Source organism: Trifolium pratense, linkage group LG1 (genome assembly GCF_020283565.1).
Source record: "Trifolium pratense cultivar HEN17-A07 linkage group LG1, ARS_RC_1.1, whole genome shotgun sequence".
Taxonomy (NCBI): domain Eukaryota; kingdom Viridiplantae; phylum Streptophyta; class Magnoliopsida; order Fabales; family Fabaceae; genus Trifolium; species Trifolium pratense.
The window spans coordinates 53,284,760-53,345,707 of record NC_060059.1 but is presented as its reverse complement, the minus strand read 5'-3'; the positions used below and the strand labels follow the sequence as shown (position 1 = coordinate 53,345,707).

The 60,948-nt window shown below is 30.4% G+C and overlaps 4 protein-coding genes across 10 annotated transcripts; all 4 read left to right on the top strand.

Moving 5' to 3' along the window:
• The first annotated feature begins 3,908 nt into the window (after nt 1-3,908).
• On the top strand, nt 3,909-6,361 carry LOC123922017 (peroxidase A2-like). Its single transcript, XM_045974763.1, has 4 exons — nt 3,909-4,289; nt 4,394-4,588; nt 4,690-4,855; nt 5,570-6,361. The coding sequence occupies exons 1-4, from the start codon at nt 4,080-4,082 to the stop codon at nt 5,986-5,988; spliced, it is 990 nt and encodes a 329-aa protein (XP_045830719.1). The 5' UTR covers nt 3,909-4,079; the 3' UTR covers nt 5,989-6,361.
• Nucleotides 6,362-8,623: 2,262 nt separating this feature from the next.
• LOC123922773 (E3 ubiquitin-protein ligase RMA3-like) lies at nt 8,624-21,524 on the top strand. Of its 2 annotated transcripts, none has more exons than XM_045975468.1 (2): nt 8,624-8,634; nt 20,252-21,524. In XM_045975468.1, exon 2 carries the CDS (start codon nt 20,350-20,352, stop codon nt 21,046-21,048), a length of 699 nt encoding a protein of 232 aa, XP_045831424.1. In that variant the 5' UTR covers nt 8,624-8,634; nt 20,252-20,349; the 3' UTR covers nt 21,049-21,524. The 2 variants fall into 2 exon arrangements, with proteins under 2 accessions (XP_045831424.1, XP_045831420.1); XM_045975464.1 differs by lacking the exon at nt 8,624-8,634 and adding an exon at nt 17,860-18,004.
• Nucleotides 21,525-25,428: 3,904 nt separating this feature from the next.
• On the top strand, nt 25,429-39,415 carry LOC123923047. Of its 6 annotated transcripts, XM_045975699.1 has the most exons (6): nt 25,453-25,628; nt 27,028-27,200; nt 27,310-29,659; nt 30,217-30,371; nt 32,886-33,088; nt 39,161-39,415. In XM_045975699.1, exons 3-5 carry the CDS (start codon nt 29,393-29,395, stop codon nt 33,055-33,057), a joined length of 594 nt encoding a protein of 197 aa, XP_045831655.1. In that variant the 5' UTR covers nt 25,453-25,628; nt 27,028-27,200; nt 27,310-29,392; the 3' UTR covers nt 33,058-33,088; nt 39,161-39,415. The 6 variants fall into 6 exon arrangements, 2 of the variants coding, with proteins under 2 accessions (XP_045831655.1, XP_045831656.1); XR_006814262.1 differs by lacking the exons at nt 32,886-33,088; nt 39,161-39,415 and having other exon boundaries at nt 25,442-25,628; nt 27,310-27,435; nt 29,217-29,659; nt 30,217-32,877; XR_006814260.1 differs by lacking the exons at nt 32,886-33,088; nt 39,161-39,415 and adding an exon at nt 35,603-36,687.
• A 15,187-nt stretch (nt 39,416-54,602) lies between these two features.
• Nucleotides 54,603-57,308, top strand: LOC123922745 (homeobox-leucine zipper protein HAT14-like). Its single transcript, XM_045975443.1, has 4 exons — nt 54,603-55,012; nt 55,494-55,786; nt 55,883-55,962; nt 56,736-57,308. The coding sequence occupies exons 1-4, from the start codon at nt 54,778-54,780 to the stop codon at nt 57,001-57,003; spliced, it is 876 nt and encodes a 291-aa protein (XP_045831399.1). The 5' UTR covers nt 54,603-54,777; the 3' UTR covers nt 57,004-57,308.
• The last annotated feature ends 3,640 nt before the right edge of the window (nt 57,309-60,948 follow it).

Below are 60,948 nucleotides of genomic sequence, written 5' to 3'. Positions count from 1 at the left end.
ATACATACCCTAATAAATTTGATTTTGCCTATCATATATGGATATTTAATATGTTGGATAAGGTTATCCAACAAACCCATATATGAATTTGGTTAAAAACTTATATATATTTATCTGGTTTTTTACGACCGGATTTAGATATAGATAACTTGCTAAACTAGATAGATGATACACCCTACGGAGTATGTGGAAAATCTAGCAATTAACGAATAACATTTTTTTGCTTTCCATAAGATGTATATATTTATTTACTTTAGTTAACTAATTTAATTGCCCTAAAAAAGAAAATTAACTAATTTAGTTGTCAGAATTTTATTCCTTAAGTAAATAAGGTAATATATGCTTTGTATTTTATAGAATTGAATATCTCTTATACTCCCTTAAAATAATATTTTGCTTATAAAAAAAAAATTAAATGTGGAAAATTCAAAATTTGACCCTAATTTTTATATATTGTAACCCTAAACCTAATCATTTTTCCGCTCATTTTTCCTCTCATTTTAACCATAATTTAATTCAAATAAAATGTTAAAAAATACCTCAACAAGAATCGAACTTGTGACCTTTAAGAATTATTTGGTGCATTTACCATTAAGCTACATCAATCAATCTGATATATTTTGATAACTCACTTGTAATAAATATGAAATCAATGCTTAATTTTGTTTAAATAGAAATCAACCCCACTTTTTTTTTATACAACTCCATTTTTTTTTATGTAATACACATTTAATTTCTTTTTATACAAATCTTCTTTTTAAAATAGAAATAAATTAATTTTTTTTCTTCCATTTTTTACATTAATTAATTTTTCATTAGATTCTTGCAATATTCAGTTCCAAATTAATTTAAATAAGATGTGTTATAGATTTGCATTTGAGTTTTATATATATATATATATATCTGTGTGTGTGTGGGGGGGGAGGGATCAAATTACATCGGTGTAACATTTGAGTAGTGTTACACCGCTCAATAATGCTTCATCGAATACAAATTTTACAAAATCCACCGTTGGATTGAAAGTTTATATCATTTAGATCATCCATGTTCAATTTTACAAAAATCTAAAATCGTTTGATATGTTATTGAGCCCGATCAAGATTAACGTTTTATGTGATTTTATTGAATATACCGTTAAGCTTGATCAATCTCAATAACATATCAAATGATTTTAGATTTTTATAGAATTGAACATGAATGATCTATATGATATAAACTTTCAATCCAACGGTAGATTTTGTAAAATTTGTATTCGTTAAATTGTTATTGAGCGGTGTAACATTACTCAAATGTTACACCGGTGTAATTTGATCCCTCCTATATATATATATATATATATATATATATATATATATATATATATATATATATATATATATATATATATATAAAATAATGTTTTCCGTTCATTTTATTCATCGTAATAATCATCTCAAGTTTAACTATTTACAGTCATACACTTGATTTTTCTTGCAAATTTTGATTATGACTCACAATTTAATTAAAACAAATCTTGATATTCATTGTTTGAGAGGCAGTGGCGGAGCCAGAAATGGTGTTAAGCCCGGGCACAATTTTAACCACAAATGCACAAATATTTATTGGTTTAAGGTTTTCGGATCGATCAGATGGTTTTAAACTAATAATATATATTATTTATATACTTAAATTATAATAAAAGTAATTAATTTTAAGAATTTCATCTAAATATTTGATTCATAATAATTATATAAGTAAAAGTCATAAATTCCCCACAATCCTACATATAAAAGAAAGTATAATTACAACATATTTTACATATTTGAGATTAACACAAAAGAATAATATTTTTTTGGTATTTTGGGTTATACTTAAGCATGAGGTAAAAAATTAAAATCAAATAAAAACAATAATAATACATTTGTTTACTATTTTTACCATATATAAAAAGGGAAACAAAATTGATATTTTTAGTATTTTTTATAAAGATTTTTTGTGATTTTTAGATATGTTTAATAAAGAAAATAAAATAAAATTAACTTAAATGAAATAAAGGGTAATTTTGATAATATATATGTAAAAAAATAAAGAAAACAAAACCAAAATAAACATAAAGTTTTGAAAAATGATAGGAAGTTGGGAGTTGAACACAAGCCCCCAGTGTGACCAATTCATCTCTCAGCCACTGAGCTAGTATGCACGCTTGTGTCTAAACAAGGCTTCATTAATATATATAAATATATATTAAAACAACCCTTTAATCTGCTGTTCATCATCTTCAACCTCCAAAACAACCAAAATCATAAATCGAATTTTTCAATTCTAGCACCAAATTGGACAAGTAAATATACCATTTTGCTCAGAATTTCATGAGGATTATGAATATACACTTAAATTTTATTAATTCTTACTCAAACATTCGAATTTTCAGATTAAAGTAACAACCCTAAAAAAAAAAAAATTGGGTGCCGAGCCCGGGCACGTGCCAGGGCATGCCGGGTGGTGGATCCGCCCCTGTTGAGAGGTGTGCATTGTTGTCATCCTTTGTTTTATTTTTTTTTCTTATTCACTTCATTTAATAATTGTTTTCTTTATGGTATAATAAGACCATTAGATCTAAATTTCATAACTGGTCAAGACAAATACACCAATAATGTATTTTTTGTCACATTGTTTTTTGTTTTTGTCACTAGTATCCGGCACACTATTACTCTAATTTTTCATATATCTTTTAATATTAATTTTTTTTACCATATTTTTTATTGTTACATATTATATCTAATCAGACCCGTGCGTACACGGGTCGAAAGTTCTAGTTATTATCTAATTAAGTTGTTAGATTAGGTATATATATAATATAATGCATTATTATATTGTTTGTTGAATAAGTACAATCTATGTGACTATTCCAGTGTTGTGGAACATATTTAAATGTTAACGAATTTTTTACACTTTTTAAATATTTTAAATAATAAATTATTTTGGTGTGTCAAAAAAAATAATAAATTTTCATGAAAATTTTATAAAAAAAATATAGAATTAATACAATGAAAATTAAAATATATAACTTTTTAAATAAATATTTTTTATTTATTTTTCTGATAAAGGGGTTAGTTAATTTATCTTAAGGGAGGTAAAAGGGTTGATTATTCATTTTCTGGTTGGTACTTTAGTTGGTCAATCTCGTAATCTGGCTTGTACTTACTACTTTGTCTTAATAGTGGTGAGTTTCTCCTTTAACATGTGGGTTTAGAGTATCTTTATACTCTACTATCTTTGATTATAAGAAAAGCTATGCGACTTAATTACTTGATTTTGAAGATTACAAAAATACTTGATTTTCCATTCGACTTATGTTCTGGACTAGACTAGAATTAGTCCAACACCATATCCTCGTTTGCCCCACCATATTCATGTCAGCAGATCATATTGGAACATTTCTATCAAGATAGGAGCAAATCACTGCCCTTCCCAGTATCTAAGGGAAATATCTTGCCAGTTCATCTTATTTGGCCTAAACAGATCCAACTCAATAAGAGGACCTTTGGCCCAAAGCTGAGGGTTATATAAGCTCTCCTATATAGGAGAGCAAGGTAACATTATTCATTCACTCAATTACTTTCTCTCTCTTGTATCTCTCTGCTCTCTTTCCCTCTCTAACTTTGACATCGAAGCACCTGCAAGTACAATCCCCTTCCGTGGATCAGCTACTCGACCCGCCATTAACCACCTGCTCAACGGACTGTCAACTGGTCATCTACCTATTATGATCAACAGTTAAGATCAACTTCATTATTATATGTCAACTTTGAACTACTTAGATAGTGAAGTGTCAATCACTATAATTTTATAATTTTTGTCCTAAAGACAAAGTGTACCCCACTGGCCACTACATGTTATGAAACTTGATAAATCTTTGACAATGTATTAGGCAATAACTAGTGAAAACTTTGTCCTAAAGAAAGTTCCTAAACTAGTAATATAATAATTGAATAACGCGCTTTCTCTTATCTATATATGTATGCATATATCACCTAGATATGAATCACTAAGCAAATACTACATTTGAGAAAGAAAATTATACTACAAATCAATTAATCATGCTTTCTATAACTCATGTACCAGCTATCATTTTTTTTACGTTAATCCTTCTTTACAATTCAAATGGACAATTGAATGCAACTTTTTATTCTAACACATGCCCAAATGTGTCCTCCATTGTGCAAAATGCTGTCCAACAGGCTCTGCAATCTGATTCGCGAATTGGCGCAAGCCTAACTCGCCTTCATTTTCATGATTGTTTTGTCAATGTAAATTTCATATAACTTCATTCTATTTTTTGTTCTTTAAGAATACTATCGTTCTAATATTTTTATTTATTTAGTAATAATTATTATTATTTTCATATGAATAGGGGTGTGACGCATCGATTTTATTAGACCAAGGTGGAAACATTACACAAAGCGAGAAAAATGCAGCTCCGAATTTCAATTCTATTCGAGGGTTTGATGTGATCGATACGATCAAAAGCTCTCTTGAAAGTTCATGCTCAGGCATTGTATCGTGTGCTGATATTCTTGCCCTTGCGGCCGAATCTTCTGTGTCCTTGGTAACTTTCAAATTTCATTATTTTTTTTTCAATTTTTTAACTATTAGTTAATTATTTGGAGCAAGATGGAAATTAATATTTAAGCATGAACTATTTTGCAGTCAGGGGGTCCTTCATGGAATGTACTACTTGGAAGAAGGGATGGTCTAACAGCAAATCAAGCTGGAGCCAATAGCTCCATTCCCTCTCCATTTGATACCCTAGCTAATACTACATCCAAATTCTCTGCTGTTAACCTTGATACTACTGATCTTGTTGCATTGTCAGGTAAAAAACTAAAAATATGATAAATTAGAGTAATTAACTTTATCTAAAAAAAATTTGTTCACAACACTCTTTTTAAAATGATATATAATTTAAAAATATTCATCACTTAAAACTATATTTCTTAAAACTATTAACGTGAGGAAAATTGTTAGATTTTAATAATTCTATTTTAGTAAGCTAAAATGATTAACCACTATATATTTTTAATTAAGTTGGTGGTTCACTCATTTGTTTAGTAGACTCAATCAATTGAAATTTAGAAATCATCAACCCATTGACTCAAAATTAGATGAAATTCACTTTAGTTTTAGAGTTTATTTGATTTGATATGCACCTCTAAACTCTTAGTCCTTACATTTGTGATGTCTAAATTAACCGACAATACTAATATTATTATTTTTTTAAAGAAACAATACTAATATTATGTTAAACAAATAAAAGTGTATACAATTTTTAGTAAATTTTAATAAAATATAACATCTCTTTCCATATGTTTATTATTATAAAATTCATTTCTAAAAATTATAGGTCCACCTTTGGGAGAGGTCCATATTAGTACAAAACAAATATATTTGTCAAATTTTTATTATTCTTTTTTTGAACATTTCTCAAATTATTATACTAGTAGCTAGTTGACTAGTTCCTATATATCCAAGTCTTTTTCTTCAAGTAAACAAATTAATGATTGATTGGAAATTATGGAAATATTCATAGGTGCACACACTTTTGGACGTGCTCAATGCCAATTTTTCTCCCAAAGATTATTCAACTTCAGTGGCACTGGAAGCCCAGACCCAACATTAAACACAACATATTTAGCAACACTTCAACAAAATTGTCCACAAAATGGTAACGGTTCTACTTTGAACAACTTTGATCCATCATCTCAAGACACATTTGACAACAACTACTTCACCAATCTATTAACCAAAATGGGTCTTCTCCAAACAGATCAACAACTTTTCTCTACCAATGGTTCTTCCACTATTTCAATTGTTAATAGTTTTGCCAACAACCAAACAGCATTTTTTAACCAATTTGCTCAATCAATGATCAATATGGGAAATATTAGTCCGTTGACAGGAAGTCAGGGAGAAATCAGAATCGATTGTAAGAAAGTCAACGGAAGTTGATCAGCATTCACACATTTCAGATATTGGTGTGATTGTACGATCTTCATGAGACGGACAAAAAGAATCTAAATTTTAATATTAATTAATTGTATAATGCAAAATACAGAGATTGAATTTGAATTGTCTGGTGTGATTTAACGACTACTGGTGTCTCAAATACAGGAATGCGGAAAATATGGCCAATAGAGAGAGCTGGGTCCAAAACAAAGAAATTAAGAGCATTATATATATACCATGTTTTTTTAATCTTGCTGTTGTTAATCATGTTTCCATGAATATGAGCTATAGTTTTGTCTTTGATGTTTTTGTGTACGTTATAATGTGGGACTTCAAATTGATAAAGAAATTAATATATGTGCCTCTTTTTGTGTAAGTTATTATTGCAATTTTTGTCTTTTAAGTTTTATAATTATTTAATTTTAGTTTGTAAATTTTAATTACTCGATTTTAAACCTTCAGGTTTTATAAATTTTTGAATTTGATATCTCAAGTCATAACTGCTCAATTTTGACACCCAAATTTACCCCAATTTGCATTTGCAAGTCTTGCGTTTGTGATTAAAAATTGCTTATGTACCATTTTAAAGTATAAAAATAAAAGTTTTGCCTTAAATGCAGTTTTGCCCCCTCTGTTTTGATTAAATCGGAATTTTACCCCCCTTGTTTTAAAATGCGGACTTTTACCCCCCCCATGTTTTATATTTTTTTTGGATTTTGCCCCCCACCAAAATTCTGCACAAAATCTGCTTTCGAGTCTCAACTTCAAAGCTTCGCATAGAACTCAATTTGGATCTATAATTTACCAAAATGGTACCGAAATGACCACAATCGAATTAGTTTTCCACAGAATCAAACTATACTAAATTTGGAGTTACGGCGAGAGATTAAATACTATTTTAGTGAAGGTCTGTCCAAATTAATTATTGTATGAAACTACTACTTGTATTTTTGTCATGTCTCTTACCTTGTAGCTCATTTTTTAATAGTATTTACATGTATGGAAAGCTAACGAAATTACCCATCTTGTCATTTCAATTTTGTCGAATTTGAAGTTTCGATGTGTTTGGTAGATGATGTTGAATTTGAAGGTCGGAAGTAGATTTCTGCAGAATTAGTAATTGGACAGACCTTCACTAAAACGATAATTAATCTCTCTCTGTAACTCCAAATTTAGTGGGGTTTGATTCTGTGGAAATCTAACTCGATTTTGGTCATTTAAATATCTGTTTGGTGAATTATTGATCCAAATTGAGTTGTGTGAGAAGCTATGAAGTTGAGACTCGAAAGCAGATTTTGTGCAGAATTTTGGGAGACAGACCTTCACTAAAACGGTAATTAATCTCTCTCTGTAACTCCAAATTTAGTGGAGTTTAATTCTTTGGAAAGCTAACTCAAGTAAGATCATTTTGTTATCATTTTGGTGAATTATTGATCCAAATTGCGTTATGTGCGAAGCTTTGAAGTTGAGACTCGAAAGCAGAATTTTAGTGGGGAAAAATCCAAAAAATTGTAAAATGTGGGGGAGGTAAAAGTCCGCATTTTAAAATAGGGGGATAAAATTCCGATTTAATCAGAACAGAGGGGGCAAAACTGCATTTAAGTCAAAGGTTTTTAAAATAAGCAAATGCTAAAATGTGCCCTAAGGGCACATGATAAACAACTTGATATGGAAATATTATTCTCAAAAATCGTGCATTCAACTTTTCAAAAATTAAATTGTTGTATTTTTTCAAGTATACAATAAAAAATAATTTCATTTGATTCTTAAATAGGTTCTTTCACTATGTTTCCATCAATAGTTTTTCAAAATATTAAAAAAACGAAAAATAGTAAACACTCTTGTACCTTATTTGGGTATATGCACCTCATAGATAAAATTCAATATGATTACATATTTTTATATAAATTTTTAGTAAAATAAATTTCTTTTTAAAGTGCTTTTTTTTGTACAACTTTTAAAGTGCATTTTGTTGGTACCCAACTAAATATCATACTCCCTCCTATTCTTAATATAAGAGAGACTTCACTTTTTAGATTCATTGAAAATGTAATGTATCTCGATCATAATATGGACTAGATACATTAGATTCTCAATGAATCTAAAAAGTGAAATCTCTCTTATATTAAGGACAGGAGGGAGTAACATAATATAAATAAATCACTAAATTTGATTTAGTAGTGAAAAATTTGAGTAATATACATGATTTTTTAATATACATGATATTTTAACTAAAATATAACTTTTAAAATAAATAAGTGGGTATTTTGAGTTCGAATCTCGACCCTTAATAAATTATGCAATGTCCCTCTCGAAACCCGACCCATAATAAATTTTGTAATGTCTCTGCCAACTGAGTTAAATTTATTGGAACCAGACTTTTGTTTTTTACAAGGGAACCAAACTTATTTTATTTACTTAACACCTAATTTATTTATTTTTGTCGGTAATTTATTTAAAGTGGATGTATAAGTGGGACGACCGGAGTTCGAACCCCCAACCCTTGCATATATAATGCAATGTCTCTGCCGACTGAGATAAGTTCACGGACCCTAATTTATTTATTTTGTTAATAAGAAAAATACATTACATTATAAAAAATAAAAAAAAAAACAAACAGACTCAGTCAATGGAATCTTTTTCTACTCAGTCAATTTGTTAGTTAATTCCGTTTTTTTCCGAAACTATTTCCCTTTCTCAATTTCAATTTTCTTCTCCGCCAAATCTTGTTTCAAAGAAATTTATTGACAACGCCAAGAATCTTGTGATGGAGGAACAAGACTCAGGTCCAATTCCTATGGAAATTGACACGAACTTCACTGATGATATTCAACAAAATTATGATCAGACTCTTGAATTTTCATCTTTCTGGTGGTAAGGTTCGTAATCTGTTGAATCATCATATATATCTGGGAAAATAGTTCCACAGTTGGTTTTGGCAATCAAGATATTGAAATTCACAGTGTTGGTGTTGCTGCATTGGATAAGAGCAAGAAACCAGAGAAAAAGGATAATGGTAATGATGGAAGTTTCTTTGATTGTAATATTTGTTTATATTTGGCTAAAGATCCTGTTGTTACTTGTTGTGGCCATTTGTTTTGTTGGCCATGTTTATATAGATGGTTGAATTTAAGATCTTCTCGAACTCGGATTAAAGAATGTCCGGTTTGCAAAGGAGAAGTTACTGATAAGGATGTTATTCCTATATATGGTGGCGGGAATAATGACGAGGTTTGTAATGAAGATTCAAGCTCCGGTGCCAGTTCTCAAATCCCTCGCAGACCTAATGCAAGGCGTGTTTCGAGGGATCCAAATGCAAGGCCTATCTTGAGGGATCCTCCTAATGCAAGGCCTGTCTCGAGTGATCCAAATGCAAGGCCTGTCTCGAGGGATTCTAATGCTAGCTCAGTTTATGCAAGGCATGTCTCGAGGGATTCTAATGCTAGCTCTGTTGATTCTAATGCAAGGCATGTCTTGAGGGATTCTAATGTGAGGCAAGGTCTTCATATATATTATTATTATTATTATTATTATTATTATTATTATTATTATTATTATTATTATTTTCAATAGGACCAAAACTATCTGTGGATTTACTTTCGAATCTTACTTCGGGTTCAAATTCGAATAAGACATTGGAGAGTAGAAATGAGTCTTCAATTTCAATAGTGTTTGATGTGGATAGTAGAGAATCCATTGCTGCAACCAAGGTGAAGATGTTTTATTTGTTATTAGAAGGTAGATATGATGCTTCAATAGTGTATGATGTGGATAATTTGTAATGAGCTTCAATGCACATCCAATGTAAATGCATCTTATAAAAACAAATGTAAATGCGAGAAATAGTTGAGTTTCTATGTTAATTTTAGTTGGTAGGTGGTCAGCGACCACGGCGGTCCTTTATACAGCTAATTTGGCTCACTTGTGTCTGATTCAAAAACTAAGCACACCTAGGCAAGGACCAAAATGAAGATGAAGTACAGTTAGGGACCAAAATGAATAAAATCATGATCTCATCTTCCTGGAAAATAGTTTTCTGGGTTTTGTATAAGTTTTTGGGTTGAAGAAGACACATTGTATTCATTTTAGTCCTTAAGCACCATGGAATTCACATATAAGACCATTTACAATGGTGTTGAATTTGGGTGTTGAATAAGTGTTGAATGATTGGAGAGGTATGTTGAAAATGTGTGTTGAATGATGTGGAGGAGAGAGGTGTTGAAAGAATTCAACATGGTTGAAAGTTGAAAGGAGGGACATGTGACGCATTTTGATTGGCTGTCTGGATTTTTATCACATTAATACTTTGAACTCAATTATTTCATTGCAAATTAATTTTTTAATTTTTTACCAAAATTCATGATTTTGTTTGTCTATAAATAGAGACTTTTTTTTTTTTGAAAATTCTATAAATAGAGACTTGGTTCATTTGATTTGCACACAGAAAAAAAAAAGTTTTTCACTATAATAATCTTATTATTATCTTCCTATTAGTGTTAATCTTAAAGTATTAATTTTTTTTAGTGAAAACGGATTTTTTCACTATAATAATCCTAATTACGTTACTTGTGTGTTGTATTTTAAATTAAGTTAAAATGATTTGTATCATATAAATTATTTAAATAAATTTTGTTTTTATTAAAAAAAACTACAAAATAAATTGTTAAGTGTTTATTATTTTAATTTAATTTTAATCGATAATTGCAATTTTATGTAATCATAAAAATAAAAATAAAAATTTAAATAAGAATATGAAATAAAAATGGTGGGTAGAGAAAGTGGTGGGGTAGAGTGATGAATGAAAAAACCATTGGAGAGGGTAAAAGTTGAATGGGTGTTGAATGATTAAGTAGAAGAAAGAGAAAATGATGTGGAGTGTTGGGAAGTGAAAAAGTGGTGTTGAAATATTTTTACCATTGTACATGTTAGCAGGAAAGTAACATGTGATGTGGCAAAAAAAAACAGAGAACACGTCATCAGAATTAACGTCAATTTAATTCCAGGGATCACTTTGACTAACGGATGGTCGAATCAGGGACTTTAAAATATTTTTTGGTGATTCACGGACTACTATAACAGCGAGTGACACTTTCAAGGACTAAATTGGCTGTTTACTCAAATTCAGAGATATAAGCTTAATTAATCTATAATATGAAATAAACCAGGAGAATTTCTCTTTCTCTCTCCTATGAAATATTTGCCTCTCATGCATTCTTCTCTGTGGTTCATTTGACATTTAATACAACTAGTATCCAGACCCGTGCCAAGCATGGGTAAAAATACGTTTGTAGATTTATTGACTTATAAATAATATACTTTACTTCAAACTGAAAAATTAAAATTTTAATTGTTAATAGAAGATAATTAACGACAACTACATAAATATTTATAATCATATAAAATTTAATAATTAAAATAACACCCTGTGATAAAAAAAAAAACTAACCGTAAAATTTATGTATAGTGTCATAGATCTTCTTAAGGAAGATTCCTATAGTTAGTATTTTTTCTTATCAAATTAAAAATATATCATAATTGTTGTTTATATTATTCTCCACTAAAAGAATCGTAAAGTTGATCGAAAATATATGGAAGAGACTTTGACGTTTCGTAAAAAGGCTTTGAGGTGAATTTGAATTACGAAAAAAAAAGTTTGTGTAACAATATATGAATAGAAATATAGACTACAATATAAATAACAAAAAAAAACGATTCCCGTATTAATATTTAAGCAGAAATATACAGGTTCCTGTTGAAAGTTATAAAATAAATAGGTCTTCGTATTAATATATGACTAAAAATATAGAATCTATAAAAATTATAAAATTAAAATTACCGTAAAAAAATTATAAATAAGTAGGTCTTCATATTAATATGAGTAAAAATATAGATCTAAGTAGAAATTATAATGTGTCAAAAAAAAGTAGAAATTATAAAATAAAAAAGTCATTTATATTAATGCATACGAAGAAATATACGTTCCCGTAGAAATTACAATAAAAAATAGGCTCCCATATTGATGTATGAATTGAAAATATGAAATATATGTTCCCTAAAAAATGTAAAAAAGGTGACTAACTAACTCATAAAATCATAATATCTGCAAATAAAATGTAAAAAAGGTGACTAACTAACTCATAAAATCATATTGATAGAAATATATGATTAAAATGTATTGTCATACTATCAAAAACATACCAAAAATAAAATAAATAAGATTTTGGAATTGAACATGTGAAAAAATATATGACCATAAGAAAATTGTTTCAACGAAGAAGAAAAAACCAAAAAGATTTTTAGAAGAATTTCATAATGTATTTTCTAATTCCTAATGATTCCTAATGATGTATAAAAATGTGATACTCAAGAGCAATATTTATAGCAAAAAAAAAAGCAATTAATCATATCAATTATTCCCTAAATTCGAGGAAGTAAAGGTTAGGATTATTTTTCGTATTATTTTTTATTTATTTAGAGAAGATCACCAAAGAGGAGAAAGGGCGATATAATTTCCCAGACTCCTTTATTCTTTTCTATTTGGTTAGTTAATCTTTATTGTTAATTTCTATCAAAACTTGAATGTGATTTATTTGATCCAAGTTTTTTCTTTTTTGCAGATGATTCAAGGTTTATCTTTGGTACTTTCAATATTATATTGGCAGTTTCAAGATTCATAAACTATTGATTTTATTGTAATTAAATTTGAATTAATTAGAGTTTTGAAATGTTTACCTGAAATACAATTTTTATTGTTCAAATGAATATGTTATATAGTCGATTGAAATTTGACTTATCATTTAATTAGTTTTGTGTGTTTGTCTCTTTTGGTTGATCTTATGGTTGTAACATGGGAATTTGGATATTTTGTCCAAAAAGTTTATATAAGGGAAACATGAAGAAAGAAGTGTTTATGTGTCCAAAAAAAATAAAAAAAGTTTATATAAGGAAAACATGAAGAAAAAAACGGAAAAAGGTAATTAAACATAGAAAATTAAAGTTTATGTGCGTAAATTTTTGTACATGTAATATTATTTAGAAGTTTCACTGCCACTTTCGATAAAAAAAAAAAAGTTTCATTGTCACTCAATTGCTCAAGTCAAATATAGAAATAATATATAGCTAGCGTATTAATCTTACACTAACACAAAATTGGGCACACAAAGAAAAACACATAGTATAGCTTTTTAACAAAAGAAAATAACAAGTCTACAAAAATATGCATTCTCACCCAACAAAATAAATTAATATGCATTAATTATGATAGTAAAGAAATCTATAGATTCATACATTATTACGGGATGTATTCTATTTTTGTAATATATATTATAGTTTGTATTTCTACTCATGTTAATATGAAGGACTATTTTTTTGTAATTTCTACGAGAACTTATATATCTATTATAATATATATTAATATGAAGACTCATATTTTTTTTTTTTTGTAATTTTTATGAAATCTATATTTTTATTCATATTAATACGATGACAATTTTTTTATATATATTAAGGAGGCCTAAAAGCCCAAAAGAAAAACAATTACATAGAAATCACTCGAGGGGTAGTGTTTCCCAAGAAATCAAAGTGAAATATAACCCTAATTTGAGTTGGACAAAGCATAAAAAAATTACAACATACATCAATAGGGGCCTATTTTTTTATTGTAATTTCTACGATAACATATATTTATACTTCTGCATATATTAATATAAAGACCTATTTATTTAATAATTTTTACGGAATCTATATTTTTAGTTATATATAAATAGGGAGACTACTTTTTTTTTTTTATTTCAACGAGAACCTATATATTGTAGTCTATATTTCTATCCACAAACATTGTTTTCATGTAATTCATATCTACCTCAAAGCCTTTTTACGAAACCTCAAAGCCTCTTCCATATATTCCATAGAGAAATTATTTTCCATCAACTTTATAATTCTTTTAGTGGAGAATAATATAAACAATAAGTATGATACAATTTAAATTTGATAAAAAAAAAATACGAACTATAGGAATATTTCTTAAAAAAAATCTATGACATTATACACAAATTTTACTGTTAGTTTTTATCACAAAGTGATATTTTTATTATTAAATTATATAAGATTGTAAATATTCATGTAGTTGTCATTAATTATCTTCAATTAACAATTAAAATTTTAATTTTTCAGCTTAAAATAAAATATATTATTTATAAGTCAATAAATTTACAAACGCATTTTTACTCGTGACATTTCGGGATAATGCCCTTCCATCTAATTTACAAATGCATTTTTACCCATGATATTATTTATAATGTCCTTCCATTGCTTATATCGTGACATTTTCACAAAGAAGAGTTTAACTTCATTTACAGCAATCTAAATCCTGCATTACACATAAACTCAATTAAAATGCAAGGATATTTTGGTCTTTTAAAAAATTAAACACACTTCTCTCTCTTCTATTTCTTTTCTTTTTTCTGTTAAATCAATCAACACATCAAATCTACTATATTTCTCATCTATTTCTCTCTTCTCACACACTCTCTCACCTATTTCTCTCTTCTCATTTTCTTATTACAACCACACACACCCTAAGAAATTATGAGCAAAGTCTCTGATTAACTTCTATTTAATTGCAAAAATTTACAGCTTCAACCTTCTTCTTTTTTCCTTCAAAATTTACAGTGACATCAAAATGATTTCGTTTAATAGCGAAGGACCATTTTCAATGTCACAGGTCTTAAAAGATCAAGTTTATGTGCACAGTTTTTACAGTCGTTCTACTATACTATAGTTCATTTGCTTTCTTTTTTTTTTAAAAAAATAAATTATAAGTGACAAAAAAAGATGATGTGGCAGCTGAGTCACTTAAGTGACTTATCACATCAGCATTGACTTGGTCAAAATTGACCTTTTGCAAAATGGGGTAAACATAGGGGGCCAAAAGTGCTATTTTGAAACATAGAGGGCCAAAATTGCAACTTTGCAAAACTTGGGCCAAAAGTGTAATATAGCCAAAAATTGATTATATTTTTTTTGACAAAAGGTAAAGGATTAATTTTAGACTCAACTAATTAAGTTTTTAAGTTCTCGCTTCTTTGCCACATGATGCGAATAACTCTAGCATGTGTTAAACTTGAAATTCTCATATCCTCCACCTTATGTGGACAAAATGATTCCATTTGACGAACGTTAAAATGATCGTTTATGAAAATTTACTTAGTGGTCATAAATAAAAACATGAAAATTTGACTTTAAAGGTTCATGATAATTCCACTATTTATCTACAATTTTTCATTTTTGACTTTTTACGACTATAAAGACATCTTTTATAATTTATATTAAAAAATTGCAAATTTTATAAAGAGTTAAATAAATTTTTTATTTTTATAAATATCTCAAATTTCGTTTTTACTCTTTATAAATTTGGTTCTCAAATATTTTTCGTAATAACTTTTAGTCTCTGCTTTTAAGTTTGGACCGGGCAATGGACTAAGGGAAAAACTAGTTAGACCCAATAGCGAACGACCCAATACATCAAAGCCCAATGGGAGCATCTAAAGGAGAAGCGTGAAAACAACCATGAAAAACACATGATAAGCATGATCCACCATGACTTGGAGAAGAAGGAAGAAGCTTGGAGAAGAAGGAAAAGAAATCGCCCACTACCCATGAATTCCTCTCCAAGCAAGGCAGTTACTTAAGAAGCAAGAGGAGATTTTTTGCCTATAAATAGGGTCTGTTTCAAGAGAAGAGGAGGACAATTTTTTCACTGATTCTACATAGACAGTTGATTCATTCTAAACAATTTTTTCATTCTTGAAAAGAGAATCAATTTTTTCTCTGATCATACTTGTATCAATTATCAATCTTGAATAATACAAACCTCCTATGTTCTTCACCAGAACAAAGTCAATTCATCTGTCTTATTTTTCGTAACGACTTTTAGTCTCTGCTTTTAAGTCAACTCATCTTTTGTTAAAAATTCTAAACTTCAATAGGAGAATTTCGATAAAATATTTAACAAAAGATGAATTTTTAAATGCCAATTTTTTTTTTGACGAATTAAGCGTCACAAACTTAAAAATTGATATTTAACTCATCCCATGTTAAAAACAATTAAAATTTTGCAAGATAGATTTCTATATATTTAATAAATATTACTGTGAAAAAAATTCAAAATTTCGATAGGAGAGATTCTTATAACAATATAAACATAAACATGAATAAAAAAACTCTTTTAGAAATATAAAGAGTGCATATGAGTTGACTTAAAAACAAGAATCAAATATTGTGACAAAAAATATTTAAAGGACTAAAATATGCTAAAAAGAATACAGGGACTAAAAATAAAATTTAAAATATTTATAGAGATGAAAAATTTCTTTTAACTCTTTTATAAATATAAGCACGGGTCCGGATACTAGTTTCTTATATATAGTACTAATAGAAATGATTTGATTCTTTTTTAATGTATCCAAGGACATGGAGAGTGACATTTAATTAATTTGTGGTTGTATAGCTTATAAATTTTTTTTATTACCTATGTATCTTTTGTAAAGATCGATCAGTCGTTTAATTTGTTACTAGTAATTATGTTACTACGTGAGATTTGTTACTTGCCCTGTAATAGCTTTACTGCATAACCACTTGTTGAGTTGCATTTCACTCTGTTAAAGCAAACAAATACTACAAGTTATTGCTTGCACTACAAGGCTGCAATCTGCAAAGTTGGGCTGATTTCAAGTTGAATGTAGCTCATGAGACACACTAAGCTCTTGTTGCTGATATAGCTTTGATTGATTTCAAGTTGAATGTAGCTAAAAATATGTGACTAATATCACTAGGGCAGACATTAAAGAAAATATATGTGGCACAGATTTTTGGAAGACGGCAAGATTTCTAAAAGAAGGCAAGATTTCCCTTCGGCCCTTCCTACTCCTTTTGTTTCTGTTGATAATCTCAAGTGTTAAAAAACACTTAAACCGGTAACATTTTGGTTTTAGTCTCTAACGTTAAGTGTCGTTTAAAAAATGATGACGTGGCAAACAGAGGATGATGTGGCACCGTGTGACGTGACAAACGAAGATGACGTGTCAATGATGATGCACAGTCATCCACTTAGAGAGACCAAATCCAAAAATAAAATTGTAGAGAGGGACCAAAACCAAACAAACGAAATTAAATCCAAAAACATATTTTTCTTCTTTTTTCTCTAAACTTATAAATTGACTCATAAATTGCAAAACATGTTTTTAATGAATGCAATTTGAGGGATTCAAAAGAAGAAAAAAAAAAGACTAAAATCGAGTCATTCTATCTTAAAAGTTTGTGAATATTTTGGTTGACATTTTAGGATCTATAATGGAACTCAAATTTTACAATATATAAAGTTGTTTGATTAAAAATTCATGTCAAATTTTGAAGATAACAATTAGTAAATTAATATGGTCTTTTGATTAAATCAAAATAAATGGTATATAAGGAAACTCAATTTTTTGTTGGTTAAAGAGTTTTATGGAATTTTAGGTTGGGGAGAAGAAAATATTGTTTTAGTACATTCAACACAAATTTCTGGATTTAGAAAAATATGAGTCCATTTTTGGCTTTAGAGAAAAAAGAAGAAAAATATGTTTTTGGGTTTAATTTCATTTTTGGTTTTGGTCCTCTCTGCAATTTTGTTTTTGGATTTGGTCCCTCTAAGTTGGTGACTAGACATCATTATTGACATATCATCATCGTTTGCCACATTACACATTGTCATGTCAGCCTCTATTTCGCACGTCATTATTTTTGTAACGGCACTTAACGTTAAGGACTAAAACCAAATCAATTTGAACCTTATATAACTATTTTAAAACAAAAAAAATACAGGAAGAAAACCAAAAATTACTTAGACGAATTCATCATTTATATCTCTCATTTCCTAAAAAAAATTAACGAAATGAATTTGCTTCAATCTTACGCTCTGTAGCTTAATGGGACGTGCTTAATTTCTACGTACGCCGAGTTTATATGGTAACTTTTCTACTCAACTAGAACATCGACCCGTGCGGTGTACGGGTCTGATTAGCTGTAAGATATATAATGATTAAATAAGATATGATAATTTCAATAATGTAAGGTATATGAAAAAAGTTGAGTAACATTAAACGATAGTTGAACAATAATTTTGGATAAATATTCATACAAAGAAAATTATGTTATATTACGAAAGACTTCCTTGTAGACCACATTCGAAGTCTTAGTCGTATCTTCACCGTCGTCATCAATGATCAATATTTTTAATCCTTTTCTAGAAGTAACTCTTGAAATTGCAACATACAATTGACCATGTGAAAACACTGTCGACGGAAGATATATCCCAACATGCTTTAAAGATTGTCCCTGACTCTTATTAATAGTCATCGCAAAAGAAATCATTATAGGAAATTGTCTCCGTTGAAATTTAAAAGGAATTCTCACGTCAGATGGGTGTCAGAGAAAATCTAGGTATGAAAACCTGATCACCAATATTACTTCCTGAAATAATTTTTTCTTCAAGAGCACGTTTTCTCAATCTCGTAATAATAAGTCTTGTTCCATTGCATAATCCTAATTTTTTATTCAAATTCCTTAATAGCATAACTCGAACTCCAACTTTAAGTCTCAACTTGTGATTTGGAAGTCCCGACGTAGAAATCGTGTTCAAAAATTCGGGAGTATGAACATCATCCACTGTTTGACCGTCTACATTTTGTGTGAGTGGAGTATCATAACTCAAATATGTTTTTTCTTCACCAGGAATTAAATCCAACATATAATCATTTATTGTGTCGACTATTGAATTTTTAGGAGCTAGTATAGCTCTATTTTGGAAATACGTTATATCGTTCATGTTTTGTAAAATATGATGGAAGCAAGAGGATCACCTGAATTTGGAATCAATAAATCTGATGGAATGTCAAGTTCTAAATCATCGTCGTTGTCATCTCCAATTTCTCCATCGCCAACACCCAAAACCCATTCAGAAAACAATTTTCTTTGTTCAACGTCTACACTCGAAGCACCACCGAGAAACCTCATGTTTTTACTCAATGTTAAAACTTCACAAAAATTCCAAAGAACCGAAGAATTTAGCATGAACAGGCCTTGTACCTTTGGGTATTACTGGTAGAATTTGTCTAAAATCTCCGCCAAAAATAACAACTTTTCCACCGAAGGGAATGTGTTTATTTTTTTCATCAACAGACTTGAGAATATCTTTTAAAGTTCGATCAACAGCTTCGAAACAGTGTTTGTGCATCATTGGTGCTTCATCCCATATAATGAGCTTTGCTTTTTGTATTAATGGCGCCAAAGGGCTTTTAGGAACTATAGTACATGTTGAAAACTCGTCAACATTTAGATGAATAGAAAAGCTTGAATGTGTTGTTCTACCGCCAGGTATAAGCAATGCAGCGTTCCCACTTGAGGCAACTGTTAAAACTATCTCACCTTTTAAGCGTAATGCGGATGACATGGCCCTCAAGATAAATGTCTTCCCTGTACCGCCATAACCATAAAGAAAAAACACACCAGGTTTGTTTTCGTTAACTCTTGTCAGTATTGTGTCATATACTTTACGTTGCTCTGAAGTCATAGTTGACATCAATCTAACATGTTCCTCAACTAATGATTGTTTGTTATAATTCAATTTGTCGTGTATTAAACTATTTTGTATATCAGGAACTAATGATGTGGCTGCTCTATGCATTGGAGGATAATCTTTTAAACTCTTCCCACAACTACGTAACATCATCTCAATATCTGCTAGTGCATATTGTATCAATGAATGTGATTAATGACATGACTATGATTGTGTTTGGTTGTATTGAAAAAAAATTGTTTTAACATAATTGAGTTTGATAATAACTTTCCAAATCACAGGTGATAATAACTTTTCAAATCTCACATGATAATTATTCTCTAAATTTATGATCCGGTAGAAAAAAAATCATTGATCAGGAAAGACATAAAAATATTTCGTGATGAATAATATAGTCAACAATAATTTTTATATGATATACTTTTAAAACTGATGGTGCTTATCAATTATTGCGCATAATTTTAATCATAATTGGTATACTTGCCATAGTGGTTGGAAATATTGCTTTGCACTAAAGGGTTGCGGGTTCAAATCCTTGTCAAGACAAAATTGTATTATTTTTTAATAAAAATTGCAAGATAAAATGGAGGGAAAACAGGCTAAACAAATTAGGGTTTAGGATTTGCTTGTGTATACAAGCTTATAATATAAAAGATTAGGGTTTGCAATTTTCTGCACTTTTATTTCGTCAATTTAGTCGCCACAATTTCAATTCCCCCTTTATGTAACTTTTTTTGGATATTGAATTTGTGATGGGGGAACAAACATCTGATTTAATTGCAATGGAAATTGATTCGAATCCGGAACAATTATCAGTTGCTATTGCTACTATTAGTGCTTTGAATTTGAATGATCCAATTCATCAAGTTCATGGTTATCGTAATAGTAATCTATATAATCCTGATACATGGGAAAGTGTTTTGAATCGCAATCGAAATGCTGTCGAAAAGCCAGAAGCTAGTAAAACTGATGTTGCTGCTGCTGCATTGGATAAGACTAAGAGTAATGATGGAAGTTTCTTTGATTGTAATATTTGTTTAGATTTGGCTAAGGATCCTGTTGTGACTTGTTGTGGTCATTTGTTTTGTTGGCCATGCATATATAGATGGTTGAATTTAAGAGCTTCTCGAACTCGGACTAAAGAATGTCCTGTTTGCAAGGGTGAAGTTACTGATAAGGATGTTATTCCTATATATGGTGTTGGGAATAATGACGAGGTTCCTAATGAGGATTCAACCTGCGAAACGCCTCAAATTCCTCCAAGACCTAATGCAAAGCGTGTCTCGAGGGATTCTAATCCAAGGCCTGTCTTATGGGATTTTAATTCAACTGTCTCGAGGGATTTTAATGAAAGGCCTCATTCCCTATTTGGACCACCACCGGGCCATCATATTCGGGGCTCAAATTTTCAATTTGCTACTGCTTACTCAGTCTCCCATGTTCAAAGATAGCATAGCAGAATTTAACTATTAGACTCAGTTCACATGGTTAATCAAGAAATATTCAGCTTACAAACTTGGTGCTGCTGAAGTCCAGATCTTCAGGTCCGATTTTGTGTGGTTGAAGCTTTGTCTATGTTTTATGAATATTTTGTTGAAATTGTATAGCTTATATGATTTGCTTGTAACTTTTTAGTAAGTTGTTTTTAGTGTTTAACTTGTCTGCTTCAGATTCACAAGTCTCTAACTTATGTTGTTTTCTTTTTGTTGCTTACTCGCTTGTTGGTGTCCCTCGTGGTGCCTATTTCTTTCTTAGTCATGACATGTTAGATATATAAGTCAGGAGCAAGTCCAAAGCTTAAATTTGTATTTGTTGCTTTTGCATGAACTCTGTACTTTGCTCTATTAGTGGTTAGTTGATCTACACATAATGTAATGTCTAGCTTTTAGCTATTTGAATGAAATATCAATTTCTCGACCAATAAAAAGACTCGGTTCACATAATAAAATCCAAGCCAAATAGGCTTGTGAATACCCTTTAGTTTTGGATGCATTTGCTTTGATCCATGTTTTATATTAAAAGCATATTAAATAATTGGCGTTTGAATCATTTAGGAAAAATTATACCTCATATCCCTGAGGTCTATTTAAATAATAACCTTGAAATCCCCTTTGGTGTGAGATTTTAGGATTTATGTTGTTGAAAAAGGAGAAGTAGCACTAACCTCTTTTAAAAATAAGAAGGTGAAGATTAATCTAGTAGTTTGTTTCCAGGTTGAGCCACATTGTTTGTTTCCTCTGTTTCATCATTGGTTAGTAGTTGTTTGTTGTGTTTTTGGAGGTTGTTTAGTTTGGTGATTGTTAGGGATGTCAGTTTGATCAATTTGGGGATCTGAAGACAGGGAATTTTAGTCTTTTTTTGATAAATTCTGTTCATTCTCTCTTAGGCTATAATAGTATAATGTAAAAACTAAATTATTCAATCAAGTGTTTAAGATTAATTCTCATTTGTGTTGTTGTAACCATTAATTAGTTATATGGTAAAAAAAATATAATCTTTCAAGGAAAATGCTAAAGTCTACGACAAACTTTTCGTCGGATCACAGGAATGAATTGGTGGTTGCAATTTGATTCTATCTCTTAATTTTCATTTGCCTCAAAATGATCTGTTTAGTTTCTGCTATGCTTTTCCAAATGAGTTATGCCTGTGATTTATCTTGTTAGTTAGTAATGCTTTGACATTTGGTTCCGGATATATATCATTAGCTGTTGCAAGTGTACTTACCATCTTGTAGAAAAGCATATAAAATCCACTTTGTTTGGAAAAATGGAATAGAAAATATGCAGAGTAGTATTCCTCAAATGATGAAGGTACTTCTCATTCTCACTTATGTGGTTGTATAGCATGTAAATTTTTGTTATTACCTTTGTTAATTTGTAAATATTGGTTGTCATTAATTTGTTACTAGTAATTATGTTACTACATACCACTTATTGGGTGGCATTTCACTATAATAGCAAATACATACCAGTTATTGCTTGCCCTACAAGGCTGCAACCTAATCTATAGTTGGGATGATTTCAAGTTGAAAGAAGCTAGCTCATGAGGAACTCTAACCAGTAACCGTAATTGTTGAAAGAAGTTAAACTATAGTAATCGTTGCCTTTTTTGGTGGAAATATTGTTGCCTATGTAAAACAGTTCTGTAGTTTTAATCTATAGGCAACTGTTATTATGCATTGCTTATATAAACCGCGGCCTTTTCTTATGTTTTTGGCAATGGTTACATATATGTGCTGCTTGAACAAAACCACGGCCTTTTCATATATCAGTCAACGGTTTTTTGCGCTACTTATTGACAACCGTTGCCTAAATATTGTGCTTAAATCGTAGACTTTTCATATGTTTTAGGTGGAGCCGGCCATTTGCAGGGGCATCCACCCTCCACCACTAGGCCTCCAATTTTTTTTGGCACACACCGCATACAAAAATGTTCCTGCCATGTCTACACACACAATCACAAATAATCCAAAAAATTTCATTCACAAATAATTTTACAATTTTACAGAGATGGTTATCATTATACAAATATTCAATACAACTAAATTCATCCATAGTAGCTTGTATGGAGGAAACTTCCCTTACGTTAGACACTTTTCTACTCTAACACGGAAGTCCTTTTCTAATTCCTCATAATCTTTTTAGGAAAATTAGATTAGATGTAATAAAAGTGGCAAGATTTGGGACCGGGATTGTCTGTGGTACTGCTTTCATGCTGTAAAAATCTTGGCCGTCAAAATGTAATTAAACAGTTGTGATTAATTTGCGCGCAAAAGTTTTTGTTCCTATGGATTTTATGATATTTTCTCAAAAGCTTCCATCACAGCAATAACCACTTCTTTATCTTGATTGGGAGCTTTTCTGGCTATTCCTCCCGGAGCCGGTGTTGCAAGATAATTTGTATCATAAAATCTAGGGGTCAGTGCAAATCCAAGACAATGAATAGTATAGTTCATTTTTGTCCGTCTAGCAGTGATAATCTTTTCCATTTCAGAGCAACAACTTGCATATTTGTTTCTTTTCATAATCTCATTTATTTCTCCAAGCATAACATCCATTTTTTTCATAGAATTCACCCATTTTAGGGCCTTCCCCATCAGCAAATTTAATCAAAAGATAAATTGGTTTTGTTATTTTAACCACGTTTTCAACCTCTTCCCAAAAACTCTCATTAGCAATTGTCTCAGCAACTAAAGCCCCCATCTTTCTTGTGTTTTCATCTCCTTATTGCCTAACCCATTCTTTCCAACTATTCAATACAACAGTGGTTGCTAGCGCTTCCCGACAATCAAGAAGACGCTTGAGTAGAATATAGTGAGAAGCAAATCTAGTTTTAGCAACTTTCAATAATTCCAATTTTGAATTTGCTCTAAAAATAGCTAAAACATGACTATGATTAATTATGTATTTAACTATAGCCTTTCCCTGTTTATAGGTGTTTCTTAGCCATTCAAATGCTTCAGCAAAGTCTTTGAAAATCAAATTCAATGTATGAACAACACAAGGAGACCAAACAAATATGGTTGTATAAAAAAAGAGTCAAACCTAGGTTTTTCTTAATAGTTTCTCTTATAGTTTTTCTAGGTCTTCCTTTGACTCTTGCGATTTGACTACTCAACTCTCCCTTTCTAGCTTAGCATTACCAAATTTGATGAATCATTGATACCTTGACCACTAATTGCATATCCATGGTGAAATAATGCCTCATTTTTATTACTTCGTTTTTGGCTAAAAGATTTTGATGTGATATTAACATACACTCTGATGGGAACCCCTTTGTATTTTTCTTTTCTAAAACTGTAATTACTTTGGATACAACTTACACTATTGAGGTTATAGAGTATACAATTTTCAATGAAGTGACACTAGCTAGTGTGGTATTTGCTTGAAGAGGAAAAACAATCACCTCATTTATAAGTTGCTGAATGTATAATTAGGTTGTTGGATAGCTTCAATTTATTGATTGTTGAAGCTAGATTTTTTTCGAGATTCCACTAGTGCTTTTGGAGAGTTCGAGTCCCGCTAATGCTCTTAGAAATAGATAAATGTAATTATTTTTGTAAATGCTTTAAGAGTCCTAAGAATTTCTCTGTCTAAACCGTGACACCATCATTTTACCTTAAATATTTTTAAAGTAATTTTTTTAAGTATTTTGAAATTTAGTTGACTACATACCAATACCAATACTCTGCAAATTAAAATATCATTAAAAAATTAAATTTATTTTAAAATAAATTAATATAAAAATATGACATTCATGAATGACACCTACTCTTTGTAGCGATATTGTATTTTATATGTAGGACTGAAGTTTGAATTCTAGATCTCCAATTTATTGTTGACCTCAAGCGGTGAATTTCTAGCTTTTATGCTACTTGACCCACAAAAAAAAATACCAAATTTATTTATATAACTTTAAAGTTTTTTAAAATGTGAAGAATTATATATGCATTTTTTAAATTTCAAAAGATAAAATGATAAATGTAACCAAAACCTCGACATAAAAATTAAATTGAGAGTTTCTTTCTTTCTTTTTTTCTTAAAAAACTTTTTACAATGTTCTAAATATGTCTACAAAATAATTATTTAAAAATACACATTAACTTAACAATTGAAACTTAAACTAAAAACTCAAACATGTGACTTTTCTTATAGTACAAAAATTAAAATTTGGTAATCATAAAGACAAAGAATAATTTAACCCTAACAATTTATTTTTTTAAAAAAAGAATACAGTATAAAAATTAATTGTTTAAAAGAACAAAATCAAACGGTCCATTGGGGATTACACACGTTGTGAAATATATATATGTGTCTGTGCTTGAATCTTACGCTAAAAAGAATAAAAATTAAAAACTCATTCTTTCTTTCTAAGTAAAAAAAAAAAAAAAATCTCATTCTTTCTTTCTTCTTCAAGAAACAAGAAAAGAATGAAAACACGATCGTGGAATTTATGGTGTTGGGTGTGTCGCACAAGGATTCAAGAAATTGCGATGCTCTATATTTGCCGATAATCTCTTCTGTTTGCTACGGTAATTTTTTCAACTTTCTCTCCACATGTTGATTCATTCATATACCCATTTTCGAAATTCAATCTTTTGCTTCATAAAAACAAAACAAAAGAAACCTTAATTCATCAAAGGTGTTCTTTCTGTTTGAACATTCAATTTTATGCTTCAAAAAAGGTACAACTTTACCCATTTTTTTTCTCATTCTTAGAAAAACAAAAGAACCCTAATTCTGCAAAAGGTGTTCTGTTCTGTCCCAAAAGAATCTTAAAAGACAGTTTTTTGTTTGTCTCAATAAGGGAATTTCAATTGGAATTTTCATTCTAACATATTTGTCTCATATGGTTTATAATCGATACATGTTGGGAATGATGGTGGGTTTCCAATTTTAAAGGGTATAAATACCCTATAGTCTGTGAATCATTGTGTGACTGAATCGGTTTTCATTATCTTAAAAAGGGTGGAGTATAATGCCCTAGTGACCCTAAATTTGACTGTTCGAATCAATGAATATACTATGTTTTGTAAATTTTATAACGGATGGATCATGGATGCCTCAATGAGTAAAATGTTGGATGAATTTAATGACCCTAGTCCTGAATGTGAAAGCTAGTTGTTGCCTTAATTGCTACTCAAGCAATTGTCTCTATCGGTGTCCGCTTTTCGATTAAAAAAATTATGAATTTTTATTCTTAATAATGCATGAATGGTATATATTCTGCTTTGATGACCCTTAGTCCCTAAATTCGATTTTTGCAACTGCAATCAAAAGTGATTTTGCTTGAAAAAGAGGTATAACTTTACCCATTTTTCTCATTCTTGATCATTCAAGAACATTAAATCTTCTGCTTGAGAAAAACAAAACAACCTTAATTATGCAAAAGGTGTTCTGTTTTGTCCCAAAAGAATCTTAAAAGACAGTTTTTTGTTTTGTTACAATAAGCTGACTTTTACTTGTTATTGGAATTTTCATTCTAACATATTTGCCCCATCTGGTTTATAATCGATACATGTTGGGAATGTTGGTGGGTTTCCAATTTTAAAAGGTATAAAAACACTATAAGACTGTGAATCATTGTGTGACGGAATCTCTATTCATTATCTGAAAAAGGGGTGGAGTATATTGCCCTAATAACCCTAAATTTGACCTTTGGAATCGATGAATATACTCTGTGTTATAAATTTTGTAACGGATGGCTCATAGATGCCTCAATGTCCATGGAGTAAAATGTTGGATAAATTTAATGACCCTAGTCCCTAAATGTGAAAGCTAGCTGTTGCCTTAATTGCTACTCAAGCAATTGTCTCTGTCGGTGTCCGCTTTTCGATTAAAAAAATTATGAATTTTTATTCATAATAATGCATGAATGGTTATATATTTAGCTTTGATGACCCTTAGTCCCTAAATTCGAATCTGCAGCAGGTATTTGTTTTCGGGTGAAACCTATGCAGCATCTCTCGGACAGGTATATAAGGGCCGCCTCAAGGAAAATGGGGATTTTGTTCTCGAGACAGTTACCACTTACCATTGATTTATTCATTATTCGGAACCTTGGTTTGGCTCTTCGAAAGTTTCCTCAGGCAAATTAAATTCTTGTGAGCATAGACTTAAAGTCATATAAGTTTGTTTAAATTATATGGCTTTTTATTACTAACATTAGTGATTTTGCAATTCGAACCTGACTGCTTTTACCTAATTCTTTAGATCTCCATTGATGTGGTTGGGTTGGTTGATGAGTGGGCTGCTCGATTTTTTGAGGAGTTAGACTATGTGAATGAAGGTGAAAATGGAAACCGTTTTGCCGAAATGATGAAGAAAGACCTTCCACCGGTGAGTCTGATCTTTTTGGTTATGAATGGCATATAATTTTTATATGTACAGGAAGAACAATATGTTAGTCAAGGTCTTTTTTTTTTATATAAATAAGTTTACAACATTTCATTATCAATAATGATGGTAATACATGTGGGAATATCAATCACAATCATATTTTCCAACCACAAAACTAATGGTTCTCTTGGGTCAATTATTTATAAAATATAAAACTGGTGATATAGGCCAGAATTGTGACATAAACTGAAAAAGGTTCCAAGTTCCAATTGTGACTTAAACTGAAAAAAGTTCCAAGTTTAGTTTCTTTTGCATTTCTTTTAAAGGGTATAAAAACCCTATGAGAAAGTGAATCACTGTGTGACGGAATCTTTTTTCATTATCTGAAAAAGGGGTGGAGTATATTGCCCTAATAACCCTAAATTTGACCGTTGGAATCGATGAATATACTCTGTGTTATAAATTTTGTAACGGATAGATCATAGATGTCTCAATGACCATAGAGTAAAATGTTGGATGAATTTAATGACCCTAGTCCCGGAATGTGAAGATAGTTGTTGCCTTAATTGCTACTCAAGCAATTGTCTCTATCAATGTCCGCTTTACTATTAAAAAAATATATGAATTTTTATTCGTAATAATGCATGAATGGTTATATATTCAGCTTTAATGACCCTTAGTCCCTTAATTCTATTCTGCAACTGCAATTAGAAGTGATTTTGCATTATGAACAAAACATTCAATCTTCTGCTTCATAAAAACAAAACAAAAGAACCTTAATTGAGCAAAGGTGTTCTTTCTGTCCCATGACCATTTTGTTTGTTACGGTAAATTTTGAAACTTTCATTTCAATATATTTGCATTCATGAATCATATGTGTTCCATTTTTTCATTTTTTTATTTTGTCGAGAACATTCAATCTTCTGCTTGAAAAAGAGGTAAAACTTTACCCATTTTTCTCGTTCTTGATCATTCAAGAACATTCAATCTTCTGCATGAGAAAAATAAAAAGAACCTTAATTATGCAAAAAGTGTTTTGTCCCAAGATCATGTTTGGTACCAATATTTTAAAAAAACAGTTTTTTGTTTGTTACGATAATGCAATTTCACACGTTTTTGGAATTTTCACTCCAATATATTTGCCCCATCTGGTTTATAATCAATACCTATTGGGAACGATGATGGGCTTCGATAAAAACTTTTAATCTTATGCTTTGATAAAAAGTAATTGGATGTCTTGATGCCCAAAAAATGTTGGATAAATTACTTAACGACCCTAGTCCCTGAATGCGAAAGCTAGTTGTTGCCTTAATTGCTACTGAAGCAATTGTCTCTATTTCATAAGTTATGTAAGGGATGGATGCCACAATGACCTTTAAGAAAAATGCATTATGAATTCTTTATTCATAATGAAAAAGTTGGATGGTGGCTTTCAAAGGAAAGACATTTAATATGAAATTTTATTCAAAACGTGGATGGTGTCTATTGTCTTTTTTTTTGTTTTTTGGTACAAGGTGTCTATTGACTTTTTATGACCCTAATTGTGAAACTGTCACTAGTGGTATGGTATACACGAGATCGCTAACTCCAAATTCGATGATAAGATGAATATACTTTGTTCCATGATTTTTGTAAGGATTTGTCTTGGTGGCCCAAAAATGCTGGATGATGCCATATTGTGAAAGCTAGTTGTTGCCTTAAATGCAATTTTTATATAAAATTTCATTCATAATATAAGGCATGGATAATATCTATTGTGCTTTGATGACCCTAGTACCTAGATGCAATTTTCCAACTACAATATGAAGTGATTTTGCAAATGCAAAAGGAAGTGCTTCCTTGTGTTTGATTAGCCTACTGATAAGGGTTGGGTTTCAAAGGAATTCTCAGGAACAAATTACAAAGAAACGAACTGTTTGGAGTATAAACTATTTCTTATAATATTGATGGGGTATGTATGAGTGCATCGCGTCCTAGAGGCTTTGCACAAAGATATTGTGAACCCCTTGTTTCATCGAGGGATGGTGACTTTGGAAGCAGTGCTGTGGGGCTGCCACATGTTTTTTTACTTAAAGTTGCTGCTTTAGAGACTGTAAGGAGGTTCTCAAAGAGTAGATGCCCATGTGTGTGGCGAGGTCTACAGAGTCTACGAATCCTTGTCCTACCACAATTTAAATGGATTCAGAGGTGGGCTGCCTTCAGGGGTTTGGTCAAAAGATTGCAGGTTTGTGATTATCAATTCAATATGGTTTCGATACATATTTATGTTTATATAGAAGGACATTTCAAAGCAGAAAAATATGTTATGTCAGGAAAACCATTTGCTATGAAATTGAATTATAATTATTTTGGAGTAGCATCATTTAAAATTCTTTAGAAAATGGTTATATCATTGGTATTTGTGTACTTCTAGACAATCTTTGTTCCAGAACGTTTTATGTGGGTTACTATTTTTATTGAATTTGTTGTAAAATGATTCTTTTTCTTCCTCATTTTTATTTTATATAGTAAAGTTTGACATTCCCTTTATTTTGACCAGTGAGATTCTTTTTTCTTAAAAGGCTATTCTTGCTTACAGTATTATTTCATCTTTGGCTATTATAAGATATACAATATGATATTTCCTAGACCCTTTTCCTGTAAAGGTTAAGTAGTGGAGAACGGAATTGATTAACAAGCTCCCTCACTTTTCTGTCAAGTTGTTTCTGTTTTTTCTCCTTCTATTATCCCAAATTCAGCTCTATACATGAAGCAGATGGTTAATACTCTCTCTGCTACCAGGTACTATCAAGACCATTATTCATCCTTTCCATTGGAACAGTCTTTACTGATGAACTGGAATGTAGTGATGGAACCTCAGATCATATTACTAACTCTCGTGATTCAGAAATATCTGCAGCAGAACCATCTCCTGTGCAGGATAATATGAATATTAGGTATATGATTTGAGGCTTCTTACTAAGGTTTACATGTGCAATTTATCCTTGTTGCGATGTTATTATAAACACTTTACTTTTGAGGTTAGAATGGCATAATTTTCTACGTAAGATCTATGATGAGTATATTAACATTTGCTTGTTAAATTATTATTAACTTCTCGGCCCATAATTTCTAGACGGTTATTTGCTTAATTGAGGATCATTTGACATTAACCTATTGCCGAATTGATAAAGTTGGCTTTGCAAATAACTGATATGCAACAACAAAACCAAACCGTGGACCATCCCACATTATGCAGTTTCCTATGTTTCTAATTATTTTACTCAGATCCTTGTTTCTGAAAATTTGGAGTGATATTAGAGTCGATGGGAAATTATTATTTTTATGTTTGGAAGTTTTCTTTCAGGTTCCTATGTTTCTAATTATTTACTCAAATCCCTGTTTCTTGAGAGTAATCTAACTGATTACAGAACCAGTTAGTTACTTGAGAGTTAAGTCCTGAACTAAACTCTGTAACAAAAATTGGTATTCTGTTACTCAACTCATCAACCGATGCAAGTGCGACTCTGAAAACACAATTTCAATTAAGTGTAGTTAGGAGACTTCTCTATTAAATATAGGCATCATTCTGTAGTTCTGATAATAATCAGTTTAGCAAGTTAGTAGTCTGGCAATCATTGTATACAATAATCCATCCATGAAATTGTGCAAAATCTAAGATAATTACTGTTTGAACCGCACTAAATCAATTTCTTTTCTACACTGTCTTTCTGAGAATGAAACTTAGTGACTTATTAAGTTATTATGAACTTAGTCACCCTAGTTCCTAATGTTTCATAAGTTTTTTAAGGGATGGATGCTTCAATGACCTTAGAGTAAAATGCATTACGAACTCTTTATTCATAAAGGAAAAGTTGGATGGTGGCCTTTAAAGAAATTTGAATATGAACTTTTATTCAAAATGTGCATGGTGTCTTCTATTGTCTTATTATGACCCTAATTGTGAAAATGTCACTGAGATGATTTTTCTTTTCATTATCTATAAAGGGTGGTATAGTATACGTATACATGAACCCACTAACTCCAAATTCGATAATAAGAAGATTTTACTTTTTTCCCTGATTTTTGTAAGGGATTGACTTCTTAACCCAAAAATGTTGGATGATGCCTTAATGCGAAAGCTAGTTGTTGCCTTAAATGAAATTGTGCTTTGACGAAAAATAATAAGGCACAAATGTGAAAGTTGGAATCGATGAATATACTTTGTCTTGTAAATTTTGTAACGGATGGATCATAGATGCCTCAGTTACCATAGAGTAAAATGTTGGATGAACTGATTGACCCTAGTCCCTGATATGAAAGTTAGTTGTTGCTTTAATTGCTACTCAAGCAATTGTCTCTATCGGTGTCCGCTTTTCTATTAAAAAAATTATCAATTTTTATTCATAATAATGCATGAATGGATATATATTCTATTTTTATGACCCTTAGTCTCTAAATAAAATTCTGCAACTAGAAGTAATTTTGCATTATAAGCTTAATGACCCTTGTCCCTAATGTTGACTGATGCCTTAATGTGAAAGATAGTTGTTACCTCAATGACTACAGGGTAACAGATGGATGAGATACTAGGGATAATGGATAGATCATAGATGTCTCGTTGACTATAGAGTAAAATGTTGGATGAACTTAATGACCCTTGTCCCTCAATGGAAAATGAATTATGAATTCTTTATTCATAATGGAAAAGTTGGATGGAGGTTTTCAAAGCAAAGCAATTTTAATATGAAATTTTATTCAAACCTTGGATGGTGTCTATTATCTTTTATGACCCTAATTGTGAAACTGTCACTAGTGGTATGGTTTACATGAGATGACTAACTCCAAATTCAATGGATATACTTTGTTCCTTGATTTTTGTAAGTGATTGTCTTGCTGGCTCAAAATGTTGGATTATGCCTTAATGTAAAAGCTAGTTGTTGTCTTAAATGCAATTTTAATATAAAATTTCATTCATAATATAAGGCATGGATATTATCTGTTGTGCTTCAATGACCCTAGTCCCTGAATGCAATTTTTCAACTACAATATGAACTGATTTTGCAAATGCAAAAGGCATTGCGTCCTTGTGTTTGATTAGTCTACTGATAAGGGTTTCAAAGGAATTCTCTAAGGAAGACACGAATCAATTTAAGCAAAGTACAAAGAAACCAACTCTTTGGAGTCTAAACTGTTTCTTATAATATCTATCTGGTTAATATGGCATTATGGCCATGAGGTTGTATCTGTTAGTCTTTTTTACTGGAGATCTATTGTGAAATCTGATAAATTTTGGTGGGTGTTGGTATAAGAATCAGATAGCACTAAATTTGTGTTCATAATTATAAATGGATGTCTTTGATTTAGTAACTGAAAAAGGTAGAACCTTACCCATTTTTATCATTCTTGATCATTCAATATAATTCAATTTTCTGCTTGATAAATACAAAACATTTTATTGGTGAACATAGCGGTGTTCAGGTTCAGCTTGCTAATAAGGTGGTTAATTCCCAAGGTTCAACGGTGATTTTGAAACCGAAATCTCATGGAACTGTTAGGGTTGAAATTGAAAGCATGCTGGTGGGTAAAGGAAAGGTTTATGGTTCAGGTGTTGGTGTTGAAGTGGTTTCATGCACGAACTAGAACAACTTTCTATCCCAAATTTGAAAATGAGGTATATGATTCCTGTCTCAGTTTTTTATGTTTTGATTTCATGAGTGGAGCTTATATTGTTGAATTTTGTCAAGTATCAATCTTCCTAGTTTATATATATTTTTTTCATAATAATTGTTTGAATCTCAACCTTATGTGATATTAGACAATCAAACAAAATGTTTTCAAGAACATTCAAAAGAAACTGATATGCTCTGTGCCGAGACCCTAAATTTGAACATTGGAATCGATGAATATACTATGTTTTATAAATTTTGTAATGGATGGATCATAGATGCCTCAATGACTATAGAGTAAAATGTTGGACGATCTTAATGACCCTAGTCCCTGAATGTGAAAGCAAGACGTTGCCTTAATTGCCACTCAAACAATTGTCTCTATATGTGTCCTCTTTATTGTCAAAAATCAAAAAATATATATGAATTTTTATTCAAAATGCAAGAATGGATTTCTATTGTGCTTTGTTGACCCTTAGTCCCTAAATTCAATTTTGCAGTGATTTGAATTATGATCTTAATGACCTTTTACCTAATATTTCATAAGTTTTGTAAGGAATGGATGCCTCCATTAGACGATGGCGTCAGAGTAAAATGCATTATGACCCGAACTGTGAATCTGTCACTGCGATGAATTTTTTTTCATTATCATGCATTGTGTGGTAAACATGAGCCCACTAACTCAAAATTCAACAATAAGATGAATATACTTTGTTCCGTGATTTTTGTAAGGGATTTTCTTGATAAGCCAAAAATGCAGGATGATGCAAAATCTAAAATAATTATTGTTTGGACCACACTAAATCAATTTCTTTTCTACACTGTCTTCCTGAGAATGAAACTTAGTGACTTATTATGATCTTAATCACCCTAGTTCCGAATGTTTCATAAGTTTTTTAAGGAATAGATACTTCAATGACCTTAGAGTAGAATGCATTACGAACTCTTTATTCATAAAGGAAAAGTTGGATGGTGGCCTTTAAAGAAATTTGAATATGAACTTTTATTCAAAATGTGCATGATGTCTTCTATTGTCTTATTATGACCCTAATTGTGAAAATGTCACTTAGATGATTTTTCTTTTCATTATCTATAAAGGGTGGTATAGTATACGTATACATGAACCCACTAATTCCAAATTCGATAATAACAAGATTTTACTTTTTTCCCTGATTTTTGTTGGATGATGCCTTAATGCGAAAGCTAGTTGTTGCCTTAAATGAAATTGTGTTTTGACGAAAAATAATAAGGCACAAATGTGAAAGTTGGAATCGATGAATATACTTTGTCTTGTAAATTTTGTAACGGATGGATCATAGATGCCTCAGTTACCATAGAGTAAAATGTTGGATGAACTGATTGACCCTAGTCCCTGATATGAAAGTTAGTTGTTGCTTTAATTGCTACTCAAGCAATTGTCTCTATCGGTGTCCGCTTTTCTATTAAAAAAATTATGAATTTTTATTCATAATAATGCATGAATGGATATATATTCTATTTTTATGACCCTTAGTCTCTAAATAAAATTCTGCAACTAGAAGTAATTTTGCATTATAAGCTTAACGACCCTTGTCCCTAATGTTGACTGATGCCTTAATGTGAAAGATAGTTGTTACCTCAATGACTACAGGGTAACAGATGGATGAGATACTAGGGATAATGGATAGATCATAGATGTCTCGTTGACTATAGAGTAAAATGTTGGATGAACTTAATGACCCTTGTCCCTCAATCGAAAATGAATTATGAATTCTTTATTCATAATGGAAAAGTTGGATGGAGGTTTTCAAAGCAAAGCAATTTTAATATGAAATTTTATTCAAACCTTGGATGGTGTCTATTGTCTTTTATGACCCTAATTGTGAAACTGTCACTAGTGGTATGGTTTACATGAGATGACTAACTCCAAATTCAATGGATATACTTTGTTCCTTGATTTTTGTAAGTGATTGTCTTGCTGGCTCAAAATGTTGGATGATGCCTTAATGTGAAAGCTAGTTGTTGCCTTAAATGCAATTTTAATATAAAATTTCAATCATAATATAAGGCATGGATATTATCTGTTGTCCTTCAATGACCCTAATCCCTGAATGCAATTTTTCAACTACATTAAGAACTGATTTTGCAAATGCAAAAGGCATTGCGTCCTTGTGTTTGATTAGTCTACTGATAAGGGTTTCAAAGGAATTCTCTAAGGAAGACACGAATCAATTTAAGCAAAGTACAAAGAAACCATCTCTTTGGAGTCTAAACTGTTTCTTATAATATCTATCTGGTATATATGGCATTATGGCCATGAGGTTGTATCTGTTGTGAAATCTGATAAATTTTGGTGGGTGTTGGTATAATAATCAGATAGCACTAAATTTGTGTTGATAATTATAAATGGATGTCTTTGATTTAGTAACTGAAAAAAGGTAGAACCTTATCCATTTTTATCATTCTTGATCATTCAATATAATTCAATCTTCTGCTTGATAAATACAAAACCATTAATTGGTGAACATAGCGGCATTCAGGTTCAGCTTGCAAATAAGGTGGTTAATTCCCAAGGTTCAACGGTGATTTTGAAACTGAAATGTGATGGAACTGTTAGTGTTGAAACTTGAAAGCATGCTAGTGGTTAAAGGAAAAGTTGATGGTTCAAGTGTTGCTGTTGATGTGGCTTCATGCACGAACGGGAGCAACTTTCTATCCCAAATTTTTAAATGAGGTATATGATTCTTGTCTCAGTTTATAATGTTTTGATTTCATGAGTGGAGGTTATATTTGTTGAATTTTGTCATATGTATCAATCTTCCTAGTTTATGGGATATTAGACAATAAAAAAAAAAGTTTTCAAGAACATTCAAAAGAAACTGATATGCTTTGTGCCGAGACCCTAAATTTGACCATTGGAATCGATGAATATACTATGTTTTATAAATTTTGTAACGGATGGATCATAGATGCCTCAATGACTATAGAGTAAAATGTTGGATGAACTTAATGACCCTAGTCCCTGAATGTGAAAGCAAGTTGTTGCCTTAATTTCCACTCAAGCAATTGTCTCTATCTGTGTCCTCTTTTTTGTCAAAAAATCAAAATATATATATATATATGAATTTTTATTCAAAATGCATGAATGGATATCTATTGTGTTTTGTTGACTCTTAATCCCTAAATTCAATTTTGCAGTGATTTGAATTATGATCTTAATGACCCTATTACCTAATGTTTCATAAGTTTTGTAAGGAATGGATGCCTCAATGAGACGATGGCGTCAGAGTAAAATGCATTATGACCCGAATCGTGAATCTGTCACTGAGATGATTTTTTTTTTGTTTATCTATAATGTATTGTGTGGTAAACATGAGCAGTAGCTCAAATTTCAACAATAAGATGAATATACTTTGTTCCGTGATTTTTGTAAGGGATTTTCTTGATCGTCCAAAAATGCAAGATGATGCCTTAATGTGAAAGCTAGTAGATAAGAAGGAATTCTCAGGTGATGAGCTATTCAACTTTTTTTTTTTTATTTCATTGTGATTGTTTGTATTGGCTTTATGATTTCAAACATGGTTGAATTGTTGATTTTAGATTCATATAACAACATATTCTTATATATAGAACTTTGTTCGACAGTAGTACACTAGTGCAGTTCTGTAATAGCCGACTGTCATCCTTTTAGATTCATTATGAAACCAATGTCCTGTCAAAAAAAAAATTATGAAACCAGTGTCCTATAGATGATGGAAGCGTTTGTTGCATGGTAGGAACTGGGAACAATTACATGTGCTAACTTATTTTACGCAAAGATGATTATTGTTATTAATTTATTTTTTGACACATTGTTATTATTTTATAGTATTAGTAATGCTAATTATTATAGTAATTTAATTTTGGCTTAATTAATCTTTTGGTCCCTTAAAGACATTTTAGGTTTCACAATGGTCCCTTAAAGAAAAAAAGGTCCGGATTGGTCCCTTAAGGCTTAAAGACACATCTGTTTCTCAATTGGTCCTTTTCGTCAATTTTTTACAAAAAACGTTAGTTTTAGTTGACTGGATTGTGGATGTCATTAAGCGTAAGTGGTCTACCAAAAACCTTATTAATTTTTAAAATTTTAACCATTAGAATTTTTTGTTATATTTGGAGTTAAAATTTAATGGAATGGACCAATATGGCAAACATATATGTCTTTAAGGGACCAATCCGGACCTTTTTTTCTTTAAGGGACCAATCCGAGCCTTTTTTTCTTTAAGGGACCATTGTGAAACCTAAAATGTTTTTAAGGGACCAATAGACTAATTAAGTCTTTAATTTTCTATGAAGATTCTGTCATTTATTTATCTCCTGAGTCGACAACATGGATGCTGAATAGACAAAATTGTTGATGTGGCATGCCCTACGTGGCTTTTCATTTATTTTGTACTCGTGTGCTCGTCTGTGTTGTAACAAAGTTATTTTTGGTATAGTTTATTTTTAATAATTTTTTTTTAGTTTTTTTATTTTTTTAATAATTTAATACTCCATCCGTTTCAAATTACTTGTCATTTTAAGAAAGAAAAAAAAGAAATTAAGAAAGTGTATTTTTGAATCTTATCTTCCTATTATACTCTTATTTTAATTCACCAATAATTGTTTTTTTCACACACTTTCTCTTTCCAATACATTTAACTTATACTTTCAACTAAAAAGTCTCACGAAATCCATTCTTTAACAAAACCCATCAAAATCGATACACTTTTGAATACCAATGAACATTCTATAAATGACAAGAAATCTCAATTGAATATCAACAGATTTCATTGCACTGAAAAAAATAATCGTGATTGTCTTAATTGAATACCACAAGATTTACTTTTTTTTTGACGTACCACGAGATTTACTTAACTTTTGTAAAAGTCTTGATTGAATACCACAAGATTTTTTTATAATAAAAAAGTCTTTTAAAATCCTTTGAAATCTCAATCTAATAAAATAAAAACTGATAAGGGTATTGTGGTATTTATTAGTATAGATTTGAAATTTGAAATAAAGGATAAATTTGAAAATAACAAAAGAGGCTACACCAAATTTCAAGTTTTTCCTTTATTATTAGTATAGATTAGATTAGGCTAAATTATACTTTTAGCCCCCTATATTTTAGAAACTTGCGATTTTGGCCCTCCATGTTTCAAAATAGCACTTCTAGCTCCCTATGTTTGCCCCCTTTTGCAGAAGGTCAATTTTGACCAAGTCAACATTATGTTTTTTTTGTTTTTGTTACGTGACTTCTTTCTTTCTTATTTTTTTATTTTTTAAATTATAAGTGACAAAAGACTTGATGTGGCAGCTGAGTCACTTAAGTGATTTGCCACATCAATGTTGACTTGATCAAAATTGACTTTTTGCAAAAGCGGACAAATATAAGGGGCTAGAAGCGCTAGTTTGAAACATAGGGGATCAAAATCGCAAGTTTCTGAAACATAGATGTCAAAAGTGCAATTTAAAGTATAGATTAAAAAAAAATGCCACGTAGATAATTAAAACCACTTAGTATAATTATTAATTTTTTAAAAAGGAAAAGATATTAAAACAAAATTGTTGATGTAATTCACAATTAAACGTTCTTTCTTCTTCTCAATGTAATCACCACCACCACTACCAGCAAAATTTATCGCACCTCTTCATTTTTCTTCAACTTCCTTCATCATAAATCAAATCCAACACAATTAACATGTTAAAATATGCTTGGATCTCATTCCGAAAAGCTAGCTCAAAGGGTGAGGTTACCCTCACATATTTATACACTTCACATCCCGAAAACCTAAGCAATGTGGGACTTCAAACAATCTCAAACAACACAACAACACATTCAACACAACAAAATTTTCTTATTCAAATTTCCCTCAAATTTCACATCTTATTATCAACCCTAAATTCTTTAATCACAACTGAAGGTTATTTTTTTAGATTTAATGTTGTTGATTTTGCATCTTCGTATTTGTTTTCCCATATTTTTTCGTGATTATTTCGCCTATTTGTTGTTGATTTTATTTACTTTCGATCTGTTGTTGCTGATTCTTCGCCGCAATGAGTTGTTGTTGTTGTAGTTGATTCTTCGCCGCACTGATTTGTTCGTGATGATTTCGCTGATCAGTTGTTATTCTTCGCCGCACTGTTGTTGTTGCTGCTGCTGATTCTTCGCCGCATTTGTCGTCTGGTACGCTGTTCCAAGCGAATTCCGCTCGAATTGATGAGCGAATTATTCACGAATTTGCACGTACCAATTCGAAAAATAATTGCGAATCGGTACGGCCGAATTGGTACGCGGTTCTTCATTAAACTGACGAATTCTGTGACTATACCCCAAGATTTGTATCATAGAGGAAGGTTAATGTGTGTTTCCTCCATCCTTAATTATAAGCAAAAGTCATCTTTTCAGATTCATTAAAAACAACTAATGTATCTGGCCTATATTATAGACCAAATACATCCATTATTGAGTGAATCTCAAAAGTAAAATTTTACTTATAAATCAGGATTGAGAGTACCACCTTCTAGAATGGAGGAGGGAGAAAAGAAACTTTATTGGAATTGATTGGCTATTAAGGAAAAAACATGTGTAATAAAATTGGCTGAATTATCATTTGAAAAAACTAGGAAAAGGGAATTATGTGAAATGGGAGCAAATCAAATGTAGTAAATGAAATTCATTGCATTTTATGAGAATTGAATTGCAAGTGAAAATCAACTTAATTCCTTCAGCCATTAGAATATGCGTGAACGAATTTTAAAAAGGAAGGAATATAAATTTCAAAGAAAGTCAAGGAACAAATGGTTAATCAATTTTTATTTTATTTTTTGACGAAAAATGGTTAATCAATTTAAAACTCAACAATAGGTATTCAATTGTTTGTAATGGAAATAATTTGACATTAATGAAATTAAAGGAAATGGATTATCTCGTATATGGAAGGTAGGTACTATTAATAATTTGATCGTAAATTGATTATCTCCTATAAATATATATATGCTACTCTTCTAACAAAGATTATTCACTTTGAAAGAAAATATTAATTGGAGGTGCAATGTCTCTATTAATCCAAAAATTTCTATTGATTTGTGTGATTTCGTTGTTATCAGCACACGATGTTCTCGGAGTGCATACAAATTCATTTTTGCATGATAAAGTTACGGTAACTATCACCAACTCTTTGTCAGGAAATTTGGACTTAACCGTTCATTGCAAATCTAAAGATGATGATCTTGGAGCTCGTCTTCTTCATCATGGTGAGAGTTTTAATTGGACTTTTGGAAAAAAAATTTGGGGTGGAACACTATTCTTTTGTTCATTTCAATGGAATAATGAGTTGCATTGGTATGATATATACAAACAAGAAGAATCTGATTGTTTAAGTTGTAATTGGTCTATACATCAATCAGGACCATGTTTAATCTGGGACTCAAAAGAAAATTGTAATTACTCATGGAATAAGTAACTAATAATGTATTGGTTATCTTTTATCTTAATATATAAATGTTTACTTATGAGTATTGGGAATAAAATGTACTCTCTATTTTTTTTCTATGAAATTGTCTCCATATATCTTGAATCTTACGGTATAATTTTTTTTGGAAAAAACTAACATGTGTCTTAAGGGCACATTTTATGGCACTTCATATAGAAAATTAATCTCAAAAATTGTGCATTCAACTTTTATAAAATCAAAATCTTGTTTTTTCCAATACAAAACTTATTTTTTCCTAAAGGCACATGTTAGCAGGATTTTTTTTTTACATAAAAATCTTAGGTGTATGAGTAATGTTAACACACATCCACTCAAATATTGAAAGGTGTATGTTTGTACAGTGCACCTTTTTACTTTGACTTAAATATCCACATCTCTCCGATTTAAAACAATTGAAAAGTGTTCTAACAAAAAAACAATTGAAAGTGATGACTATTGATGTAATTATCTTGTGAGGTTTACTTTTTTCTATTCATCCTGTCCGTTCTAAAGCTTGAATCTCCACAATTGGACCTTCAACTTGAACCCTCGTTAGAGTAGTAGTGGCATGAATGAAAACAATTTGGTTTTTCTTTTGGTACAATGTACAAATTAATCGGTATCAACAATGAATTGATTTTAAGAATTTTAACCCCCTTAAACATGTGATTATGAGAGAAAATTTGATTGGAAGGAAGAATTCATTTTGTATTCCACGGGTTTACCGGCAGGAATTAGTTAACCGCGGACAGCGGTGAATATTTTGTACAAATATAATGGTAAAAAAAAAAAAACAATTTGGATTGATATTTTTAATGGATGAAAATTGATATTTTGATTGGTTAAATTTTTTAATACACATGGTTCGGTAATTGATTCTTTCAAAAGGACAATTAATTGTTAAAAATTTGTCATTTACTCTACAATTTTCATTACCAAAAATCATGATTTGTGATCCTTAATATATTAAAATAGGATACTAAGTTGTACAATTAAGCACCTAAATGTGCTTAACATCCCGCCTAAACCACTGTCTAATTAATTATCACGTGCAAACAAAAACAAAAAACTCCCCATATCTTTATACCCCATATAAATGTGATATTCACGATTTTCTCACCCTATATAAACTCTTCATATTCCTTTTGTATTTTTCTTTCAATTACCAATTACTACTACCAATTTCATCCCCATATCTTTATTGGGTCATGCTAACCGGTGCCCCCGGGACACTGGTTAAGGAAACCAAAAAATGAAATTTTAAAATTAAAAATAACATTGTTTATACTTTCGAGGCGTTGACTGCACAAACTTCAATATGATATTACTATATTTGGTTCCTTAAACAGTGCCCCGAGGACACTGTTTAGCATTTTCCATCTTTATTATCTATAAAAACAAAACAAACTGGCAACAACGACAGCAAACACAAATCAACCACATCAACGGGGATTTGGATCCTCTTCAATTTTTCTCTCACATTTTATTTCATTTTGTTAATTCAATGGTTGATAAATGAAAAAACGGTTATTTTTCTTTCATCTTAAGTGTATTTTTATTCTTTATAATTTACCAACTCTTAGATTAAGAAAACTAGTCCCACACTCGTGCGATGCACGAGTGTTATGCGGAACTTTATATTATAATGTTGAAAAATCATTTCGTATAAATTGAAACAATAAGTATTATGAAAATTATAATAATAACATCAACAACAACAAAATAATAATAATAAAAAAAAAGTGATGTAAATACAAGATAGATATTAAAGATGTGTTTATACATTTAAAAAAGATTACAATGGATCATATTGCATCTACCAAAATAAGTCAGTAATCCATAAATTGTCATGTCACTATGAAAACGGTTCGTGGTCATACTTATACACTGTGGTTAGATTAGTGGTTGCACAACTATCTAGGAATTATATATATAGATGTTTATACATTTAAAAAATTTATTTATATATCACATTTGAAATTACTTTGGTATCTTCTTCATTAACATTGATTAGCAATATCTTTAACCCATTCTTCAAAATAACTATGAAAATGACAACATATAATTGACCATAGAAAACAATCGATGTTGAAACATAAGTTTTTATTTATATTATAAATCTCATTGGAGAATTCTGAGTTGAATAAACTACTTCATTATCTTTTACCAAAAAACTACTGTATTATCGAATTTGACATTTATATTAATTTGAAACTTATTGGAGCAAAGATAAACCAACTTAACTCTTACTAAAATATCGAATATGATAAAAGGCATAACAACCATTAGTAAATTTTATTTTATCTATTTTTTTTACTAACATTAGAAAGTAGTCCTGACAATCGACCAACTTCTTATATTTACAAAGATTGGACAAAAGGTTATAAGCAAAAACATTAACTTTTTTGAAAAAAAAAACAATAAAATACACAAAATAATAAAATGAACAAAAAAATTTAAAATGAATAATAACCCAAAACAACAACAATAATAATAATAATAATTACAATTAGTACCCCACATTAAATGAATGTAAGTGGATGATGTGACTAAATGAAAGGTTTTCATTGGTTTGTGGATTAGGGTTTAGATAAGCAATTCCACAACTATCTAGGATTTATATATATAGATAAGATAAAACCGAATATGCATCATATGTACAACATAAGACATGGAGTAAAGTCCAACTCTAAACCTCAAAAACATATAATATTAAAGTGGGTTCAAATGTGAAGCTAAAGTCTTTTAATCTAGCTTGAAGAATTCGATCTCCATGCTCGAATGTTATACTCTTCTACCACTTTATCCCACTTGAAGCCTTCATTATGGAAAACCACTGATTTCCTAGCCCTCCAAATTGAATCAACATTTGCACACCAAATCAAAACTAGACTATCCTTCGCCTTTTTATTACCCCCAACATTTGCATTTTATTTATGGAAAATGCTAAACAGTGCCCCCGGAGCACTAGTTAAGGATGCAAAAATAGTAATTTGGCATTGGAATTTGTGCAGTCAACTTCTCGAAAGTTTAAAAAGTGTTATTTTCTTTTCAAAACTTTCTAATTTTGGTTTCCTTAACCAGTGTCCCGGGGCACTGGTTAGCATGACCCTTTATTTATTTGTTCATTTGGAGATATATTCTATTTAAGGAAAGTCTGAATGAAATTTTGAGTTTGAAAATGAAAGTCACGAAAAATGTTTAACATAACAATTTCGGTATTATCCTATTAAGTAGGTCCTTACAAATCCCTAATTAACATTTCTACTAATTGTTAGAAAATTTTACATCACAAAGCTTTCGATAGAACTTTAAATAGCTATGCAATATTTACTTTTTTTGTTTTCACCATCACTATCTGGTCCACTAGACCACCTAATATGGTTTGGAAGTCAGTCATGACATCAAGTGGTTCCAGTCTCATTCTGATCACAGTTGCGGGAATTTGAACTGCTTATTCCTACCGAGTTCAGCATCAATCACCATTACACCAAGTAACAATTGCTAATAACTATGCAATATAAAACATCACAAGTTGTCATCTAATTTCAAGAAAAATATCTCAAAATTGTAAAAATATCGATTTTTTTTCAGTTAGTGTAAAGTATTTCTCATGCTTGAATTTTTATTTGCCATCACATAATGTCAAAACATACTCTGCATGTAATCCAAATTAAATTTTCACTTTTTTTGTGTGTTTTTTTATATAGAATTGAAGTTTTCTTTTAAAATGTAACCCATTGAATATTTATAATATTTTTTTAATCAATTTTATAACAATTTTTTTTTACAAGAATTTTATAACAAAATATATACACGTAAAACCATTTTTATTTTATTTTTATCAAATTTTCTAACAAATTTGTTCTTATTATAAAAAGGGTCTTGCTAAACAGTGCCCCCGGGACACTCTTTAAGTATTCTATTTTAAAAAATAATTTACTCAAAAAGTGGAACATTTCAATTTTCGAGGCGTTGACTTCACACATTTCTATAAAATTTTAACAAAAATTTACTATTTAAAATGTTTAAAGAGTGCCCCGAAGGCACTGTTTAACATTTTCCTTATAAATATGTATGTACGGGCAAATGAACTAGTATCAATTAAAATCAAGTACTACCAATAAGTTTGTTCAGCCATGTTTCAAAGTCAAACAACTACTTCCTCCGTCCTTAAATAAGGACAAGTTTGACAAAACACGAGTATTAAGAAAGTTTGTTTTGATATGAAATTTGTTAACAAATCATAGTATTTGATATTAAATTGATTGACAAATTATATTGATTTTTCATATTTACCCTTAACAATGACTTTCCTATAATTAATAAAGTGCCCACTTATAAAAAAGAATTAAATGATATTCAAAATAATATGTAAAGTAAATAAGGATAATTTTTTTAAAAAAAAAAAAAACAATCAATGTCATTGATAATTGTAAAAATGTATTATAAAAAGGGACAATTTTTTTGTCAAACTAATTCTTATAAATAGAGACAGAGCAAGTACCATATCCAAATTTTCAAGAAGTTATTTTTATCTTCAACGAGCGCATTCACATTTAAGAGAATGGAGTAAAGAATAATGAAGAAGTGAGGGAAAATACTAAATGAGCTGGTATAAATTTATTATTTATTTTTTTAGGTAGTCTATTGACTAAAAATTTCACCTTTAAGTTGAACAAGTGGGATGTTCGGGTTCGGACCCCGACCCATGCATATAAAATTTAATTGTAATAAAAAAAGAAAAAATAAAGTTACATAAATAATCAATCGTTAGTTGGTTCGGTGGTGATATGTGTTGGACTTGGTAGAGAGGACCGCGATTTGATCCCCCACAACTACGATCGAGAGCGTGTTGGAACCACTTGATAACAGAACTAACCCCCGAACCAGATTTGGTGGTCCAGTGGGCTGGATACTGGTCGTGAAAACATTCATATATTGGATAATGGCATCAAACAATTTAAGTGGCACGCAATCAACAGACAAATTTAAAACATCGACTATTTGATAAAAGAAATTGGTAAAGACGAAGATTTATTTGACGGTAAGTTGATGAGTTTCAATAACATATCAAATGATTTTCAATTTCTGTAAAATTTGACATGGATGATCTATATGATATAAATTTTCAACCCAACAGTAAATTTTATGACATTCGTATTTGTAATAGTGTTATTCACGACTTGTGCACCGTGCACCATAGACTTGGCCTAAAATATATATGTATGTGATTTATTAATTAGGCCACATACATCTAATATTTAATGTGTAATGTTGGATTTTGAATGTTGGCTATAATTTTGTAAAAACAACAATAGCCAAATGTTGGACCAAGAAGTCGTAGCATGTCCGTACAACATGTGTCTCCTGAAGCTGCGCGCGTTAATACTCTATTTTTATATCTTTTGAAGATTTGATTTACAAATAAGTTCGTATTTATCCAGCAAGCTAAAACCCGCCTTCTACTGCAAGATACCTATGGCGGTTTGTTTTATTTGTTACAAAAATATGTTTCAATATTTTTGCATCAAATTTTTTTATTGAAGAATTTTTTTTTTTGGAATAAATCTTTTCTTGAAGAATTTTTTTTGGGAGTGGATACTTTATTGAAGAATTATTTTGGAGTAAATCTTGTGAGCAGACCATTGAAGATTCCAGCCAATTATTCTGAAGACCTAACTTGCTGATCAAGACTACACAAGGCTATATATATGTGTGAAGACCTAAACCTAAAATCAAGAATTCAAGGATCTAAGCCGTGTTTACTAAAACGTGTGTTTTTAGGGTTTAAAGAGTCCTTCTTTTAATTGTGAGCCTTTCTTGCTTCACTTTGATGCAAGCTTAGGACTGTGTTTGAGTTGTAATTTGTGTACTAACTCCAAAACTTTTATGCAAGGAGGTTAGGTAGTGTGTGATCGTAACCTTAAGCTTTTAAGTATGGGTTGCTATTAGCTTATGTGAACCTACTCTTAAGCTTTGAAGTATAGAGTTAGGGTTTGTCTTTGAAGAGTGTCTTCACAATTGGTTTGTTACTGAGTTTAAATCACAGGTTGTGTGATTGAGAGGAACTGAGCGGGGTCTCATATCTAAGAGTTCCTAGGTAGAAGTTAGCATGGGTAGTGATTAGGTGATAAGTCGTAAATGGGGTGTATGCTAGGGCTTTGAATTAACACTATTAGAGTGGATTTCCTTCCTGAATTGGTATCCCTAAAGTAGGTGTGTTTACACTGAAATGGGTTAACAAACCTACTGTGTTTTTTACTATTCTGCATATTATTATCCTGTTTTCCTGTTACGTACTTTATATTAGACAACTGTTGTAGCATCTGTCGCAGCACTTGTCCACTGTGTGCCAGAAATTTCATGTTAGAATAATTCAATTGGTCATATGTTCCTGACAACAAAAAAACAACAAGATCAATAAACCAAATGCGGAACTAAAATTACCTCCGGCCATTGTTATAGTGTTGTGAATGCATAACTCTTTGAGTCTCTATGCTATTACTCTCTACTATATAGATAGTGTATATTTTCTGAATAGTAGAATGAGAGCAAACTTAGGAACCAAAGACTATTTATCGTCTTGATTCTACCATCAAGAATAAAAAGTCGTTACCACCTAATATATTTGTCATTAAAATTGTGACTTGTTAACAACAAAAAACCTCCATAAGTTGTGGACCATTAAAAGTGAGGTTTTATTGACAATAATTCTTAAAATAAAACCAACACATTATTACATAATTGATCTTACCTGTTGATCAGAGTAGGTTGATGCCAACAAATACATCCTTGAGTGATACACGAAGGGGAGTTTGTACCTGCGGGCGCTCTGATGCTTAAGTTAGTGAAGAGCACAAGTACATACAAGTTTAAGCTAGCTTAAGAATGAGAATATAATACCTTACACTCATGGGAATGAGGGTATTTATAGAGCCTCAAGCTCTGGGCCAACAGTCCTCCTAATGGGCCGTGTTGAGCAGCCCATTAAGAGTGACCGCTAAACTTCCCCTTGGTAGGGGGAGAAACCGTTACTTAGGCCTCATCCTGGGTCAAAGTTGTTCCACTTTTAGTGGGTAGCGGATTGGCTTTGACAAACATGTGTCCTCACGTCAGAAACGCGCTATGCTGGCGTGGACAAGGAGGGCTCGTCTTGTTGGGCCGTCCTAGCAGGAATGGATTTGTGTCTGTCTTTAAGCCCAGTCCAGAAGAATAATGTATTAAAAAAGTCAAATTTACTTATAAGTTACTACTCCCTCCGGTTTCTAATATAAAAAAAATTTGCTTTTTAAATTCACTGAAAATCTAATGTACCTTGTTCATATTATACACTAAATACGTTAGATTATCAATGAATCTAAAAAAAAATAAAAAAATTCTTATAGATAATTAAGAATTAGAGGTTGTGAAATTCCGATACTCAAAAAAGGACGAAGTATCGTGTCCGACGCGTATCCGATACGCGTCTGATATATCATGATAGGCGTATCAGAGAAGTATCAGGCAAGTAATATTATTTGTTTAAAAAAATGACCGATACATGTCAGATACTTTTCTAGTACGTGTATCATAGAAGTATCAGACAATTAATGTTCTTTGATGATGGAAACAGAGGAATACAATCTGTGTTTCCTCTTAATTAATGAATATTAGAGTATGTTGTTCTTTATAGATAACCAATTATGTTTTTTTCGAGTAGTATTGATGATGTTTTTTGAGGATAGTACTGATTATATCATTTTTGGGTAGTATTTAACTTAAAATATTATTTAATCATTTTGAGTAATTTAAATATTAATTTATTATCATTATTAATTTTAATCATGTTCATATATTATGCATTTATATATTTAATTTTTGAAAAATATTAAAAAATACACTCGATGCACTAGTTTAACACGACCCTTAATTCTAAGTATCAAAAATTTTGAAAAATTGCGGTATCAGTTATTCACGAAAGGGGAGTAGGAGTATAACAAAAGGGGAGTACTAGTAGTTGTTATTGTCCGGTCTAATTCACGAATCTCGTGCATGATTGAGAAATCAAAAACTTTGATTGTGGAAATTTGGAGAGGTTCATCATACCTTCTTCAAGATTATGGTAGGGTATGTTTGGCTTTTTTAACATTCCATTCCATTTTCATCAAACAATTATTACATGATGGTCACTTTTGGGCAAAGGTTCGTTTTCTTAAAGATATGGGTCCCACCCAATAATTCACACATCTTTCTCTGCAGCTTATCATTAAAGCCTGCATGACTTCAATTATTGCAATGATCCCAAAAGCATGACATATCTGACCCTCTCATTTCCTCTGTGTGCCTATTTTTAAAAACCATTTTTTTTCATTCTAAAGTTAACACGCGCAAGGGACCACATAAGTCATAACTTCATTTCATTATTTTTTTTGTTCTAAACTTGTCAAGTTCTTGTATGCTTACAAATTTCATGAAATTCAAATAAACAAAGGGTAAAAAGGTGGACTTAAATATGGGTTTTGTGAATATTCAATTTGTTTGTGGATGCCCCCACATGACCCTCATTTTATGGACTCTATGTCATTGGATACCAATCCTTTTTTTTTTTTTTTTATTAAAATAAAATAAAAGTACTACCATTTATTTAATCTGTTTTTTTATATGTTTATCATGGAACATTAGTATAATACTCCTACTGCTCCAAAACATACACAAAAGAACCTTAGCTTCCCCTTTTTATAAACCAAGATTTATTTACTTACTTAAACCAACGCAAAGCCAAGATTAAAAGCACAAAACTTTTCTGGGAATAGTAAAACGCGGTCGGTTTGTCGGTCAAATTGATTCAAGTACTACTGGTTGTAATAATAATACTAGTGCAAAAGTGTTGATTACAATTTACAAGTCTTAATTTGAAATCCGACGACTCATTGTTATATTGTGATCGATTTTAACTCTTATTTATGGTTATAAAAGAGTAATCTTTCCGGATACAAATATAAGAAAAAAAATATTTTAAAATAGGTAATATAGTAAATTTAACTATGTTTTGCATTAAATCAAAAAAATTAACTATACTTAACTAAATTTCTTAAATATCGCATAAACAGTTTTTTTTTTCTTTTATTGACGGTTTTTTTTTTCTTATATTTTTTTCTTACCTTTTAATTTGTCAAAAAAGAGAGTACCTTTTAAGTTTCAAACTCCGGTTTACTCCATAGTAAAATTGTCTAATCGATTAATTTTGGTTTAGCAGTAAGGGTTTTAAACTAATTAATACTAATATTTCAAATATACCTTTATTTAATTCTATTTTATTTTAGACATTTATTTCACTTTTACACTTTTACACTTTTCAAAATGGTTAATATAGTAAACTTAACTCATGTTTTCATTAAATTAAAAAAATTAACTACACTTAATTAAATTTCTTAAATATCCCGTAAACAATTTTTTTTTCTTCTATTGACAGTTTTTTTTCTTATATTTTTTCTTACCTTTTAATTTGTCAAAAAAGAGAGTACCTTTTAAGTTTCAAACTCTGGTTTACTCCATAGTAAAATTGTCTAATCGGTTAATTTTGGTTTAGCAGTGAGGGGTTTAGATAGAATGCATGAAATAATAGGTTCGATCCTGGTTGACTACATTGTAAACCAAAATAATATAGTAAAATAGTCGTAACTTATTTAAGTGCAGTTAGATGAGATGATACGTGTTCCTTCTATCTTAATCAAGTTCTTTGGTTCGACCACCGATTTGAGCATGCAACCGTGTTAAAACTCTTAGGAGAATTTATCATCCATTTGAATCTCAGAAACCTCGAAGGATTAGTCTCTGCAGTCACGCGGAAATGATACTCAACTTATGCCAAAAAAAAGTCTCAACTAGCAATAAAAAATTGAACAACTTAATGCATTTAATCTATTTTATATACAGAAAATTTATGAATATAAAAAAGTAATTTTTTTCTTATATTAAAGGAAGTACTACTTGCAAAAATAGAATTTTTGTATTAGAAAAATAAATTTTAAATTTTAAAAAATGAAAACCCACAATTTTTTAACACGAATCACTATACTTAATTTAATAATTTATGTGCTTAGAACATCCACAGTGAAAATACCTATTTTTGGGTACTTAATTGTATTCAACATGTACACATTAATTATTTATTTATTTATTTATAATAATTTTATAACAACAATACTTAATAAGTATTCAATATATCCAACTGAGTACTCTAAAAAGTTTTAAATGATATAAAAGGTGATTATAATGCATCTTCACTTAATAGGTACTAAATATTTTTTTCTTAGCCAATAGGTATCAATTCTTAATGGGCGAGAACCCTCATTTTATAGCTTACTCCATTTCTTTCTTTTTTTAATTTACTAGACGCTTACCCGTGCGATGCACGGGTCTTATGTTATGCTCTATTTTATATTATAATGTCAAAAAATTATTTGTATAAGTAGTAATTTCAAATTGAAATAATTGGTATTATCAAAATAATAGTAACAATAAAAGTTATCTAAATGTGATATAGATGTTAAATATGTGTTTATACATTTAAAAAACTTATTTATTTATACATTACATTTGAAGTTACTTTGGTATTTTCTTCGTTAACATTGGTTAGCAATATCTTTAACTCATTTTTTAAAATAACTTTGGAAATGACAACATATAATTGACCATGAAAAACAATTGACGTTGAATAAGGCATGATTATGAGTTGGATAAACTACTTTATTATTGAATTTGTCATTTATATTAATTTGAAACTCATTGGAGCAACGATAAACCAACTTAACTCATACTCAAAATCGAATATGATAAAAATCATGCGGTGCATACCAACCATTAGTATTTTTTTTTTTTTACTAACATTAGGAAGTAGTCCTAACAATCGACCAACTCCTTATATACACAAAGAATAGACAAATTTTGAACATTAACTATTTTGAAAAAAAACAATAAAATACACAAAATAATAAAATTTAAAAAAATTAAAATGGATAAAAACCCAAAACAATAATAATAATAATAATAATAATAATAATAATAATAATTATTATTATTATTATTATTATTATTATTATAATTATAATTAGTACCACACATTAAATGGATGTAAGTGATGTGGCTAAATGAAAGGTTTTGATTGGTTTGTGGATTAGGGTTTAGATAGACAATTGGACAACTATCTAGGATTTATATATATAGATAATGTTGGTAATGAGGATCGAAATTAAAATTTCACCACTAGACCAAATCTAATATCTTATAGCTTACTTGTTTTGGTCATTAGCACAAGTGAATAAAAAAAATAGGTACAATAGTGGTTAAACCGAGCACATGTTTGGTTTTCTACATAATTTGAATTTTAAGGAATTGATTTTGGAAAATTAATTTTTACTAAATTTTTTTTAGGTGACTAAGAGCATAATCACATAAAAGGATTCGGAATTGATCTCAACTAGGTTAGAGTCCCTTGTAGACCCTCATCCTATGACAAGTGCTCATGATAAGATTTTGACTAAAATTGAGATAGTTAAATTTATTTAATTTATGTTTGAATAAGTTGAACATTAAATTTTAGTTTAAAAATCAATTACTATATAATTATATGGAACTTATAACTCTTAACTTCAAATAGAATCAATTTTAGAGACAAAATCATTTTTATTCTAAAAATACCAAACACCTCTAAAGGATCAATAAATCACTTTTTATTAATCTAAAATGAAATAAAATAAAATAAATACTACTAAATCCATCAAGCCACGACTCAGAGTCAGAGGTCACCTATCCTATTTTTAATACATTGAAATATATATTACAATCTCTATTACAATATTATCTTATTATTTAAAAAATACTAACAATAGAAGTCCTTAAGTAAGTAATTCTATATTAATTAACAATCTTGTCCTAATGAAAAATACATACCAGCTAGTTAGTGTAGTAGTATCTTTGTATTGTAGCTTCAAAATCTCCAGCTGGAAGCTACACCATAGTCATTTCACTTCAACTGGTCAGAGACATTTATATAACTTGTTTTTTTGTTCAACTTGGAAACTGCACAAACCAATTTCTCTAAATTAATAATTTAAGATCAAAAAAACAAAAAGCAAAAGAAAAACATTGAAACAGTACTGTCCAAAACACCAACTGTTTATTTATATCTTAATAAATACTATATCCCACAATCCACATGATTCAAAATTGGTACTACCTCTCAAAGACAAATAATCATTCTTATCATATTGTCATGCATAATAAGAATGAGAATGAGCATGATGGCGACGATAGATGGAAAAAAAAACAACATATATACTTGCTAATCAATAAGACAATAGGAGCAGGTTAATAATCCCAGACATATCTCTAGGATGATAAATCATTTTCTTCTCCTTGTCATCATGATGCTATATTTGGACCCTGTTTGGTTTGGTGTAACCTCTTAATTATTTTGTGTCCTGTTTGGTGAGCAACGAATTGCATAAGCATTTATTGGATTGAAGCTTTAGCAACCATTTGGCTTAATTAGTCTCTATTGAAAATTGACTCTAGTACTACCAATTTTCTTGCTTGTATGTCACCATGTACAACTTTACACTAGTAGAAGAGTACAATTAAGGCTTTAAATTTCCTTCATACTACTTTTTGTTTAGACAAAATATTCATAGAGAGAAATAGAAAACATCTTACTACATACTAATATTTACATTTAAAATAGATTACATAATCAAACTATGTTATTTATTTTAGGAAGAAAAGAGTAGTGTAAGTAATATATCTCCTGATATGTATCTTTTGCATTGTAGGGTTGTAAAGTCTATAAGCACTAGTTGGCCGGTAACCTATAAGCACCATAATCTCACTCTTGTCATCGGGTTTACTCCTTATAGAATCAACTACATCTTTGTAGCACAATATGCCAAAATCTTTCAAATTCTACAACCTTGGTTTTCTTTCACTCCAAGCTTCTTTTGGGATCTTCATTTTTAACTTCTTTGTTGGACAATTATTAAGTATGTAAGCAGTTGTGGTGACTGTCTCATAACTTGTGTGACATAATCTTTTACTTAATCTTGCTTCTGCCCATGTCAAGCAAGATTTTATTCCATCTTTGTGCAAGACCATTATGTTGTGGTGTATATGGAGTTGTAACTTCATGTACAATACCTTGATTTGTACAAAATGCTTCAAACTCCTTTGATATGTCCTCACCCCATCAATCATCAAAATCTTAATAGACTTGTCACTCTCGTTCTCAATTAAGACTTTAAACCTTTGAAACAAATCGATCTAAAGCTTCACTCTTAAACTTGATAGTATACAACCATAACTTTCTAGTGTACTAATCAACAAAGATGGTGAAGTAGTTACACAACCATAACTTTGTAATCGTAAAAAAAAAAAAGGTTTAACTACACATTTGGTCCCTTACGTTTATTTTAGGTTTCAATTTGGTCCCTTATGTTTAAAAAGTAACAATTTAGTCCCTTACGTTTATTTTAGGTTTCAAGTTAGTCCTTTCCGTTAGTTTTGTCACTAACACCGTTTGAACAGTACACGTGTCAGCGTGTCCAAGTGCCACGTGTCAGTCCACATATGCAAATTGACTGCCACATGTGACAAAATTGACGGAAAGGACTAACTTGAAACCTAAAATAAACGTAAGAGACCAAATTGATACTTTTTAAACGTAAGAGACCAAATTAAAACCTAAAATAAACATAAGGGACCAAATGTATAGTTAAGAAAAAAAAAAACTCATTGTACTTAAATATTGGAAAAGATCTCCCTCGTGGATTTTTTTTATTCCAATTCTTAGGAGGAGGTGGAGGATGGGGGAAAAGGGGAAAAAGGTGTGAGAAGTGAGAAGTAAAGAATAGTTGTGTAGTAATACTAATAATTATCATGATTATATACTCATAATATTAAATAGATTCACGTGCCTTTGTCAACCTGTGTTTGTCGGTCAATCTTTACTCCTACCCTACCCCCACCCAAAAACCCAAATAAAAACCCATTCCCTTCTTTTCTTTTTCTTGTGTTGTGTCCTCTCAAAACACTTTCATTTCATTGTCTTACTCTTGTGTTGTGTCCTCTCAAAACACACTCTCCTTAATTAACACGCACGCTTACCCTTAACCCTTACCCTTATCCTACCAAACTACCCACAAACATTGTAGTAGTACTCACAAAACAGATTTTGTAACATCAAAATGGAACTTGCTTTGAGCTTAGGTGACACACCAAAATTACCCTTTTCTTTTCTTGACAAACCCACTAAAGATCCATTACCAAATTTGCTCTTAACACAACAAGGAAAAAACTTAGAGCTTGAAGAAAGTGGTTCCTTAGATCCACCTATTCAACTTGACCTTCTTCCTTTCTCTCCTGTTCTTAGATCTCATCACTCTTCATCTCACCTTCCCATTCCTTGGCTCACTCAACCATGTAATTTCCTATTTATTATAAAGTTTTTTTTATTCATATATACTATATAGTTTTGTTTTTTACTCCTTCCATTTACCAAACATAACATAGAAATAATGAAGTGTTTAATATGATTTTCTTTCCTAAAATTTAGGATTTTTAGATTTGGTCTTATTGTTTTTTTGTAGTCTAGACTAACAACAAAACTCACACACACTAAATATTTAAAATTAGAGTTAAATATATTTTTACTTTTTAAAAAATTATCTATTTTTTTTTTTAATTTTTAAAACATTTGCGTGCATAGACATCACATGATAACTATGACATCCCAACTATATTGTCACTCCATAATAAAAAATTATCTAATTTTATTTTTGTGCCTGTAAAAAAAATGACATGTTTTTAGTTATCGCTAATTGCGGTGAAAACTTTGTAACCATGTTACGATAGCAACCTAAAATAGTTGTTTAATTTTAGTTTTTGTTTTGTTTGTCATCAGGTGGACCGGTGAGGGAGTTAGATGTGAACCGTTTTCCGGTGATGACGGAGGAGGCGGACGACGGTGCCTCACTGTCATCCCCTAGCAGTTCTGTGTCACCATTTCAAATGGATTTCAGTATGATGAACAACAATGCTGAATATGGAGGAAGAAACAAGAGGGAAAATGAAGGTGAAGCTGAAAGAGTGAGTGATGATGATGAAAATGGGTCAACTCGGAAGAAACTCAGACTTTCTAAAGATCAATCTGCTTTTCTTGAAGAAAGCTTCAAAGAACACACCACTTTAAATCCAGTAAATTTTTATTTTCTTATATTTGTCTTTTTTTTTTAATTAAGTATTATTTATTAGTAATTAATTAATTAATCATGATTATTTATTTGCTTGCAGAAGCAAAAACTTGCACTGGCAAAACAGTTGAATCTAAGTCCTCGTCAGGTGGAAGTTTGGTTTCAAAACAGAAGAGCAAGGTGAGTCTTATCCTTCAATGTTTTTTATTTGATTTTTTGGTTTAAATATACATTATCTACAAATATATCAATTTTTTGCTATTAGTCTGCAAATATTTTATTGTTATAAATTTATAAATATATATCACTTTTTATTTTAGTCTTTGTTGATTTTTTGTCTAGTATCAGGATAATTTATTCACATTGAAGTTGTTACTTGAAATATGCAAAATATTTCATTTTAATCTCTTAAAATAAGAATTAATTAAAATAATAATAAAAATATAAATTGGTATATTTATTGAGACAAAAATCATGTTTAAAACTTAGATTTATTTTTTGTTAACATTTTTTGGTGCATGAAATTTTGTTAGATGGGTATTCACATGTCATAATTATTTAATGTCATGTGCTAATTTTTAATATTTGGTTATTTTAAAATAATTTTAAATTTGTTTTGCTTATTTAATGTGGTGCCCAATCAAACTCTAGCATATCAAAGAATTTTCCTTTATTTTATTATTTATTTTTTTAGAAAAAAGAAGTGAGCAATAGTGATGTTTTTGGTTTTGGAATACCAATCATACTTGAGGGAACCAAACAATTTTTCTTTATTTTATTATATTTTTAGAAAAAGGAAGTAAGCAATAGTGATGTTTTTTGGTTTTGAAATACCCAATCAAACTTTAGACCAAATAATTTTCCTTTATTTTTATGTTTTTATAGAAAAAAGGTACTATAGTGAACAATACTAATAGTGATGTTTTATGGTTTTGGAATGTGTGATTTTGTAGGACAAAGTTAAAGCAAACAGAAGTGGATTGTGAGTATTTGAAGAGATGTTGTGAGACATTAACAGAAGAGAATAGAAGGTTACAAAAGGAACTTCAAGAACTTAGAGCTTTGAAAACTAATCAACCATTTTACATGCAACTACCAGCTACTACTCTAACTATGTGTCCTTCTTGTGAACGTGTGGCTACAAACCCTTGCAACAATCAAACCAATAACAAGGCCAGAGTCCAACAACAGAAGGCCCAAGCCCATCAGATTCCTTCATGATCTTATTATCACATGGACACTTTTTATTTGTTTGTCTTCACATAATTAATCATAATCATATACTACTAGATAATAATATTATAGAGAGTGACAAGGTGCTAGTTTCACTAATTAACCTATTTTCCGTATGTATATAATTTAGGTTAGATTTAGACGTTAGGCTTTGTTCATCTGGGTTTCTTTTTTATTCTTCTAATCATTTTGTGTTATTTTGTGGGATGAAATGATCTTTTTTTATGATCAATTTGAGTACTGATCATTTGGTGGTGAAATTATGAAATGAAACATTTTATGTTGATTATTAATTACCATCAGAAATTCACAATTTAGTCTTTTTTTTCTTTTTTTGTGTGTGATTAAAAGGTGCTTATAACACTTCATTTCTTTCTTTATGAAAATAATCAACCACTTTCTTCGAATCAAGAGCAAAATTAACCCCTTCTAGTTGCAAGACATGCACCCAATAGCATACAAGAGACCTAAAGCTTTTCCCGTTATCCACATTACACGAAGGTGATACCCACTTAGTTTTAGCAAGAATAAATTGACTTTGGTCGTCTTAGATGCACATCCCAAGACCTACATGATTTCACGATAATGAAAAAGACGCATCAATATCACACTTAATTATAGGTTTTGCCCACCACATAATAGTCGGATACACAATTGAAGTAGCAGTCGATGCATCTACATTGACATATCTACTGCCAGTCCCACGCACACTATAGTGTCCCTTCAAGTGTTCACATTTGCAGAGTTCCAATCTTCCTATAAACACACTACTATATCCATAATTTGTACACCAGTCTCTTAAATATGTCGCCAAAGTTTCAAGTTGTGATGTTTTCATATACTCCAAATTGTCATTGCCGCCATACAACCAAATTTTTCCTTAAAATTATGGCTGAAAAAAGTACATAAATAAAAATCCCAAAATCCGAAATAAAAAATTAAATCTAAATTAATTTCAGAAGTTTTCTATGCTATGATTTGAAAAGCACAAAAGCATGAAATCATAAGTATGTTGGTGATGGCTTCTCGATTGAAAATGGAGTCAGTTCATCAGATTGGAAAATTAATCGAGGGTATGGGAGAGGAGATGTTGGGGGACTGACAGACCTTATTTCTTGATCTCTCTTTGCAGGCTCATCTTTCAGATAGGTGGTTGTGGTCGCATGATCCTGACCACAGCTCCTTGGTCTGGGGTGCTTACCAGCTCTTGATTTCTCATGACTCATTTATCTTGGATGCTAGTTATGATCTTATTTGATACAAACAGGTACCCCTGAAGGTTTATATTTTTGCATGGCGTTTTTTGCGAGATCGGCTGCCCACAAAAGCCAACCTGGCTACCCGAGGCATCATACCATCTACAGCTCAGCTTTGTGTTTCTGGATGTGGAGAGATCGAGTCGGCCCATCACTTGTTCCTTTCCTGCAGTACTTTTGGTTCTCTTTCGGCATTGATTCGCTCGTGCATTGACATTCCTATGGTGGACTCCATTACTTTGTGTGATCATTTTGTCCAATTCACTTCTTGAGCAGGTGGTTCTCGAGCACGACGGTCTTTTTTGCTGCTCATTTGGCTTGCTTGCGTTTGAGTTATGTGGACGGAAATAAATCATAGATTATTCAGAGGCTCAACAAGTACTTCTCATCACTTGTTGGATAAGATCATGCTGTTTTCATATAGGTGGTTGAAGACGACGAGTGTGACTTTAGTCTCAAACTACCATAGCTGGTGGTCTAATTCTTTACTTTGTTTGGGCCTTGTATGATTGTTTATGATTTTTTTCCTTGACTCTTTGTAAATATTTATAGTCAATCTCGGTACACCTTGTGCTGGGGAGACTGTTTTATTAGTATATATCTCATTTTAGCTTGTTCAAAAAAAGATTGGGAAATTAATAACATCTCCAACGCACAGTTTACCAAACTTTGTCCCTCCGCCAGGGTTCAAAAATAAAATTTACACTTAAATAAAATAAAATTACAAAGAGCTGCTATGATGATATCGATCGTAGCTACTAATTTTTAGTCTCTCGTCTAAAATATTTCATCCAGCTTTATATATAAATAAAAGTGAACCTAAAAAGTGACATTTTCCTTATACTACCTATATAAAAGTAAAACTAAAAAAAAAAGTAATTGATTTGTTGATTGATTCATATACTATATTAAGAAGATATACAAATTCAAAAAGAAAATTATTTTTATTAAAAGACTCTTATGTTATATTGGTTTTTTTATTTTTTATTTTTACCATAAGTATAAAATAAAAAAATTGAAATTAAATGTAATACAAATACTTTTTTTTGACTGAATACAAATAATATTAATAATTACAGGGTAACATTGAAAATCAATAATTAATATTATATAAAAAAATTAAAGCAAGTCATTTTTTTAATTGTCCTTTCTCAAATCATCTTTTTGTTTCAGGGAGACGTGTTTAATTTGGATTCTTTAGTTGATCAAACCATCTTTATTTCTTGGTTTTAGTTTAAAGTCGAATAGAAATTAATTTCTCATTTATATTTTTTGATTGACATAACGATCAATTAGTTTGCATTCAACACATTTAATGATGAATTTCACTCTTTAAGCATAAGTTTTTATAAAATTTTTACCCAAATATATAAAGTTAAAATGTTTCAATTTTTAAATAAATAATTATTTAAATAAAACATTTAAAGAGTACTGTATTTCGAAAATTCCCGTTAACAAATTTTTTTTTTTAGCGTTAAAAAAAGATTTTTTTTTATTCATACGAATGTACATAAACATTTTTTATTTAGACTTCCTCTAACTCCTACCTACTACCAGTACTGGTACTACTCCACCGCTGTTTTTTGAAAATGAATTGATAATGATTGTTGATTTATTTCTTTGTCGAATTAGATAATCATTGTTCCTATAACTGGTTGTCTGGTTATTATGATCACCTGAACAGCATCTAATAATATATCCATAGACATAGACACAAGCTAGTTGTGTGCAGTGCAGGATTTGCTTACTCTTTCTTGTGTTAAATCACAATTGAAATGACAAAGCAGAATTAAAGCAGTGTTAATTAATTCGGCCGTTGTCTTACAAGTTTGAGGTCCAATCAACAAGATCACTTTCTTTAATTAATTTGGACCCAAATATTAAGGGGTGCAGATGCTATGCCCAGTCAATAACAGTGTGCATGTAAGTAAGATAAAACATAACTCTCTTTATTTCATAATAATTGTTTCATCAGTGATCAGTTTTACATAAATTAAAAAACATAAAAGAAAATTATATGTACTCCATACAACACAACTTTAATATTGTATGGGAAACTTAGTATATAATGTGACCATTATTAACTGACCATTTTAAAACCTTATGAATTGAGTAAAGTTTTTTTTTATTTTTTGACAATGAGCAGGCTACAGTAGATGAAATTGGTACACCGACTCCAAACCCATCGGTTGCAGGAAGATTGCCCAAGGATGCCAATGACGAGATTGCCCAAGGAATCTTGCACAGTGAGGAGTCGGTCTTGCAATCGATAGACGAACAGGTGGAAGTCATCAAGTCAATAGTAATGATAATGGAGTGGATATTCTCATGGTCCAGACAACACAACTTGCAAGGGTTGTTAACGATGAAGAATTTGATGATGTGGTGCACCAAGACTTACATGTAGTATAGGGTATGTAATATGGCGGAAGCAAAGCAAGGAAAACAAGAAGGGTAGGAGTGTATGTAAGAACATAACGGTTTTTATTTTAATTATTAGTAAAAACTCACATTAAGTATGGTCAATAAGTTTTAGGAGTTATGGTTTTAGAGCATCTCAATTTTTAATGGTTATTATTTGGGTGGTAATGGCTCATGATTTGTTGATGGTAGAATCAAGCATATAAAGTAGTCTTTGGTCCCTAAGCTCTCTCATAATTTTCACTATTCAGAAAAT

Excerpts from the sequence above, each read along its gene's own strand:
- LOC123922017 (XM_045974763.1), top strand. The coding sequence starts at position 4,080 with ATGCTTTCTATAACTCATGTACCAGCTATCATTTTTTTTACGTTAATC. Across the intron at positions 4,290-4,393 it reads TTCATGATTGTTTTGTCAAT|GGGTGTGACGCATCGATTTT; the intron begins GTAAATTTCATA and ends TCATATGAATAG. Across the intron at positions 4,589-4,689 it reads CCGAATCTTCTGTGTCCTTG|TCAGGGGGTCCTTCATGGAA; the intron begins GTAACTTTCAAA and ends ACTATTTTGCAG.
- LOC123922773 (XM_045975468.1), top strand. The coding sequence starts at position 20,350 with ATGGGGGAACAAACATCTGATTTAATTGCAATGGAAATTGATTCGAAT.
- LOC123923047 (XM_045975699.1), top strand. The coding sequence starts at position 29,393 with ATGAGTGCATCGCGTCCTAGAGGCTTTGCACAAAGATATTGTGAACCC. Across the intron at positions 29,660-30,216 it reads GTTTGGTCAAAAGATTGCAG|GTACTATCAAGACCATTATT; the intron begins GTTTGTGATTAT and ends CTCTGCTACCAG. Across the intron at positions 30,372-32,885 it reads CAGGATAATATGAATATTAG|CGGTGTTCAGGTTCAGCTTG; the intron begins GTATATGATTTG and ends TGGTGAACATAG.
- LOC123922745 (XM_045975443.1), top strand. The coding sequence starts at position 54,778 with ATGGAACTTGCTTTGAGCTTAGGTGACACACCAAAATTACCCTTTTCT. Across the intron at positions 55,013-55,493 it reads TCCTTGGCTCACTCAACCAT|GTGGACCGGTGAGGGAGTTA; the intron begins GTAATTTCCTAT and ends GTTTGTCATCAG. Across the intron at positions 55,963-56,735 it reads TTTCAAAACAGAAGAGCAAG|GACAAAGTTAAAGCAAACAG; the intron begins GTGAGTCTTATC and ends GTGATTTTGTAG.